General features: G+C 53.9%; 2 protein-coding genes across 6 annotated transcripts; one reads left to right on the top strand and one right to left on the bottom strand.

Moving 5' to 3' along the window:
- Positions 1–250: 250 nt before the first annotated feature.
- LOC111140869 (glutathione peroxidase 3) lies at positions 251–8,399 on the top strand. 2 transcript variants are annotated; one of them, XM_022493103.1, is made up of 6 exons: positions 263–395; positions 2,737–2,763; positions 4,906–5,059; positions 6,232–6,349; positions 6,805–6,904; positions 7,326–8,399. In XM_022493103.1, the coding sequence occupies exons 1-6, from the start codon at positions 309–311 to the stop codon at positions 7,545–7,547; spliced, it is 708 nt and encodes a 235-aa protein (XP_022348811.1). In that variant the 5' UTR covers positions 263–308; the 3' UTR covers positions 7,548–8,399. The 2 variants fall into 2 exon arrangements, with proteins under 2 accessions (XP_022348810.1, XP_022348811.1); XM_022493102.1 differs by lacking the exon at positions 2,737–2,763 and having other exon boundaries at positions 251–395.
- Positions 8,400–8,906: 507 nt separating this feature from the next.
- On the bottom strand, positions 8,907–50,028 carry LOC111140865 (TNFAIP3 interacting protein 1). 4 transcript variants are annotated; one of them, XM_022493092.1, is made up of 18 exons: positions 49,880–50,028; positions 37,356–37,527; positions 36,050–36,184; positions 34,626–34,711; positions 33,195–33,278; positions 30,586–30,777; positions 26,944–27,038; positions 25,268–25,388; positions 21,175–21,264; positions 19,403–19,468; positions 19,112–19,243; positions 16,859–16,987; positions 14,847–14,978; positions 13,287–13,412; positions 12,762–12,827; positions 12,111–12,302; positions 11,176–11,266; positions 8,907–9,683 (listed from the first exon to the last, which is right to left on the bottom strand). In XM_022493092.1, exons 2-18 carry the CDS (start codon positions 37,489–37,491, stop codon positions 9,649–9,651), a joined length of 1,908 nt encoding a protein of 635 aa, XP_022348800.1. In that variant the 5' UTR covers positions 37,492–37,527; positions 49,880–50,028; the 3' UTR covers positions 8,907–9,648. The 4 variants fall into 4 exon arrangements, with proteins under 4 accessions (XP_022348800.1, XP_022348801.1, XP_022348803.1 ...); XM_022493093.1 differs by having other exon boundaries at positions 8,907–9,610; XM_022493095.1 differs by having other exon boundaries at positions 8,907–9,610; positions 11,176–11,262.
- Positions 50,029–60,948: the final 10,920 nt, after the last annotated feature.

The following is a 60,948-nucleotide window of genomic DNA, read 5'->3' as shown; positions in this document are numbered from 1 at the left end:
CTCCACCTGCACTTTAGTGCCTAAAGAAGAGGGGGCAGCCTCATAGGTCCACAAGGACCCGCTCCCATTTCTGCCCAGACTTGCTTATGTCACTGTCGCCCGGAGCCTAGGGGGGAGAAGGTGGGTAAACTGTGCCCGCCCCTGAAATGCCAGCCGCCCTGCGATTGGCTACAGGGACTCCGGGCCGGCCGCGGATTGGTCATTGCTGAGGGCTTGAAAGGTGGCTGAGGGCATCGGACCCCTCAGACGGCGGTGGCCCGGGATCAGACAGCGTCTCAGGCAAGCACCAGACGCGCCCCGTGCCTGCCATGGCCCGGCTGTTGCGGGCGTCCTGCCTTCTCTCCCTGCTCCTGGCTGGCTTCGTCCCGCCGAGCCGGGGGCAGGAGAAGTCGAAGGTGAGTGAGCCTTAGGGGTGGGGGCCCGGCGGGACGAACAGAGCCCCCAGGCGTCCGTCTGTCGGTGGCGAGGCACCCGTCTTCCCGGGCTCCCCTCCAGGAGGGGCAACATCTGGTGCGAGGACCTTAACCCCAGTTCCTCCCTCTCCGCCTCCGGGACCCCCGCCCGGCGCGCCCCTATCTTTGCAGTTTTATCTATGGGAGATCTGAGTGCCCTGGGTGGGCAGAATGAATAGGGAGGAGAGTCACCCTCGCCGAGTTGACCCCGTCTGCCCCACAGCTGCCTCAGTGTCGCCTTGTTACGGGCATGCCAAGCCGGTCCCCAGCTACTCCCCTCCAGGCGGGCCTGAAGTGGGCGGGGGCACAGAAAAAGGCCTAGAGACCGCATCTCTGCTGGCTGCGGAGGTTCCCAGGGGAGACTGACAGGCAAGGAGAAAGGGAAGGAGCTAGGTGGTCCCGGTCTTGGAGAATTACGGCGAGGGCTCTTCTAGCCCAAGCATTAACGCAGGTAGAAATGCCCGCTTGGATTCCAGGGCGTTGGTAGAAGAGGCAGACATCCGTGACCGAAAGCACTCTGGATTGGCAGTGCACAGTCCCCAGGACACTGGCTAGACCCTCAATCCTTTCTGGGCCTCAGGCTGTTCATCTGTGGGGGGCTGGGGTGGGGGCGGGGCGGGGTGGGGAGGGGAGGGGAGGGAAGTGAAGGTGGGGGGCACAAGGAAGCTGATGGTTTCCCGGGGAATGCTTGGGGAAGCTGCAAAATCCACCTGCTGCTCTGTGAAGGTGTGTTCTGGGGCAGCTTCTCCACCTGCCACCCACTGTCCATAGCAGCCCGAGCAGATCTGGTAGCTGGAGAAAGTTGGGGACTGCCAGCTCACAGGAGAGGCAGGGTTCTCCTGAGCCTCTGTCTATCCCCAGCAGAGTGTGTGACCCTTAGTTAGAGTGGGGATGCTGAAGCCAGGAGTGGGGTGACCCAGCCTGCTCATGTCCTAGGATAGTACATGCCAGAATGGGCCCAGTAGACCTCTCTTCTTCCTCAGGATGGGAGGCAGAAGCCTTTGGGTATAGACCCAAAGAGAGAGATTTTGTCTCCACTCTCCCAACACACATAACACACAGAGAGAGACACACACACACACACACACACACACACACACACACATACACACGCACATATACACACCCTACGTGCTTGTATAAGCTCAAGAGAAGCTTTGAGCTTCTGTCTTTCTAAAATCTTCTAGGGACCCCTGGGTGGCTCAGTTGGTTAAAATCTTCTGGGTCTTTAAGATCTTAGGAGTCCATAATCCTATTTCCAAAGTTCTATCCAATATCCAATTAGCCCATTCCAAGCACAGGATTCCTTCTGTATGTGTCTGTCCCCCCATCCTGTCCTGTCCTCCGCTAAATTCTATTCAGTCTGTTTCTCTTTGGGGTAATCTCTTTGGAGTAGATGGTTATAAAGGCATTTCTATGCCTCCTCCTTTGTATCCAGCCCTGTTCATTATCCTCAACTCAAAAGACATTTTCCAGGTTAGGGATGGGACTGAATGTCAAGATTGTGGTGTGGGGTAGAGCTGGGGGTGGGCAGGCCAGCAGCATGGAGTCAGCCCTTTACTCTCAATCTGGGGAAAGCCAGAGAAGATTGGGCTCTCACTCGAGAAGGCTGGAGGTAAGAAGGTGGATCCCATGAATAACTCATCATAGCTCTGTGTTATTTGCAGAACTCTGGGGAAGGAATAGGTGGATTCAAAGAGAACAGGATGGCTATGTCTAGAAAAGTCTTAGGGTGAGGTATGATCCTATCAGAGGCAGCCTATTAGGACTTGCTGACTAACGACAGTCTGGGCATTTCCATCTCTCCTCCCAGGGCCTTAGAGTTGAGATGTCCTAGCTCCGGATTCTAAGACTCAACCACCTACCTTACCTCCAACTCCAGGGCCAAGGGATAGGATGGTGGGGCACGTGAGGAATGGGATGGGCAGTAAGTGACCTTCTCGGAGGGATGTCTGCCTCCTCCCAGTTCAAAGGGAGGAGCTGGATAATGAAGGAAATCCTCCTTTCCTTGCTGTGTCCCATCTCCAGTCCAGCTTTAAGCTACCCAGGCTCCCTGTCCTTGCTGTGCAGAAGGACTCTGCAGAAGCTGGAGAGGGTAATGACCGCTGACGTGCGCGAGAGCCTAGTAACCGCTGGTTTCTAGGTGACTCAACCAGTCAGAGAGAATCATGGAACCATAGGCTGACAGAGATGAAGAGCCCTTAAGACAACACTGACTCTGAGCCTATCTGACAGGCGAGCCGCCAGAGCCCCGCAGAAAGGAAAGGAGGGGTCACGGTCAGAGTCACCACGGATGGTGTCTGAACCCACAGCCCTGGGCTCAGTGGCCCGGGCAGACAGCTTGGAGTCTCTGTCCTCATCGCTTCTCCCCAGAGACACCTTGCAGCAGCCTCCTCTTTCCTCTGTCTGGAGATCCTCAAAGCCCTCTTCACAATAACGGAGGACCCTCAGGGCCTTTCCCCTAGCTGCCGGCAGAATAATCACTATCTCCTGATATGGGGATTTCTCTCCTTGAGGCTTTCAAGACTGTTCTGATCTGCGCAGAAATTCCCACAGCTGTTTGGGGACAGGTGGCGTTATCCTTGCCTGTCAGCCACCTGAGGCTCCCAGAGTGAAAGTGACTCACACCCCCAGGGCCACAGAGCCAGCGAAGACTAAAAAGCCTAGCCTAGTGAGAGGAGAGTCCCCTCACCCCACCCCCATCCTGAAACTGTGCTCAGAGGCAGATTGTCCTGTTTACAAGCTTCTGTTATTTGGACAACCTGTTGAAGGCTTTTGTTCTCGTCAATTCCCAGAATTTGCCTTTGGATCAGGGTGGAGGGGAAGAGCTGGAGGGGCAAGTGGGGAGTCTTTGCCTTCTGGCTGCTAGACCTCCTCGGCCAGCTGGGCCGGATGTGCTGTGCCCTGGTTGTTTGTGTTCAGCGGTGGAACTGACCCAGCTGGGGCCAGGGAGACAGGGGCTAGAGGAATGTGGAGCTTAGGTTTCGGACCTGCACCCGCCGGAAGTCACGGGGCATTGGCTGCCAATCTCATGGAAAACGGAATTGGCACTGAAGCCGAGAAGAGAGCTTGCAGCTCTCTGGGAATGGCTTGCAGGAGGGAGGCCTGTCTCACCTGGCTCAGCAGGCCTGAGACATTTTCTAGGCTGTGATGAGTTTTCTACACCCTCCTGGGGCCACACCCTGCCAACCAGATGAGTCCCTTCACCTGGCTGGGCCCAGATGCCTCACCTCAACAGCAAGCCTTCCAAGACCGATGGGGAGGAGAGGGTTTGGATTTGCTTCTCTGACTTCTACCACCCATCTCTCCTTATCTATAATGCTAGTTCATACTTCATTTGTTTATTGTCTGGGTACCTGTCTCCTCCCCCATCATGGCCAGAGATGACCCAATATAATGCTGGCCAACACTTTCCTTTCCCCTCATGACCAGCACTGCTGCTGATTGTGTGACTGACGCCAAGACACCCTTTCAAGAGTAGACCCAGGTTTTCGTCGCCTGTGCCAGAGCTGGGGTAGGTGGAGAGTGGCGTCCAGGCAATGCCCTGCTGGTTGGCACTGGTCCCACTCCTCCCCCTGCCCACTGCTGGTGATGCTGGCAAGCCATCATGGTTGAGCACGGCTGATCCAGTTCAAGGTTCTCATCTTATAAAAGAGGAAACTGAGGCCCAGAGAAGAGAAAGGGCTAGCCCCAGATCACACAGGGAGTTAGTGGCAGAGCTGGACATGGAATCCGCATCCCCACCTGAGTCCATTGTCCACTACTTGTTCTAGAAGGTCACTTGTTCGGGGAGGCAGGGTCGCAGCAGCTGGGCACAGAGGAAGGCATACCGGTCATCCCAGCTACAGGCTTACAGGGAACATCTCCCATGGGTGAGGCCCTGTTGGTTTCCCCTTGCCGGCACATGGAATCCTCCAGGCAGGCCTCTCCCCTTCCTGGCTCCTCCTACTTCCTTATATTGTAGCAACAGCCTTAGTTTTCCAGTCCTCCAGTCCTCCATATCTGAATCACCCCTCTGCACACAGGCACTTCCTCCTTTCTGTTCACTTCGTCCTTGGCAATGCTATCAGCCGGCCCACACTGTCCCCTGCCTGGCTGTCTGCAGCGGCAGCCCCAGGAACCTCCAGGAGCAACCCGGAGTAAGGCAACCTCCTGCCTCAGCACGGTCTCTCTCCGGGCCTGGCCAGTGTTTAGGCATTGGGCACAAGAGGCGACAGAATGGCCATGGAAGTAGGACAGCAGGGTTCCACACACCCAGCTGCTGATTAAGTGCTTTCATAAGCATTCCCTTGCCCGAGGAAGTAGACCTTGGTTCTGGTCCAGTTCTAGTTCTTAGCTTGGTCTTGGGTAAGTCACTCTCCCTGTTGGTATCTTTCATGATCTTGAAAACGGAGATGCCCGGGTTCCCTTCCAGCCCTAACCACTCCCCGGCACTGGTCTTCCTCTGTTCCAGACGGACTGCCATGCTGATGTGAGCGGCACCATCTATGAGTACGGAGCCCTCACCATCGACGGACAGGAGTACATCCCCTTCAAGCAGTACGCTGGCAAATACATCCTCTTTGTCAACGTGGCCAGCTACTGAGGCTTGACGGGCCAGTACGTTGGTAAGAGCCCACCCCTGCCCCCTGCTGTGGGGCTGTTTCTGCCAGTTAGGCCCGTTCTAATCACAGGAGTTTTTTCGGTCCAAGTGGGAAGGGGTGACCAAGATCACAAGATTCCAAGTCCTGTATCCCAACTCTACTGTCTTCCATATTTCAGTGAAGATGATTATATAAGCCTGAGGTCTGACTGCCTTAAGACATGTTCTAGAAGATTCCCAGTAACCCTTCATCTCTGGGGACCCCAACTGCCCCAAAAGCGGAGGGATGGAGGACATTAGGTCTGTGCCTGGGATGTTCTTCCAGGGGAGTAAGAAATGGTAGCTTTATCCTGGTGAGAATTTCCCATCTGCTCTCAGCTCCATCGGCCCTAGTGCTTCTCTTGGCTCCTACCCAGAAACTGGGAGTTAGATTGAGGCCCTGAGGACATGTGTCAGTGGCAATCCCAGGTGTTTGCCCCAGGTTTTGTGATCCTGGTAACCTCACTCCCCTCTGCTTAGCCAGGGCAGAGGAAAACAGCCTGAGGGAACAGGCCGACCAGAGGCATCTGACCCCACCCACAGGAAACTGCCATGGGGCTGAGCACAGTCCGCTGGCAGCTTTTCGGGGGAAGCAAGGGCGACCTGACCCTGCATGTCTGCCTGGCCATCTCAGACAAATTCCCAGAAGCAGAGTGACAGTGGGTTGGATGGCTCAGTGGGCTCTTGTCTAGAATCCTTCTTTCTAGACTTTGGAATAGAGCAGAGTCTGTTTGTGCGAGACATGGGCTGGGTGCTGGCACTGAGGGAACTGGGAAGCTGGGCCAGGGCCTCCATTTGATTCCCAAACTGCCAGGAAGTCTTCTGCCTTCTGCCCAGGGATGTATGGCTCTTGCTCCAAGGGACTCGATCCTGAGAGTCCTGGAGGAGCCATTAGCCTACAGGCCCAGTGGCAGTGAGCAGCTGACTGGTTTCTGGTTTGAGAAAGCGTATTGCTTTCTCTCCAGACCTCCAATGCAACCATACTGGAGTCAGGAGAATGGGGCTTGTAGCCCAGCATTGTCACGCTTGCTGAGTAATCTTCCCCCGTCAGGCCTCGGTGATTTCAGCTCACAGTGGGTGAGCAGGTGGAGGGGTGCAGACAAGACAGGGGTCATTGATAGTCTCCCTTCATCTCTGTTCTCTTTCACCCTGGCACAGAACTGAATGCACTACAGGAAGAGCTTGAACCATTTGGTCTAGTCATTCTGGGCTTCCCCTGCAACCAATTTGGAAAACAGGAGCCGGGAGAGAACTCGGAAATCTTACCGAGCCTCAAGTGAGTGTTTGCTTGCTTGGTGTCCTGAGAAAGCACAGTCCCCTGTGCCCCAGCCGAGGTGCCAGGGATCTCTAGCATTGGCCCCTGCTCATGATGGGTACTTAGCCACCAAGAACCATGCTCCCCTTCCAGGAACCCCGTTCGCTGGCATGAACGGAAGAGAGGTTGGAGACAGGGATGACTGCCTGCGTGTTCATGATGGGATGGTGGTGGGGCCGGGGGGTGTGGTGGGGAGAGTGTAGGCAGGGGACAGGGTTACTGAGAAGGTACCAAACCGGAAAAAGAAGCTTGCACACCCACACTATGCCTGTGCCCGTTCAATTTTCATCAACTCCCACTGCCTGGTGTGGGAAAAGTTCCAGATTCCCAACACCCCCTCCCTGCTCAATCCCTTCTAGTCATTTCTGAGCCCTAGGCCCATCTCTTTGGGACCCACATAAGAACATTCCTCGTAGGCATGTCCGACCAGGTGGGGGCTTTGTCCCCAATTTCCAACTCTTTGAGAAAGGGGATGTGAACGGGGAGAAAGAGCAGAAGTTCTACACGTTCCTGAAGGTGAGTGCGTGGCCATAACTGCGGGAGTCGCTGACCTGGCTCTGGACAGAGCTACAGCCACTCCCAGCTCCCGCCCTTGGGGAGACACAGCCCATGCCACCCTCCCCCACCTCTGGGCCACTGGGGGGGATTTCCTGGCATCTCTCATTCTAACCATCAAGCTTGGCAGACCCTACGATCGCAACAGCCCATTGTATAGATAAGGCCCAAGCAGGGCCCCAGAAGGGACAAGCTGCTAGAGTCCTACAGTCCGCTAGAGCCAAAGTTGGTCCTGGGATTCCATTTTCAACTCCGAAACTGGTGCTCTTCGCTCAGTGCCAGGCTTCTCCTACCTTCCCCTCTAACCCCTCGCAGAAGGCCTGGAGAGGGAGGGTTGGAAGGGCCCCAAGCAGGGTTGACACTCTTCTCATTCCCGCTGCAGAACTCCTGCCCTCCCACCTCAGAGCTCCTGGGCTCACCTGGCCGCCTCTTCTGGGAACCCATGAAGGTCCACGACATCCGCTGGAACTTTGAGAAGTTCCTGGTGGGGCCAGATGGCATACCCATCATGCGCTGGTACCACCGGACCACGGTGAGCACTGTCAAGATGGACATCCTGGCCTACATGAGGCGGCAGGCAGCTCTGGCGGTCCAGGGGAAGTAAATCAGGCCTGCCCCACCCCCTGTTCACCGTGCGGGGGCTGGGGAGGGACTCCGTTCAGGAAGGAATCCATTTCTCTAACTACGCCACACTCCCACCATAGACCCCTCACTATTACACAAGGCCCCAACCTGACCCAAACACATGCAAACAGTTGTGTCTGTACTGCTGTGCACGTGGGCATCTGCACACGTGCCTACAGGTGTGTGTGATGGTGTGTGTGCAGGAGGGAACACCACCTGTGTCTACCTGCGTGAATACGGGGAACGTGTACCATATGTGTACGCACAGCTCTGTGCTACGGAGAGTGCGGGAGAACACCTCCCCTTTCTCTCCTGTTCTGTTCGGGGGAGAACCATTCACTTTCAGCTGAACCCACGTTAAAACCAGCTCAAGCTCCAACTGTTCTGACCTAGACCTCAACTTGGGGGCCGGCATCTCCCTTCGCCTCCAGATATCACCACCACTTAAGTGCCCGGAAGTTTCTGGGCCTACCACACTGCCCAATCTCCCTCTTCTCCACCATGCAGCCTCTTCTCCTTCCTGAAGGGCCCTCTCGAGTCCCCTACCCTCCACCCCGACCGTAGTGCTCCCCTAGAGCAGCCAAGGCAGACGTTGAGAGCCAGGGCCACGTCCCCGTGTCAGGAATGGCATCTCCATGAAGGAGGGGCCCGAAGCCCTCATGGGCGGACCTCCCCTGAGCCTGTCTGAAGGGCCGGCCCTTAGTGCATTCAGGCTGAGGCCCCTGGGCAGGGATGCCACCCCTGCTTTTCTGGAGGACGTGCCCTTTCCCCTCACCCTGGTCCCTGGCATTAGACTCTTCCCTGTTTGCCCAGTAAAGGCCTTTCTGCAACAGCTGAGCCTACTGTGGTGCTTCCTCCTTGGGGCTGTCCTCACGGGGCTGGGTAGGGAGGGAGTTGGAGGGAGGAGAAAGGAAATGGAGGGAATGCTTTGGGCCCCTGCTGTTTGGTTTCTACCTAGACCCACTGTGCTTCTCTAACTTGGCATTTGGAGTTTACAAAAGCAGTTCCCATCCACACTCATTCCCTCCCGCAATTCTCCAGGAAGCTGGGGCTGAGACGAGGTAGTTCATGTCATGGGTGAGGAAACAGCCTCACAGAAGGGCCGGCCTTGCCCACTGCCTCCCAACATGTGAGGTCGCCTGACTCTCAGCCCAGACTTCTTCCATTGCCCCTGGGTGCCCCGCCCTCGGAGGGGCTCGGAATAGAGCCTAGGGGAAGTCTGCCAAGAGCCCTGGTGATAGTCTCAGACTAGGGGCGAATGGCGCACAGAAAGCAGGACTCTCATCGACTGCGGAGGGAACACTAGCCAGGCCATAAAAGAACACAAATCACAGAATACTGATCTTCAACTTGGATTTATGTCCAAGATTCGTGCAAACAGCTGGCCAGGGACAGCCAGCCACCTTGATCTGGGCCTCTGGCGCCCCAAGCCTTCCATGTGGGGCCGAGGGTCTGCCAGCCTCACGGTGGGCCCCTCGGCATGGGTGGCTGGCGTGGCCTTCATCCCAGGCTGCCACGGCGCTGGCAAGGCTACTGTGGGTGGAAGTGGAGGGCCCTGCGACAGAACACTTGTCTTCTGCTTCTGGGAGCAAACCCGTTCTTCTCGCAGCTCCTCGCGGGGGAAGGCTTGGGCATGGGGCAGGTCCTGCTACTACAGGGCTTGAAGCAAAAATTCAACACATATGTGAATTGAACATGTTCCACAGAGGGGCTGGGACCACTTCCGGGGAAGTTTTGAAAGGGAAGGGTCTCAGCTGTACCCCACTCTTGAGACTGAAGTCCCCCAGTGATTCCACAGAGCATGGCAGGTCAAAGTCGGGTGAGGCCTCTCTCCACTTGGTCCATGCTAGGCGGTGAGTTTCTCCTCATGGCTCCAAAGGATGGGCCAAATGGAAGCCTTCCGTGTGGAGGCTCTCCAGTCTGGAAACAGCTTAGGCTGGTCCGGGGCACAACCCAGGAGCCCCTCGGCCTCCCATCCAGCGAAGGCTCTGGCCACACAGGGAACACGGCCTCCAGTTTTTCAGCATCTGAGATCAGGTGACCCTGCAAGACGGGGTGGAGCCAAGTGACAGAATCTGGTCTCACTGAGGCCCCTCACGGTCATTTTTCGTAGACTCTAAATCAAGAAAAATATTGAGGACTTTAGAAACGATGGGGTACAGCAGGTTTCAAAGGCCTATGGGAACCAGCAAGTAACAGTGGAAATCCCAGAGATGAGGGCTTCCGAGCGTCAGGTCCTGGGCTAGGACGTTAGGTGTCGTTCAGGCCTTCCCTAGTCCTATGAAGCTGGCAGATTATTTTTCCTTTATGGAGGAGGGAATAAGGGCACAGAGAGATTTTTAAGTATTTGCCCAAAGTTCCAGATCTACCAGTGTTCGAGCTTAGCCCATTTGGCTCCAGATCCCAGAGTGGGAGCATATCTGGGGGAGGAGAGAGCCCTGCCCACTAGCCCCTTCTCCCCGCAGCATCCCAGGGGCTCCACACAACCTTCAGGGCTGTCAGGAACCAGGAGAAAACGGCCGACCAGCCCAATGCCTCCTGCCAACCACCAGCTCCTCCAAACCACACTGGCTCCCATCATCCCGCAGTGTCTGCTCGCACACCTTCCGTGAGGGGCCCTTGACCTCCCGGCAGAGCTGGCTCTAGCTCGGCAAAGCCACAACCCGCAGGAAACACCTCTTTGTGCTGAGAAGGACTCAGCTCCTCGCCCCCCACCCCCACTCCCAAGGCAAGGCAGTGCCCTCTGCCCTGCAGAGCCCCGCAGGAAGCAAAGGCAGTCACCGGGGCCCTGGAGTCCCCCTGTGACTAGCAAACCGACCTCCGGTCCCCAGCTGTTGCTGGCCGGCACTATGACCAGAGAGAGCTTTTCAAAATGCAGATCTGATCTGTCATGCCACTCTGCTTTAAACATTTCCGAGGATGGCCCATCATCTTTGGGATAAAGCCCCCGCCATGGTCTGCAGGTCCCCGTGGAGCCTGGACTCGCCTACCTCCCTGCTCTTGCCTCGCCCGGCTCTCCTTCCCCACCTCGTCCTCGGCTTCTCCAGTCTTCTCTGGCCTTCTCTCAACCCTCCAGCTGGCTTTCCTTCTTCCCTCCCTCCCACCAGGGCCTTTGTACGTGTCATTTCTCTGCAAGGACATCTTCTACTGTCCCTCAGGCACTGAGGGTCTCGACTCCAACATCGCTGCCCCCAGCCCAGGTCAGGCTCCTCTGCTATCTGCTCTCCTTCCTTCAGGGCACCTAAGTGCACACAAATGCCTGTCTGTGTGACTTCTGTGTGCGCCTTTTACTCATTTCTTCCTCCCGCACGAGGCAGTAAGCTCCTGGAGGGCAGGAACCATTGACTGCTTCTACCCACATGGCTTCCCCAGCACCCAGCAGAGCGCATGCCATTCAGACACCACGCGCTCGGAAGAAGGAATGAATGACTTTAACCCCCTCGCTCCGCGGTCACCTCCCCATCCTCTCCACCCTGTTTTGGAACTTGAGGCCTCTCCTGCATCAAGAGCAGAAGGTAGTGACCTCATCCCCAGACTGGGGCGTTCCTGGCAGGTAAGAAGTTATCCCCCGCAGGGGAAGGAGAGACCCGGGACAAGGCCACTCTCACCTGGCTCCACAGGCCTGGCTGGGGGTGGGTCCATCACTTGGGAGCTCTGGTTGCGCATCCCGCCACAGGGCGGCCGCCAGGTGTATTCTGGCTGCAACAGAAGTGGGGCTTAGTAGCCGATCACCACCCTCAAAAATCCCAGGAGCAGCTACCACTCCAGCAGAGCACTCAATACACGCTAATCCAGCACACCTGAATCCTTACAACTCAGGCTGCCATCCCCATTTTACAGGTAAAGAAACTGAGGCTCAGAGGGGTTAAGAAACTCGATGAAGGACATCTAGCCAAGAAGGTGGCCAAGCTTCGGTTCTAGGTCTCTACAACCCCCAAGCCAATCTCTTAAGCCCCGCCTCTGCTCCAGTGTAGACTGCCAAGAAGATGTGTGTAAGGACGGGGCAGAGCAGGAGACACTGGACGAGAGGGCCAGGAAGGAGGCACTGCCATTGTCCAGGTGGGAGCGGGGATGCCGAACCAGGACCGTGGCAGAAGGATGGAGAGGGTAGGACAGGTGGCAGCAGCTCTTTGGAGAAAGAATGAAAAGCAAAATAAAAGGAAAGAAAGAAGGGAGTGGAGGGGAGTGGAAGGGAAACTGGAAAGGGGAAAAGAGAAGGAAAGCAAAGGAGAAACTGCATAGTTGAGGGCCTGGTACCTGGTTACAAGTGCAGGTTCCACGAATAAGGCAAACCCAAACTCTGAGCCCCCGGCCTGCTTCCTGCCCTCCCTCTGAGCCTTTCCTGTTCTACACAGGAGACCCTGAGTAGCTTTGGGCTGGAGTCCTGCCTGGCTCTGGACTTCTGCCTGCACACCACAGTGCTGTTCAGCCAAGGGCTAAGAATGCAGTCTCAGATCCCCTCCCTTGACCTTGCCCTCTGCAAAGTGCACGGGTGGGCCTCTCGTGTTGTCCTGGAGTGAAGGGAGGGGGGACACAGACTCACCAGGTGGAAGAGGCGCGAGTTTGGGAGTGGGGGTGGGTGCTCCATGGCCATGGGGGGCGGGGGGTAGCGAATCTGGGACCAGTCCTCATAGCCATGGTGTGGCACCATGGCTGGCATGGGTGCGTAGGCGTAGGGGTAGGCCCCACACAGGTGCTCTGGGTGGGGCTCCATGTGGTAGTGCTCCGCCGAGGCCTGCAAGAAATGTTGATGTCTGGCTGTAGCCTGTGACAGGCCATCCCCAGTAATGCCCATCTCGCTGCCCTTTCTCTACTTGGTATCTTAGTTCTCTGAAAGCTGGTACAGGGACACAGGTGGCTGGGTACTGGGACACAGGTGGCTTGTACCGGGACACTGGTAGCTGGAACAGGGGCACAGGTGGCTGGTACAGGGACACAGGTGGCTGGGTACAAGGGCACGGGTGGCTGGGTACCGGGACACAGGAGGCTGGTACAGGGGCACAAAATATCCACCAATGAAGCTAATGTGTTCTGAGCGCCTACTCTGTGCCAAGTATTGTTCGAAGTGCTTGCCCTGCACTACCTCATTAATTAGTTGGGACACCTGAGAAGATACTGCCTCCCCCCTCAGACTATAGCTCCCTGAATAAGGTACGATAAGGTAAGTGCTGCTTCCTCCCTCAAACCTCCTCACCTTTGCTTTCCTCTTCTGCTGTTTGAGGGCTTCTTTTGTCTTCTCCTCATCTTTGAATGCTTTTAGCTGAGAGGAGAAGGGAGGGAGAGAAGACTGTTGGCCCAGGTGCTTCCTGGCCAGGCCTGCACTCAGGCCATAAGCAGCCCTGCGGGCTGATGGGCTTCGGCAGGGGGCCAGCACTCCTGGCGGCCCTCGTGGCCCAGCCCCGGGGAAGGAAAGCCCCCATGGAGCAGAGTACAGCTCCGGTTGGTGGCTGCAGGGGAGGCCTGCTCACTGTGCATGGTCTGAACAGAGGTCAGGAGGGTTCACACAAGCCTCCTATTGCCCTAGGTCCCTATTAACATCCTCCAGTTCACTTCTGAGAGAGAGTGGGGAACTTTAACCATGGAGGCGGGACTTGCAGAGGTAGGCAGAGCTGGAAGGGCCACGTGCATCCTGACCTCCAGTCTCACTAGGGCCCCGCCAAGCCGCACCCCCACCTCGTGAGGGCAGCCGGGTGCCCCTTCCCTGGTCAGCTGCTCTCACCTGGGCATTGGACAGGGTGACCTGTGCCTGTAGTCTCTCCACCTGCTTCTTCAGCTCTTCCTTCTCCTCATTCATGCGTTCTCGATCGCTGCGCTCCCTCTGGAAGTCCTCCTCAAAGATCTTCACCTGGAGGGGAACGGAGGGGAGGGAAAAGGAGGGTGAGGGAGGAGGGGCTCAGACTGCTCTGGCCTCCTGCTGCTGTCACCCCATCTTCACAGCCATTGTGAGGACTCTGGCTCCCACCTGCAAACAGAAAAGTTTCTGGTTCCCTCTATTTCATAATCTGGGCTTCAACATAGGGCTTTATTTAAACAAGGTATCCGTGGCTTAAAAAAAGGGGGGTCACAAGCCCCCCCATCAGTCCCATCCCTTCATCTGCTAAGGCCTCCATGAGAGGTGAGGCCACGGGCGTGGGGGCAAGACCGGGGGTCATCTCCTAGCTCCCAGGGGACCTACAGAACTGTCCCAAGGCTTCATGGGTGCCTCATGGGCTCCCTGAGCCCACACTTTCACCTCCCACGGAGGCCAGTGAGACGCTGGCCAGGTTAGACGTGGTTTAGGGGGCTCCAAAGCAGAGCATCAAATAGAAACACACGGGACAGCCCTAGCCTTGCCAATTTCCTTTCAGTCCTCAGGTGCCCCTCAAGGAGCAAGTCTCCATTTATGCTAGCATGTCTTTAGTATCTTTCCAGTACTTAGGAATTTCCCTTCCCTTCCCTCAAAGAGGACTCAAGTTCAGAGTCTTCATCAGGCAAGCGTATCCAGTTAGAGTTTAATAACACTGTTTTTTGGGGTGCCTGGGTGGCTCAGTGGGTTAAGTCTCTGCCTTCAGCTCAGGTCATGGTCTCAGGGTCCTGGGACAGAGCCCCGCATAGGGCTCTCTGCTCAGCAGAGAGCCTGCTTCCCCTTCTCTGTCTGCCTCTCTGCCTACTTGTGACGTCTCTCTGTCAAATAAATAAAATCTTTAAAAAACTCTTTTTCTTTTACTGTATTTCTTGCTTAGCAAGAAATAAAGTGTTTTTCATTTATAGCAGTGATATAAAGTCCCTTTTTAAATACATTCATTGAAAGCGATGTATTTTAAATTTGTTACTTTTTAAAAGATTTTTATTTATTTATTTGACAGAAACAGAGAGAGAGAGCATGCAGATGCACAAGCAGGGGAAAGGCAGAGGGAGAGGGAGAAGCAGACACCCCGCTGAGCAGAGAGCCTGATGTGGGGCTCGATCCCAGGACCCTGGGATCATGATCTGAGCTGAAGGCAGATGCTTAACTGAGCCACCCAGGCGCCCCTAAAATTTATTTTTAAAATATTAAGTAAATAATAGCACAGCCGAGGTACAGAGACAGTTAACTCAAAAAGGTGGCAGAGGAATGACTTAGTTAGGGACACAGTGCTGGAAAGGATAAACCTATAACCAGACAGGGGTCCTGGCCAGCAGCCAGAATGTGGACTACTAATTAGAGCTTCTACGGGATTCCAAGCCCATTGCGGGTCCTCAGGAATGCTCCAGCTCCGGACTCAGCACCTCCTACCTGACCTCCTCTTCTTGGACTCACCTGCTGTTTCAGCAATTCGTTCTGTGTGACCAGCTCCTGTCTCCGTAGGAGGCCGCCAGCTCCTTCTGGGCCCCCAAATGCTGCTGGTGGAGAGGAAGGGGAGGCCTGGATGCTCAGCGCTTCCTCCAGGGCCTGGGATTGGGAAGAAAGGAGACAGGCCCATCAGCAGAAGCCCTGGAAGTCTGGCCCCATTGGAGAGGTCACCTCCAGGGACCTTCCTGACATGAGTGACAATAATAACTGCCACCACCAGTACTATCTACTAAGGGCTACCCTATTTATTTACATGACACACATCACTTCATTGGATCCTCTCCACAGTCCTACGAAGAAAAGACTATGACCATCACCCCCATTTGACAGATGTGAAAACTGAGGTTCAGAAAACCATGATGTGTCCAAAGTTACACAGCTTAGAAGCAGGCTAAGTGGGGGGTCCTCACACAGAAGGGAGAATGTCCCCTTCCCTGAGCAGGGGCAGCTCACTTCCCAGCACCCAGACCTAGAGAGAATATTAAGCCCTTCGGGAAAGGTTCCATGTCCTCAACTTGCCTTGCCCTCAGATTCTTCAGCTTTCCAAACCCGTGGCTCCCAAGCTGAGCTCTCTGTCCCCAGCTCTTCTGTAGTTAGATTACACTAGAATTTAATTTTGACTTATTTAATATTTTGTCTTTCTAAGCCTGAAAATGGGCTGAAACATCACCAAATAACATTCCGAAAACAAAAAAGCACCCTTCTTCCACCACGCTCACAAAATCCTTTCCTTTTACGGAAGCAGTGTGCTCAGAGCTTCTTGAAAGATCTCTGTTAATGGGGTTCCCCTTCAGCGCAGTTAGTGTGTTACTTGAGGACTCTGGAACTCCGCTCAGGACCTGCCATGCTCATTGCCACATGGACTAGCCCCCAGCGCGGCAGGGCTTCTGCTCGCCATGCGTCAGCAGGTCCCACAGTGCCTCCATAGGCAGCAGGGGAGATGAAGAAAACCTCCCCCGGTGTGGACTTGGGCCCTGCTTAGTCTCCTTGACTCTCCCAGAAACCCATGGCAAGTGCTGAGCTGAGAGTGAGCCCCAGCCGCTGCAAGGGCAAGTTATGGAGCCACTCTATCCTCCTGTTCCGTCTGCCCATTTTTCAGATGAGAAGACTGAGGTCCAGGCACAGGGAGAGACTTGCCGGAGGTCACAAGCAAAGCAGGTCACTTGCCTTGCATCGGTCACCCACACGTGTCTGTCTCCCACTACGCCAGGGAAACCCAGAGGGCAGTGACCCAGCCTGAGCGACCTCTAGGGTCCAGCACCATGAACAATACCACATTCTGAGGCCCCCAGCTTGGGACAGGTCATTCTCTTCCCTGAGAACAGGTCCCACGGTTCCCCACACTTGGCAAAATCAATGCTTATCAAATCCCAAAACCAAACAGAAAGGGCTCCCCTAGCAGGGTTGGGGCCCAGTAAATATGCCAAACTCAGGCCAGACCCTGCTGTGGACAAGGTCAGGAGGCAGGGGGGAAGGCAGACAGACAAGAAAGGAGGCAAAGATGAACCACAGACAACTCCAGGCTTTCGGAGAACGTTTCCTTTCAAAGCTTCCTCCTTCAGCTTGCTCCTTTAACCCCCGTGCTGGAAGGTGGGCAGGGCTGGAAGGTGTCCATCCAGGGTTCAGATGGCAAAACAGAGGCTTGGGAGAGTCTGTAGTGGCTAAGCTGGGACTAAAACCAGCCCCAGAGCCAGCCTCACCCCCTACCCACTTGCCCAGGCTCAAAGCAGCGGGCCTTAGCTTTCAAATCCAGCCTCCACCCAGATGCCTCGTCTCCCTGGGTCCTGATTCTCAAGGCAGGAACCCTGGGGCCTCTGCTCACCCCTCCCTTCAGCACGCGTTTCCAGAGTATGGGCTTGATGCCAGGCACTGTGCTGAGTGCTGGGGGCACAGAGGCCAGTGAACAGGGGCACCTCCCCCTGCTGGAGGGGAAGACGGAGCAAGCAAACAGGCCACCAAAGGAGATACACGGCGCCCACCTTGTTGAGCCTCTGGATCTCCTTTTCCTGGTATTCCCGCTGCCGCGTGAGTGGGCTCAGCTGATCCTGCAGGTGCTTCACCTTCTGGCGCAGCTCTTTGGCCTCTGCTGTCAGCTGCTCCTTGTCGGTCTGCGGGGAACACAGGGCTGATCAGCAGGTGCCCCTCCGGGAGGCCTGAACTCCTTGCCCCACCTGCCCCCCACCTGGGTCAGCCAGGCCTCCTCTCTGCCTCTCCCTCAGCAGTCCCCAGTGCTTTCGTGAAGACACCATGCAGGGCATCAAAGCCCTAACGCCTGAACATCCTGTCCTCAAGGAAAAGGCAGCACAGTTCAAGGCAGCTCTTGCCAATGAGCTGAGACCTTGGCCACTGTCACAGTACTCTCTGGTCTATGCTCCCCTATCTGCCACCGGTTGGGGGCTCTTCACACGAGCCATGGATGGGTGTCAGGAGGTCTGTGAGCCCCAAAATGGGATGCAAAATTTTGCCTGTGTAATTTTCTAGGGAGAAGAGCCATAGTTTCTTCCAGATTCACACTGACGCCTTCTGTGATGCACAGAAATGATAAAACCACTGAGACTATCTAAAGGATCTCTTAGCTCTTACAGTCTCTAAGCCTAGGAGAGAAGACAGAGAAATAAATGCAGCATAAAAGGTAGAGTGTTCCTCCACAGAGAAACAAACTACTGTGAGGTGAAAAGAAAGGGCACCACTGCTGAGAAGAAACCAGGGAGGGCTTCCAGGTGGAAGCCCCACTCCCACACCCACTATGGGACAGGCAGGACTACTTCACTGCAGAAGGCCACAACTGGATTGGCCTTTGAGGAGCATCAAGTCCTAATCCTTTGATGTGATGGGAAATGACTGTCCAGAGAGGGGAGGTGACTTACCTAAGGCCACACAGTGAGCTGGGGCTAGAAGCCAGGTCTCCTAATTCTGGTTGGTGCTCCCTCTCCCCTTGCAAGTCAAAGGAAGTGTTTCAAATAAGGGAGGTCAGCCAGAGATCAGGGAGGGAAGCCTTGGGCAGAACTTGTGGGAGGGGTCTGGACTCCCACTGAGAGTCTCCAGTATTAGCATGGCCTCTTGTCACCATGTGTCCTTAACACAGGGCTAACAGGGAGGACTGTCCCATCCCATGGACTTGTCTCACCCACTGATGTAAGCTAGGGGAAGGGGCCGAAGAGCCAGGGGTCTGGTAGACAGTCACAGATGTGACTGCCCTTGGGGAATAGACAGACAGTGTCCTCCCTAACACACACATTCAAGGCAAGGGGTGGTCACTGAGGCAGGCCAAACCCTCAGATAAAGCCCCTGGGGTCACACGTTGAAAGAGGGAACTGTGAAATGCAATCCGTGTTGAAAATGGCCATTTTCAAGCTAGGTAAAAGCAGCCTGTGCCCAGTTCCCATGAAGGGAAAGACACAACGACTTAAATACAATCTTCCAAGAATCTGGGGCTCCCAGTGGTCTTTCCTCTTTAAGCTGTCCCAGGGTCCTGGAAAGCCTTGGCTGTTATCAGTCACACACTGATGGCTCAGACACAATTTCTTCAGAGGACCTGCTCCTGGCCCCGCTCAGACCAGACCTGGCTCCCCTTTATGCCCTCCCCTCACTCCCTGGAACGTCTCCTGTGATACTTGAACACACTTGTTCCTATTTGCTTCTGTAATGACTTGTTTCCCGTTTCTTCCCCACCCGCTGATCTGTTCCCCGCTGAGTCTCGGTGCCCAGCACGGCGCCAAGTGCACGCTCTGCTGAACAGCGGCTAGACAGTGAAGAAAGGGAGCTCTGTCTGATATTTTAGGGCCCCCCTCCCACCTCACTCCAAACAGCCGTTACTACTCTAAACACTCAGCTGCCGCCCACTCCCAGCAAGCACCCGAGCAGCCTGCATGTGTCTCTTTTATACTCTGTGCTTCGCTGTATGGTTCCCCAGTCTGTAACATCTTAATTAAACAAATCATTTAATTAAACAAAAATCTCTCCTGCATGCAAACATGAAAATAGGGGAAGCAATAGCTATTCCAATCTTCTCAATTTTCAGATGGGAAACTGAGGTACAGGGAAAGAAAGTGCTTTTGCCTGTGGCCACACAGCCCTTAGCGCTAGAGCCAGAGCTGGGACCCCCAGGCCTCCCGACTCTGGCCATGCCCCCCCACCCCCCCCCCGTCTGTTTATTATACTGAGCTCTCAGCTACTGAGGTGGGGGAGAGAGATCTCACAAGCTGAACCTGCAGGGCCAGCAGTCAACTTGCCTCCTCCATTTCGATCTTAGACTTGGCCAGGAGCAGCTTTCGGTCAAAGTCACGCTGCTTCTGTTCTCGCTCAGCCTCCAGGTCAGTCACCTGCTTCTGGAGGTCCGCCAGCTTCTGGCGCAGCTCAGTGATCTAGGTTCAAAGGCAGAGACGGGGAGTGCGTGAGGGAAGGGGTGAACCTGCAAGGTTCAAGGCTCCTGAGAAGTAAGCAGAGGGTGGAGACCGGGGAGGTCCCGAGAGCACAGCCAGGCACCTGGGGCTCAGCTGTGAGTCCCCATCACCCCACACTACCTTCTGCTCGTACTGCTGCTTCATAGACCGGAAATGCTGGTCCCACTGCTTGTTCACTTCGAGCAGCTATGGGGAGAGACTGGAGTTAGCAGGAGACAGGCAGTGAAGGCACAAAGAGGGACAACTCCACACGGACTGGCTGTCACAGTGCGTGCAGTGTGTGTGGGAGAACGGTGGTCACAGATGCTCTGCCTTGAACCCTCCCCTTCTTGAAGACTCCACATTCCCCAAGGAGGAACCTTTATCAAGTGCTATATTTTATCTTCACCAGGGAAGTAAGACTAACACCAAAGGAGCAGTAAAATTATGTAATTCTGGAATAAACTTTATGTAATTTACATAAATTTATGTAATTTATGTAAAATTATGTAATTTTGGAGTATGGTTACACAACACACATGCAACCTGGGGTTGCGTATGAAAGCTTCCCATTTTTGTTTTCCTTAAGTCATTGCTGGTGTCTGAAAAGGAAACCTGAAGGAGCCCTCACACCAGTGACCTAAGTACCCAGTACCAGGCTGGCCGTCTCAGCAACGTCTGCATGACGGCAAAATCTAGAGGACTACTGACGCGTAGGACGTGGGTTAAGAAAATTATACTAGAAACCGAAAATGAGAAGCTGTGCAGTTAGTAAGAAAATCAGGCCCCTAATACACTGGTACATTTCTAGGACAACCCGAATTATTTGCCCTCCGTGACACACCACTTCCTCAGGGAAGAAAAACAATCCTACACCGTTAAATACATAAAACAATAGGAAAAGCTATCCCCATTTCAGACACATTAACATACGATGAAGAGTATTCAAAAGTGAAGAAATATAGTATATGTCTGATACATAAACAGTGACCCTCAAGGATATATTTGATTTTGGAGGAGAAAAGAAAAACCTATAACCTGCAATCATGCAGTATTGAAGGATATAATTTTTTCTGCTTATTTTAAAAAAACAGATTATGCATTAGTTACGTACATAATAAAACTCGGGACTGTTGCCAACTTGTGGGCATCTCTAGGTGGAGAGATTCTCAATATTTCTCTAATGAGCATTATATTACTTTTGTCATCAGAACGAAGACCTTACAGCAAAACCAAAAGAAAACTAAAACTGATACACAGGTAAGCAGAAGACTGATGGAAGCCTGACCTGCGCCAGGGCTGGAGGTCCAGGGAGGGCAGCAAGGCCCAGGAATCCAGAGGAAAAGCTGAGCTGTGGGGGTGGGGGGTGAACGGCGAAGCCTACAGACAGGACTGGGCTTCCGCCTCCAGTCTGGAAACACTGGCCTGGGGTGGGAGATGGTGGGGGTACATGGGCATAGCCTCAATTCTAGAAACTTCCAGCTGGTGAGAAGCAGTGCTGTGAGAAGGCATCCGATCCTCCTCTTCTGTGACAGTCCCTCCCTGACCCAGCAGCGTGGTGACAAAGGAGCTCCGGGCTCCCCGCCCCTGATGCTGCTACCCGCCTACCTTCCACCATCCAGGGTGTGCCAGAGGAGCCTTCCTGAACTATCCCCCTGCCAACAATTTTAGGCCAGGCCCCAAATGCCACGTCTTCTGAGCGACCCTTGTAGGCAGGGGAACTGATTAAGAAACAAGAGCCCAGAATGAGGTGGCAGGTCTCTCTCCCATGGACAGATGGTTCTGTGGTCACCATGGTGACCACCATGGTGACCTAGGAGGAGACAGGGGGTCAGGGAGGGCCTTTGTCCTGCCAGGCCCAGGAGGGAAGGAGGGTCTTCCCTGAATTCCACCCCTCCACCCCCGCCACCTACCTCAGTGCGCTGTTGCTCCAACATCTTTACCTTCTTCTCAGCTGTACCCAAGGCCCCCACCTCTGGGCTCTTCCCTGCTGCTGCACAAGCCTGGAGAGAACCACAGAAGGACCCTCAGCAAAGCCTCAAAGAACAAGGCTCCTGAGGGCCTTTACCCAGGGATCCAGGCCTCACTCTCCCACTTCTCTAATCTGCCCACCAGCCAGGACACCACTCTACATCCCAGCCATGACTAAACCTACTCTGGAAAGTCTATCCAGATCGTTATTCCTCCTCCCCTGCCCACCTGCCCTCCTGCTCTCTGCTCCCCTTCCCATGGCCACTTCTTCCCCTGCTCAGACTCTACAAGGCACTGCCACCATCCCCCACCCAACATCAACCAAAAATCCTTCACTAGAAGGTAAGAGTTATGGCTTTTTAAAAAAATAATTTATAAAATGTTTATTTTATAAATTTTTAGAAAATTTATAATTAAATAAATAATTAAATAAATCTGTTTAGAAAGATATGGCATAAAGATGTGTATGTGTGATGAGTACATGTACATATGCTTCCTAGCTCTGTCCTTTGAGAGAGCCTAACCCAGTGACACTCCAGGAGCAGTGAGCACATCCGTGCCCAGATCTTTGTTTCTAAATGCTATTCTCTCTTTTTTTTTTTTTTTTTAAGATTTTATTTATTTACTTGACAGAGAGAGAGATCACAAGGAGGCAGAGAGGCAGGCAGAGAGAGAGGAGGAAGCAGGCTCCCCGCTGAGCAGAGAGCCCGATGCGGGGCTCGATCCCAGGACCCTGGGACCATAACCTGAGCCGAAGGCAGAGGCTTTAACCCACTGAGCCACGCAGGCGCCCCCTAAATGCTATTCTCCAACAAAAAGAGGCAGGGCTCCTCAGAGAAGGATTGTTGATTCCAGGGGCAGGTAAAACAGAAGCAGAGTTGGGAACAACTTGTGCCAGGAAGTAAGAAAGCGCTGGGGCACCTGAGTGGCTCTGTCAGTTAGACGTCTGACGCTTGGCTTAAGCTCAGGTCATGATCTTGGGGTCGTGAGATCAAGCTTCACGCCAGGCTCTGCACTGGGTATGAAGCTTGTTGAGGTTCTCTCCCTCTGCCCCTTCCCCCACATCTCTAAAATAAACTAATCTTTAAAAGAAAAAGTAAGAAAGTGCTCAATAATAATATGAAGAAGCAAGGCATGTCTCATGGGCACAGGAGACAACTTGAAGAGCTTCCTCTGGCCTAAGCTAGAACAATTTGAACAAAAATATAGATCATGGTCGTAGTAGATGATGACCCAAAGAATAAAATAAATATCCTTGAGTCCATAACTGGTAGAAAAGACTAGCTGAATAAATAAGTAAGTGGGGGAGAAGGGCTAGCTCTCCCTTACAGAAGAATTCCAATTACTAAACAGAAAAGGAGTGAGGGAAATTCAAAATCTACTACGGTCATGATCTCTGCAGGTAAGATCCATCATGGATACTAAAATAAGAAGTGTAAGGAGAAACAGGACATTTGCGCAGACTTAAAGTTTCTCCTCAGAACTAAGTATTTATTAACCACAAGGGGAAAATTGGTTCCTTTATTACAGAGAAACTGACACATACCTCCTTAGCCAGCAATCAGTGTGGACGGTGATAAGACAGTGACGTCATGTACCCTTGCCGGGATGCACCAGAAGTGCATGGCGTCACTCCTACTGTGCTCCCATCCAAGTTCAAGGGCACACCCTTCATCTGATCATGAGGGAACACCAGTTAGACCCACACTGAAGGACACGCTACAAAATCACCAGCCGGTAGAACTCCCAAGCATCAAGCTCGTGAAAGAGAAGACGCGGCTGGGACAGGTCACAGACTGGAACAATCTAAGGGAATGTGGGGTCCCGGACTGGTGATGCCCGGACAGAAAGTGCTGGAGGAGGATGCAGTGAGAAACCAGCGAAATCTGAACAAAGTCTATAGTTTTAGTTAATAGTGGTTTATTTTCTAGTTTCGGTCATTGAACTGCAGTTATGTAACTTGTCAAGGGGGTTCGGGAAGTCTCTGGACTACTTTTGCAACTCTTCTGTAAATCTAAAGTTATCTCAAAATAAAGTTTGAAAAAATTTTTTTGGACTAGGAGACATTGAGGTGAAAGAGCAGAATCAGCTTAGGAGGCTGGCGGTGGAGTGCTGGCTCTCCACCGAGGAGACCAAACAAGGTGGGCTCCGAAGGCCCCAACCTCTGATATCCTGTGGGCTTGTCAGCATTTGTCCTGGGGTCACTGCCCACATTCTCTCTATCCCCTGGCCCCCCAACTCCCTGCATTTCCCCCAGGGCTTGGGTGGGAATGGGCAGGCCTGGGCCATGAGGGCAGCATTCGTGAGGCTCCAATGCCCCCTGTAGGCTGAGGCCTGTCAGCACACCACAGAACGAGCTAGGAAGAGTGGGCTGCGGGAGCCCTCCAGAGACCCTGGCCTTTAAGGAAGGCAAGACATGGGCCTGCCCCTAGAAGCCTGCTGCCTCCTTACAGGGCAAGGAGGAAGAGAGGATGGGGACTCCCGGGGGTACACCCTTAACCTCCACGAAGAAGAGAAGGGTCAGCCTGCCTGGCTGCCGGCACCAAAGCTGCCATGAGAAGCAATAGCTAAGGTCACAGGTTACCATATGCTCCTGGCGCTAAACCTAATTCACAGGTATCACGCCACTGAATCCTCCCACCATCCTCTGAGGCCAGTGTTATCGCTTCCATTTTACAAAAGAAGAAGCTGGAGCCACACAGCTGGTTTGTGTAACTCATCCAAGGTGGCTGTGCTGGCAAGAGGTGAGTGAGCACTCAAGCCACATGGGGCTCCGGCGGCCACTGCTCTAACACACGCCCCCCCATGGGACCTTCCTCCCCAGCAGGATGCTAAGAGCTGGACCTCCAGGGAGTCGAGCGACATGAGTTGACACCGAAGGGCTGGGGAAAGTGAAGAGGACTGCCCACAGAATCCCACACCATCGTGGCTCGGGGCGGGGGGGCTCCATGGGTCACTTCCACAAAAGGACAGCCCAGGAGGGCTCTGCCCTGAGGGGTGAATGGAGGAGGGGAGGGGCGTCATGGGCTGGAGTTTGCCATTTATCAGCGTGCGTCTCTGCTGCTCCGCTGGTCAGCCTGCTAGCAGGTGATGCAGGGAGCTTGGTGACAGGAAGTCATGTGACCTTTCCACACCTCCTGCCAAGGCTGTCATGGAGTCATCATCCCCGCCCTGCCTAGCATACGTGTGGAGTGGAGATCCAAATAGGATGACAGATTTGAGTTCCACATTGCCACATAGTAACAAGGTATTAAGTTATTAAGATAATTACTGCTATTACATAGGTGTGGGGTTTGTTAAAGATGTTGAGTCCTGTTGTGCAGCCATTAAGCCCCATTAAAAGGGGAAAACATGTCAGGAAAAAGCTGAGACTCAGCTCTGTGGGAAGGGGAAAAGACACAGAGCAGGCAAGGGAGGAGAGCCAGCTTCTGCCTGGGAACTGGATGTGAGCCACAGCTGGGAGCGGCCATGGGAGGGGGGGGCCAGGCCATGGCAACATCAGCTAACCCCCACTTCTCTCCAGGTCAGAGGACGTCCCAGGACGCAATCCCAGGAGCTCACCTGGGTCCCCTGAGGAGCTTTCTCAACCCAACACCCCATTCTGCCAGGAATATCTGAGACGTTAAACTGACTTTTGAGACCCACCCATCAGAGACCTTCACAAATGGGACCACGTTTAGGGAATGTGCCCAGACTGAGCGAAGGACTCGACACCACTCTCCGTAAGCAGTGGCTGAAGGAAGTGGAGCTACTTGGCCTGGAGAGGAGATGGCCTGTGGGGGCCACCGAGCCAGAGTCACGGCCAGCAGCCCGAGTGTATATGCCAGGGGATGGGATGCTGAATGAGGGCTGAGGAGTGGAAGCTCCAGAAGTACGGACTGTCAAGCTGAGCTGAGGAGATGCCATCTAACAAGAACCTCGACCCAGGGACGCTGGCTGCAGCAGGAGGTGGGGAGCTCACCACCACGGGAGGTGGCCGCGGAGGCCAGGCCCTGACGATGGAGGATGCTGTGGAAGGAGTTTCTGGGCACATACCTGCTGGTGTCCGGCCACCCCCTTCTTGCCTACGCCTTCTGTCTTTGGTGAGCCTGGCTGCCCACAGGCGTCCTCTTTGCCGCAGCTCATCAACAACTTCTTGAGCTCCAGGTTTTCTTCCCTGGGTCAGAGGCAAACACAGAGGTCATGTTGCTGGCCCTGTGTTAAGGAGGCCAGGGTTCTCGGACCTACTACTCTTCCGAAGAGTAGCTGAGTCCTGGAGGAGAAGGTGGGACTCCAAACCAAAGAAGGAATCCCTAGGCCCCTTTGCTGGCAATCTGGGCTTCTCTGGAAGTCTCTGGTCATCAGCAGCAGGGTTTCCCAATGGTCGGGGCTCTGCACACATGACATCTCCAGGATGTCACTCAAAACCTTCATTAAACAACTCTGATCACACTCTAGGGAGCAAGTTACACTCTTTCCAGTCAGCTTCAAACCTCCTGTGTAGAGCAGGGAACATTCTCAGCTGAGGCCAACAGGTCTGAAGCTCTCCTCCAGGACGTGCTGTTCTGCCTTATTCGCAGGAAAGGGCAGGCTTCAGGCTCAGAGCCTCCCGAGGGCCATGGCACTTTGCCAGAACTTAGTAACACCCTTCCATGGTTGCTGTATTTCTTGTTGGGCTTGTCTTCTATTCATAGGGAATGCATTTTTCTATTAACTCCGAGTTTTATTTATTCTGTTAATGGCAAGTTTTTTTAATCATAATTTTCAGGAAAAACATGATTCAAATCAAAGCCAATTCTTAAATCGAGAAGGTAGGTGACATAGAACATAATAGAAAGTGTTGACGTGGGTTCAGGTATGACTAAAATTGGGAAAATATTTACGTTGTATTTGCCAGCTAAGCTTCCATGTAATAAGAGAAAAACAGAGAAGCAAAGTGGCTTTCCACAGGTCACACAGCAGGGACCTGCACTCTTGCTTTCTAGCCCTGAGTCTTTCCTCCACCTGGGGTCTCGGATCCATGGATGGAGTCATTATGGCTCTAAAACCTCCCAAGTGTTCGGCCAGGGACTCACTCAAAATGGCACAGGGACTCAGTAGTTACCTGTTGCACTCCCTGGGCCCCAGTCTCCCCTCTGCACAATGCGGGGTCTGACCTGTGTAATCTCGAAGGGCCCTTCAAACTCTGACAAGAGCACTGTTTCTCAAGTGTTATCCCGGGTCTACCCACATTGTAATCCCAGAGGCCCTTGGGAAAATGCCTAGGCCTGCCTCACATCCACTGCATCAGGAGCTCAGCTGAGGAGGGAGGACTGGGAGTGGGAACTCTCCCAGACCCGCAGTGACTCTGAGGCACAATGGAGAGCCAGGAGGCAAGTGAGGGACCCCTGACGGTAGGCAGGAAAACGGCAGGACATGATGGTGACCAGCAGAGGGCAGCAAAGTCCTGAGCCCTCTCCCAGCTGTCCCAACAGCAGGCCGGCTGCTGTTAACAGGCCAAGGGGGCAAGTTCCTAAGGAAGGAGCCTAATTTGTGCAGACCTTCTTCTGAAGCTCTCAAGGCCCTTGAGAACAGTATTAAAAGGGCCAGAGAGGGCACCCAGGGAGAAGGACCAGGAGACCCGACATCAAAAGCCTCAGAGCCCTCAGCCCACAGCCCAGAAAAATCAATGCCAGGCACTACCCTCTCCTCCTGCCCGTCTGACTCCTCGCTCCTGAGGAGCCAGGACTTACCGCAGCCTCTCAGCAGCCTGATCCCGCTGTTCCAGGCCCTTGTCCAGCTTGGCCTTCAGGGCCTCGTTCTCCTTCCGAAGCTGCTCACACAGGGTCTGCAAGGCAGAGAGGTAGACGGGGGGCAAGGTGAGGGCAGGGGTACCTCCCAAGTGCAGGCTGACAATGGAGGCCAGGGGAGGGCCACAGCCACACCAGGTCCCAACACATGATCCCCTTTGCGTGGCCTCAGCAAGCCCCTCTCAGGATGGCTGGGAATCCAGGCGCTAGGCCCATACTGGCTCCTCTACGCATCCTCTCCCTCAGGAGCCAGCCATAAGCATGCATGACCAAGAATCAGCCACAGGCCCTTCAGGTCTTGCTAGGCAGAGAGCTCCATCCCTCCTCCTCTTCTACTGCTGTTCCCACAGCACAGAATACTCTTCCTCACCAGCCCTCCCCCAGCTGACTTTTACTCCTGCTTCAGCTCTTAGCCTAAACGTCCCTTTGTCAGAGAAGTCCTCCCTGACTCTCACACCTTGGGGGAGTGAGGTCACTGCCTTTATCCTTGCTCACAAGCCCTGCTGTCCCCCTGCTTAGGACCTGTGACAAGGACAGCCGAAGAGCCACAGTCTGTGAGCACCCACGGGCCCGGGAGCCCCTCCCCACTCTCCCGTCTGCTGTCAAATCCCCAGCCCAGCTAGGGTCCTAGCGCAGCCAGCACTCAACTCTGCTGAGGGAATGCCCGACCACATGACTGAGCAGCCTGTGAAGGAACAAACAAGTGAGGAGCGATGTCCCAGGAGGCTCATGAGCTAGTCAACCCGGGGAAGGTCAGAAGCTTCTGGTGTGGTCAGATGGCGAAAGAGGGCATTTGCTCAAGACCTCAGCAAGGTCTCAGGTGCCGCTCGGGCTTGCTTCACTTCAGAGACACAGCTCCCTCCTCTCCACACGGGACAACAGTTCCTCCTCTGCCTGCTTTACAAACAAGACCCTTTATTGTCTTGTTTGTAGCCAGTCCCCCAACCTATCTGTGGACTCCTGCTGGGAGGCGGGGGATGGGGCATGGAAGATGGGAGGGACAGACCTGGAGGGCGGGACGTGCGTGATGCGCATGTCCGTAGAGAGGTGCTCACTCTTTAGACACATACTTAGTGAGCACCTAGTACGCATCATGTCCATGGCCGGGTGCTCTTCCACTCACTGCCTTGTGGGAGCCGCACGGCTTCCCCAAAGCTGCTGAACTCCTCTCCGTTTTAAAAGCCCAGCCGGTGCAGGTGAAGTGATTTGCATGAGGTTGCACAGCTGCTAAGAATCACCACTGGGATTCCACTCCATGTGACCGATGGAAACTGGGGTGTCCCCCCACCCCCTGCCCCCTGCACAGAGAGGGGAGGGAAGGCCTGTAGCTGGGCCAGCGCACAGCTGGTGGTGATCACAGGCTACCACCTGCTCCCTTCCGTTTCCAAGTCCCGGGCTCTCTGCCATCACCTGCCTACTCCTGGCCCATGAAAGTGAGCAGCAGCAACGTGTGTTCGCTGCTGGGCTGGCCCAGGCATAATCCTCTGGTCTCTCTCCCTGGTGGCTGGGGCTGCCTCACAGCCCAAAGGGCCCGCGATGCCAGGGTGTCTGTTGGCCTGGGCCTCTCAGTAACTGAGGAGCGGAAACAAGCCGCTGCCCCACAGGATCCGTGGGAAACCTGTACGGTAACCAGGGAGACTTCAGAGTTGTCTGTTTCTACAGCAAAACCTAGCCCTTTCTGACTAACACAGGGGAGACCCAGGAAGGCTGCGTGGAAGAGACAGCCTGGAAACAGAGGCTGGCAGGACACAAGGGATCTGAGGCCGAGAGGGCGGAAGACTACCCTGCCCGGTTCCAGTGCCTAGCAGAAGCCTTGCACTATACCTGCCTTTGACAGTGTTTGTAGAGTGAACCAAGAAACAAATCAATGAATAAATGAGGAAAAACCGGATTAATGTGCCTCCACCCACAGGCTAGGCAAATGCCCAGGATGCCATGGCCCTGGGCGGGAACAGAGTATCCTGCTTCTGGTCATGAAGGGAAGGCCGGGACGAGGACTCCTGTGCTGTCTACCTGCCAGTCCAGAGGGCTGCTTCCTCCGAGTCTTTGGGCAAATGCCTTGGGCACAGAACAGCCAACGGAGGATGTCACCAAGGTCATCACCTTCCATCGAAGGGGCCAAAAGAGCAGACCTGTGAGGTCATTTGATCACTAACTCACTCAGTCAAAAACGTGCATGAAACACCTGCTGTGTGCTGGCCCCTAGGACACAGCAGTGACCGTGCCAGGTAAGGAGCTGCCCTGCCGCAGGAGGCTTATAGTCCAGCACAGCAGGGAGTGCAAGGCAACAAAATCAAACACAAAGTGGATAAGCCACCGAATAAGATAAAATTAGTACCAGCTATGACCAAGAACCAAGAAGGCAACACACAAGAGCTCGATACATAAAAAAGGAGGTTGGCAGGACCCTCTCTTATGAGGCCTGGTATCGATTCCCATTTCAAAGCCAAAACGTCAGCACTCGGGATCTCACTGCACACAGCGCACCACGTTCACCTCCTCGGAGCTCGACCTGGACACTGCTAAGCCTCTGTGATGGCGAAAGACCTCACCCTCAGCCTGGCCACCGCCCCCCCCACCGCCGAGACCCTCACGGTGTGCTCCGGTCACTCCCCTCAACACACGCCTCCCTCGTGGGGGGATGGGAGTCCTGCGTTCTCCCTGGGGTCCTCTGCCTCTCACCTCTGTCCTCACTCCTGTCTCCAGCCTGGACGCCACCCCTGCTCTTGTCAGCCCAGCCCTTCCCAAGGTCACACAGAGCAGACTCCCCCTTCCCCCGCCCACAACAACTGGAGCGTCTTGAATGTCTGTTGACATCGAGACCACAGATGAGTGACTGAACAGTGACTGGCATGAAGGCAGGAAGGAGGCCTCTTAGTGCCTCAGTTTCGCCATCTGGGAATCCTTCTCTGCCCCAGGCCCTTGAGGCTAAGATCCCCAGCCTGGTACGGAAGACCGAACCCCACAAAACGCTAACAGTGACCACATGCTGCATCTGAGGCTGCCCTGGGTGCTCCATCGGGACAGCAATCCCATGAGGGAGGCATTCCTGACTCCGTGTTATGGAGAGGGACAGTGCAGGACAGAGAGGGTAAGTGACCTGGCTATCCTCATACAGCCGAACAAACCAAAAAGTCCCTACTGGAAGCAAGGACCATTCTACTCCAAGGCCCGGCCCGGCCCAGGAGGGAACCTGACATCACGGCTACGGCGCGGGGAGGGTTGGGAGGCGGGAAGGGTGCTTCGGGCATGGGATTCAGAGCATGGACTGCAGGCCGAATCCCAACTCTTCCACCACTGGAGGCGGGGCTGCCACCAAGCGCCCAGGCCCACTCCCAGGTGGCACCCCGACTGTGACATTTGCATTGCCCACACGTTTTCCAATTTCCTGCCTCTTCCTCCGGCCTTCCCACAACTTCCTGACCTTGCTCGCCACCCTGAATAGTAAGCCCAGGGTCAGCCCCCAACATCACCCTCGGAGGGGCCCCTGGGACCTCTGGCTCCCCAGGAAGAGCAGGGTTGGGGGGTGGAGAGGGAGCACACCTGCCATCCCTGCCCCTCCCCACGCACCGTAGTCGGCCTCACCTGCAGGATGGAGGTGCGTTGCTCATTCTTGTGCACCTTGGAGGCCAGCCGGTTGAACTCGAGGGCCATGCGGCCCAGGTGCGTGAAGAGCTGGCTGTGGTCCGGCTCCTCAGCACACACGCTCAGTGTGCTCTCCAGGCGCTGCAAATGCAGCATCAGGTTGCTGTCCTCGTGGGGCAGGGGACCCAACACCTGGTGGGGGGGGGCACATGGACCACTCATCACCAGCCATTCTCCCTCAGCTTCCCCTGCCCCATGCCTCATGACTCAGTTTCCCCCTGAGCCCCACAAACCCCAGGGAAATTCTCTAGTTACAGGGGTTCCCTGTCTGGGGCTGACTCACGAGGCAGGACTTGGGACTCCCAGGCTATAGGCTGGCTCACCAGCACTGGGTCCACCTTCCTCCCACACTCTGGGCCTCACTGGGTGCCTGCAGGTAAACCACTCGTCCACCAGGCCTCCGAGTGCTCTAATAAATGGACACACACTCCTCCCTTCCCTTCTGCCTCACAGGGTTCTCAGGAGGATGAACGAGATGTGAAAGCTGCAAGCCCAGGAGAGGGGTGTCCCTTTATAAACAGCACTGCTTCTTTGGTTCAGGGATTCTCGACTAGGGAGCCATGCAGAAACCTACACTACTTTTGTGTCTATAGGTGTATCCCTTCTGGGGAATGGTCCAAGCACTCATCCATTCCTCAGAGAGCCCAAGAGTCAAAACAGGTCAAGAACCACTCCTCTAGAAGGTTCAAATAGCCCCAATCTAGTAGTGCATGTAAGAAATGAAGCAAACTGTGGGTCTAATCTCAGTAATCAGTCTCTCTCTCTCTCTCTTTAGGCATTCTTGAGAAGTTCTTCTTGGTATCCCCTGTCTAGAACATTCTTACCAGGCAATGGTACTTAGTTATGCCAACACCAAGCCCAAGGATCCTCACTGGCCCCTTAGAGCTCACTGCGTCGAGCCCGGCTCCCTGCTGGGTATCTGATTCCCCACCATCCCCTGCCTGGACCTCCACACACCAGGCCCCATGCCTCCTCGGTCTTCACTTCCACAGTGCCCCCTCTGCCCATCCTTCCCAGCCAGGCCCACACTTCAGCTCCTCCAGCAGCCTCCCCTAAACACTTATGGAAGTCACAGACGTCAGCGCCATGGGGAGCCTCAGGGCTCAGGCTGAGAACCCACAGTACGGGCAGAAGGAACTTGCCCGAAGTCGCCCAGTGACTCAGTGGCAGAGCCAGGACTGGAACATCAGCTTTTGACTCTTGATCTGGCACATGCCATCCTGAGCTCCCTTGTCTCTGCAGTCGGCTGCCTGGAGGTGCCCCACGGCCACTGCACGGCGTTCGGTGAATGCCTCCGCGATATTGTTAGCACCTTACCCACCCAGGAGCTGAGGCTGCTGCTTCCGCTGGGCGATCAATCTCCCACTGCCTCTTCCCACAGAGGACTGGAGGTGCTGACTGCTGCTCTATTTATGGCTCGTGGACTGCTTCATCTGCATGATCTCTCCCACCAGCCTGCAAGCTCCCGGGGAGCAGGGAGGCTACCTTGCCTTTACTTGGTGCAGATGAGGCACATGGTGGGGCAGCACGATGCAACTACTGGGCCAAGGTCATAGAGTGACATACTCTCTGAGCAGGGGCAGGGCGGGGGTGGGGCGGGTGCTATCTTTCCTCCTCAGCCAGCATCTCAGAGTCTCCAGGCATCAGAACCTTTCTGATGCTCAGACCTGCCCGATACGGTGAGGAGCCACTTGTCACTGAGGGCGTGCCAGTGTAAGCCAGATGACCACTTGACGGGGACCCTGCAATGTGGGGGGACTGACAGACACAACACACCACCAGTGAATCAAGGAGCAACACCTGTCCCTTAGTCCTCAGTGGGAGGAGGAAATAGGAACCATGGGGAAGAGTCACGCCACTTCCTGCCTTATAATCAGCACCGAAAAAAATCTCAAAGTGGACACAGAGGCAGAAGGAGGAGAGGACGGGACTTTTAAAACTTATGAAGAATGTTCTAGACCTTCTGCAATGGTTCTCCACTAAGTCTGCCATTTTAAGAGAGAGCAGAGGGGGACAGACTTGGCGTAAAGGCAGCAAGCAGGGTGAGGTATGGAAAGAGGGTGCTGGGAGACACCCCCAGAGCTGGAGGAGTGTGTGTGTGTGTGAGTGAGTGTGTGCGCGTGTGTGTGCATAAACGCCCTAAGGGGACCCGGGAGGAGCAGTGAGCCTGCACAAGAGGGTAAATCACCTGCCTTGAGCTGTTCAGGGCTTCTCTGGCCCTTTCTCCTCCACCCAGGCTAGGAGCCCACAGGCCCAGGAGCTGACTCACAGTATGCGGAGGTGCCCAGCACAAGGCCAAGACCAGCGGGGCTGGCAGCGTGCCCAGGCTTTCTCAATGGTCGGGTGCCTGTGCGGCCCCAGTTGGGGAAGTCATCGGCCAGGAATTTGCATATGTGAGCGAGAAGCGCCCCCTGCCCCAGCCCCTTGTATGTCCCCAAGTGACTCCAGAGTGCCCCAGGGATGTGAGAGATCCTGTGCCTCTCTGCCAGCGCCAGGTGACTGAAACAGAGAGGAGACGTGGGATGAGCCAAGACCCGCCATCCACTCACCTTTGTGTTTCTGGTGTGGCCGCCGCTTGCCGGGGGAGAAGTCTGGTCGTCGGCGGGAACCACTTCAAATTCGGAGGAGGTGCCCTGCACAGAAAGGGAGTTGCGGACTGCCTGAGAAAACACCACCTCGCCCCTCTGGGGCCTCGTGACAGAGCAGGAGGTCGTCAGGGCAGCCCCTACGCGCACAGGCTGCGCCCACAGGGCAATTCCACATGGCTTCCTGTGAGCCCCCACAGCAGGATTCCCAGCAGGTCTGCCCGCACCCCACTGTGGGATGTGAGATCACTTTCCCCTCCACAGCCAGTTTCCTCATCTGTAAAACGGGGATGTGGGGCTAGTGACCTTGAACTGCTAACTAGCTCCTTAGGCCTTGCATGTTTAGAATGTTTGCAAATTCCAGTGTTTCTCAAAGCAACCTACAGAGAGATCAGAGGGTCCTATCCCCTTTGGACAGATGAGGAAACTGAGAGCACGTCGTTAGTTCACGCAAAGGCGGGCAGCACAGATCGCGGTTAGCAGGGCCCATACCAGGGCAGTCCCAGGCTGGCCTTGCTAACCCCGTCCCAGAAACCTCAGAGGTGTGGACCAGTCTGCAATAAGGCTCAAGCATACGTCAACAAATCTGGAGAGCCTTTCAGGAGTCACCCAACTGCAGGGTGGGTGGCCAAGGACTTTCAGACGATCATACCTCTCAGCCATACCACACAGGATGCATGGTTGTGTAACCAACAGACAGGCCAACGGTTCCCCTCAACCAGGAACTGGCTCTGGGACTGCAGTTGAATCTGGTCTCCAAGGCCTATTCCAGCCCTTCCCTCATCCCAGGAACGGGCAGACAGGCAGAAGGGTCTCTGCACTCAGCTTCGGCTGAGCCTCCCCGCCACCAAGAACCCAGCTCGGGATCTTGGCCCCACCCTGCTAAGCATCCCTTTCACCTCCACTTCCCCAGTGTTCTGCACGACCTTACAGCAAAATGTTCTTCCCTGTCTGGACCTCATCTGTAGGATGAAGACCCTACACCATATGACCACTATGGCCCCTTCCAGTCATAAGATACCAAGAAGAACTTCTCAAGGCATATCTGGAGAAAGTACTGTCTGAGCCCCCCTGGAGAAGAAGAGTTCCAGGTGACATCTATCTAGTCTCCCAGCACTGTGTACAGTCCACACACACTCAGTATTATGCAACTCAGTAGATGGGAGGAATGCCCTGTGCATTCCGGGGTCTTCCTGGTTAAGTGTTAATTATGACCTTCATTTGAAAACAGGGAAAGTGAGGCCCCAAGGAGACAGAGATCAACTTGCCCAGTATCACCTAGCAAGTCAAAACCCAAGCGTTTTGACTTCAACCTTCCCTCTCCAAATTCCTGTATCTACCATGGGGCCCTTGAAGTCCAGGCAACTTTCAGCCATGGTTCCAAATGTAACTTACACTGGATGGAGGTTTTTGGACTGGCTCGGGTTTGTCACTGGGGTGTGCAGGGTCAGCGGGCGGTGCTGGGCCACCTGCATCCTTTCCTGGAGAATTGAGAACACATGGATAAGCAGAAGGGAAAGGGGGAAAGCCCATGTCCTGCGCCCTCGAGGACAGCCCGGGCCAGAAGCGTTCTCAGCGTTCCCTACAAGAGTCTGGGAAAATGGGAGGTGGTCCCACTGGGGGCAGGTAGCCTAGGAAAATGACTGGAATAATGGGGACAGAACCTGGGTGGAGAGACATCTCCGCACTTGCTGGGAAAAATCCCTAGGTGGCCTCTGCTCCTCACTACCCCGGACATGCCTCCCTGATGACAAGGGGGACTCTGCATGAGTAACCAGGTATTTTTATATTTATCATCTCAGCCAATACTCAGGACAGCTCTGTATCTCCACTTTCAAGTAATGAAACGGGAAGCCAGGAAAGGTCACCAACCGGCCCACAGTCACATGGCCAGCAATGGCAAAACCAGGACTCAGACTCAGCTCTCCCTGACCTCCTGGAGCTGCTGGAGGGTGGCTGCATGTCCCCTCAGGGGCTGGGACTCCGAATTCACTGCTGAGCAGACCAGCGGAGGCTGGAAGCTCCCGCTGACTACAGTGCAGTGGACTCTGGGATCATCACTTTCTTCACTAGTCCACTTAGCGAGGGTAACCCCCAGCCACCGGAAGGCCGGCACACGGGCCTGGGCCAAGACCAGAGGCAGGCTGCAGCAGAAGGCACCTGAGCCTCACATGAGGGGACCTTTGCTTTCCTGGTCCCTGACCTTGCCCTATACTCGGAGACACGCCAAGGAAAGTGTGGTGACCCCACTCAGGACTGCAAGCCGTCCCCCTAGTCAGTGTTTCCCTTTAATAGGTGTGCAGGTACCTGACACCTGAAATACACTGCATCAGGCTAACAGGAAATCCAGATTCCTCCACAGGCCTCAGCCTCCCCCATGGTAAAATGGAACAAGTTGGGCCAGCCCAGAGAGCTTTCGACCCATGTGCCAACTCTGAGTGGCTCGAAGTGGCTGTCTGGAACTCGATGCCTGGCACACAGTAGCTGCTCATTAAAGATGTGCAGAACAAATACGCTGCCAGAGACCCTGAGGCCACATCCTGGGTGCAGGGGACTGTGACCCATCACTAAGGTGTGCCAGGGCCCCTGGAGTGCTGAGTCCCCAGCCACTTTTGGACAGAATGATTTTGCGGTCCCTTCCATGCCTGACCTTCTGAAGGATACTGGAGACAAAACACAATGACGAGGAGGGTCTGTGGCCTCAGGACCAGTGGAGGCGATGTGGGTTTCTGAATGATTTCTGAATGAATGAGACCACTCCTCAGATCTAGAGTTAGGAGTCTGGGGAAAGGCAGTGGCCCACCGGGCCCCCCTCATACTTGTGAGCTCAGCCAGGTGGTCATAGGAGGCCAGCGAGGGAGACGGCGTTGGGAGCAGCTCGCTGTCCTTGACCAGCTCCTCTGCCTTCTGCCGCAGTCTGGATGCTTCCATCTGGGACTCTTCCAAAAGCTCCCCTGGGGAGATGATGGGGAGCAAAGGAGTTACTCAGATCAGTGTACCGTTCTCCCGGCCCCACACCCCAAGCCTGCTTCTGTGTAGCTTCTGATGCTGTGGGCCCTGGGCTGTGCCCCAACCATCGCCCTGTGGGCTGAGTGCGACACACATCATTCCAGCCCCCAAGCAGAGATGGGTAGGGAAAGAAGGGGCCTGGCAATCAGGGGAAATGGAGTAGAGGGGAACCGAAAACAAACTCCTGGCCTCCAGGCACTGTCTTGCTAACCCATTCCTGCCATACCTGGCGAGGGACTCTACAGAAAGCCAGGGGCTTTCTGAGAGCAGCCATCATGGCCCCTGGGGCCTACCCACAGCCTACACCTGCCAGTCAGGGGCTGCCTGAAGGGAGGAGACCTTTGGTAATACCACCACCCCTCTGGGCCTCAGTTTTCTTTCTACAAGTGGAAAATGGGGAACTCTACTCCCCCTTGCCTAATCTGCCATTCCAAGCAGAGATCTGCCAAGCAAGGAGTAAGCAGTTGGAAAACTGGGGACCTATGCTCACCCCTCAAGGCCTACGGCCAGAAAAGGTGGCAGCAAAGCAAAGGAAGAGTTTCAGGGGTACGGAGAGCAAAGAGACTCCTCTGGACAGGGCATCAGTGAATCCTTCACATGGAGGAAGAGATGGCATCTGGACTGGTTCAGTCATAGGGACATAAGTAGACTTGCTCCAGGCAAAGGGGACAGCTTGAGCAAAAGCCAGGAAAAAAGAAACCAAGGGACCTATCCCTGCTTTGCCTCAAGCCGAGCTCAGCTCCCTGCTCCAACACTTGGGGACTGTGCCCTTGTTGGCCTGGTGAGGCCAGCTCTCCCATTTCTGGTGCTTCCAAGAAGATGAGGCCATTCTGTTTCCATGTGCACAAACTGGACCTTCCAGCTCCTCCCCCCTTCCCCACCCCACCCCTCCTTCTAGGTCACTGGGGTGTCCTGAGTCCAGCCCCCACGGCACTGCGGAATTGGGGCCAGGGAACCAGGGCCGGGGACACTGCCAACATGCTACAGGAGTGCGCAAAGACAGAGCTGTGAGACGGGAGCCAGTGCTGGGCCCGGAGAGGCAGAGGGACGCTCAGGTGAGGCACAGGCCAGCAGGCACGGCAGGCTTGCAGGGGGCGGCAGCAGGCTCTGTTTTACCTAACATCTTTATCCCTTGCATTTTTTCCTTCAGGCGGGAATTCTCCTCCACTAGGCGCTCAAAAGTTGCGGAAGCCTCTCCCAGAGGCAGGCCGCCCCCGGGGTCGTAGATCCGGTATGGTCCTCTCCCTTCCATGAGGGTGGCTCAAGCCCTGCCGTGGCGCCCACGGGGCTGTAAGGACAACACAGCATGTGAGGGGGCTGGCCAGGCCATTGACGCACCCTAGTCCGTCAGCGCCCCCGCAAGGTGGTCCCCATCACTCCGGAGAGAGTACAGCGCTCGAGGCTGGCCTGGCCACAGGACACCAGAACAGCAGAGTCACCCGCTTTGAGCCAGACACCGTGTCTCTATGAAAAGACAACCCCAGAGCGCCACCTGTTTCTTCAAGTGGCCTCACTGCCCTGCTGGTTCATTCGGAACAGCAACCCACCCGAGGTGCCAGTGGGGGCTACAAGAAAGAGCAATGAACTTGGGAGTCAAACCACCTAGTTCCTGTCCTGTTGGTGGGGTCCAGAAGGAGGGGGACCCTACGGCCCCAGCACCCAGCTCTGTAGAGCTATGAATTGAGTGCCCAGTGAACATTCAGTGAATGAATCAACAACCTCGCCATTGGCTCACTGCACGATGGCGGGCAGTCCCTTCCCCACTCTGAGGGGAAATGAAAGTCTTACACTAAATCAGTGATCTTTAGACGAAGACGCCCGGGGCCCTAAGGGATGAGCAAGTCAATCCAATCCCAGGTTTCATTTATAGGTACGTCCTCTTCTCTAAGAGAAAGAAGAAGAAGAAAAAACCCTGACTAATATTTAATATACTAACTGACACGGTCACCCTCATCCTTCAGTCCCGTATCGCGTACGGTCTGTCCCTTACAGTTCTAATGAACAGACGAATTTTCCATCCAACTGCTATCTACTCATGCCAGCCGGGGTTTTGCATCAGTGTGTTCAGTTTCATCTGCTTTATTTCATTTGACACCGCCGTGGGAAGTGGTCTCAGAATCCCAGTTCTGTAACTTAGTAGAGAAAGGCCCTCCTTCCATTCATTCCTTTATGTATTATCTACTCTGTGGTAGGTACCAGGCTGGGTGCTGGGAAAGGACCAGCTAATAAGACAGACAAAATGCCCTCCTGGAGCTCTCATTCTAGTGGCCAAGACAGACCGATGATAGAAAGGGAGATAAACACGGTATTGGAGGTGATTAAAACATCTATGAACAAAAGTCAAGCAGGGAAGTATGAGGCGGGGACTTAAATTTTAGGTGGAGCTGTCAGGAAAGGCCTCACAGAGAAGGAGGCATTTTAGCCAAGACCCAAAGGGGTTAAGGGAACTAGCTATCTGGGGGAAGAATATTCTAGGCAGAGAAAAGAGTTAAGTGCAAAGGCCCTGAGGCTGAAAAACCGATCTGGCTTCCAGCCCTGCAAAGAGCTAGCCAACAGGAAAGAGCTCCAAAGGGCTTCACTGGGGCCCTCAGAAGGACTTGGGGCCCTAAAACCTCCCTTCCAAGGTCACCACCCCCAGAGCAAAAACTGCTTCAGTCAGGAATCCGCAAGGCCCTTGGAGCACCCACACAGGGCTCGCTGAAAGAAAAGAGGGAACAAGGACTAATAATGACAGCCCTAAGATACGGGCTACTTTAGCCTCGTTATGTGAGGGAGGCTCCATGAGGCGAAGTAACGCAGCCAGGATCCAGTTCTGCCTCAGCAAGTGAGTTAAATTAACGCCCTGCTCCACGGGCTCCACATCCCCAACAAGACTCAGGCCCAAGGGACGGACAGCGAGTTCCAGCCTGGGGAACTCAGGGAATGACACCTGCCCAGCCATCAGGTACCCTCTGGGCTGTTTCCCCTACCTCATGCAGAAGAAATAATAAAGATTTTGCCCCAAGGGTCCGTATTACCATGGAATGACATGGGCCAGAAAGAAAAACAGCGTTCTGGTGAGTGGGACCCCTTCCTGAAAGACTGAGAAGCAGAAGATGAAGACACACTTCGAGAGGCAACCCACGCCCGGCTGGGCCCCACAGAAGCAAAGGACAGCTGCCCACACAGCCAACACAAAAGTCATCGCTTAGTTTAGGGGGGACCTGTTTTCGACTTGAAAAGGTCAAAGTTACAGAGCAGAGCAGTAAAGTAGCCAAGTGTTCACTGAGGTACGAGACGGTGCGGATAAAGCACTTAGCACCATGACTGGCACATCACAAGCTGCTCAAGATGCTGGCAGACATGGGGGGCGGGGAGTCCTTCCTCTGTGCTCCCCACTCCTCAGGGGCCTCTCCAGTGACACACTCATGGCCCAGGATGCAGGGTACAGGGCTGGTGTGAGCAGCTGTGCGCCCGACGGAGAAGGTCCTGGAGGGGGAGCGCGAATGCTCACCTGTTACCAGCACAGGTCTAGAGCCTGGACGGTGAGCCATGACCGAGAACAGAATGGAGTTTCCAAGTGGGGAGACAGAGGGCTAGAGGAGGCGTGGAGGCTCTTCTGGGTCCTGCTCTCCCCTCTGCACTCACCCTGAACAGAACTCACAGCTGATGTCATGATGTGGGCATGTTCTCTACTCCACTCCAGCCCAGCTGACCAGGGGCTCCCAGAGAGCAGGGGCAAGCCCACCCTGTTTGCCAGGGTTTCTTCAAAGTGGTCCAGAACAGACCTTCAGTAAGCCTCTAGTCAGAGACACTGAAGGTCCAAAGGGGCCTGGGACCTGCCTCTATGCCGAGAGGCCGTGTGAAAGCGTTCTCAGAGCACGACTATGACCCACCAACCAGCAGGACTCTGGACACTTCTGGAACCAGGCCGAGCACCACCATGCTCCCTCAGAGATGCCCAGACACGTGGCCAAGTGACAGAGCAGGGTGTGGGGCACAGGAATTGAAACCCTATCTCCACGTCCTCCACACTGTGTGATGCTCAGGTTCTCCCTCAGCATTGGGGAGCTGACATGGAAGGGGGTTCAGGGAAGCCAAGTGGGGAGCAAGCAGGGCTACCCCCCCACGCCCCCGCCAATTGTGGCCTTGCAGGCAGAGCTCGGGGGCAGGGCACGAGAACAGGCTGGCAGGCGGTAGGCCAACAGAACCCACACAAAGCAGCCCTATGTGAGAAAACCCTCTGGAGCTCAGGGGAGCCACCCAGGGGAGGGCCTGGACTTCTGGAGGGAAGAAACACAAAAAGAGAAATGGGGAATTTCCATGTCCTGCTGACCTCATGCCCAGATGGTCAGCGGCAGTTCCAGGATGACTGCCGGGCAGACAGGAACTCTCCTCCTGTCAGTGTTGTTTCTAGAACGTTTCCTGAAAAGGGGAATCATTCCCAGGATGACAGAACTGGAAGGGAATCTCCAAGGGCAACAGGATGATCCTTTAGCAGGCATCCAGAGGCCTTCTGAGGGAGGGGCTGCTCCACTCTCCTGCCTCCTTGGTGGACGGCTGGTTTCCGCTTGCCACAGACGGCAGAATGTGTGTGGAGGCGGCAAGAGGTGCAGATCCGAGGCCTCGCGCAAGGCAGTACCGTAGGTCAGTGCCCAGGCATCCTGGGCTTCAGCTCATCTGACTCTCTCCCTCATGATGTGAGGGCAACAAGTCGGGGCCCAGACACGAAGACCAAGGTCACCCGACATGTCAGGACAGAGCTGGGACCAGAGGGTCCTTGCTCTCTCTCTAGTCTGCCCACTGCCCTCGGCCTGTGTTTCAGCTCCTGAACTGCAGAGCTTTGGCCCATGAGAGACTGTCTTATGATTATACATGTGCTGGTGCCAGCTGGGGGGGGGAGGGGGGGCAGGGGCAGGGCGCTCCCAGGCCCTCCAAAAGTGATGAGTCTGCATAGCCTGTAACATCTGCGAAACGCCTCTTATTTTCCCAGGCTTTGTTTTCCCCTCTGATTGTCCTAACAGTCTGGGAAGAAGGCAGGATGTCTGTTTGACAGATGAGGAAACTGAGGCCCACTTGGGAACGTGAATAAGCTCAGACTAAAAGCACCGGGCACGGACACCAGGTGGCTCAGTGGGTTAAAGCCACTGGGCACCGGCTGCATACTGGAGGAAATGAAGTTCCCCTTGTCCCCAAAGGAAAAGTCCAAGCAAATTTCTGGTACCGGAAGCTAGGAGGTCCCAGAAGGTCTCCCAGGCCACCTCCTGAGGCAGAGGCAGGGGCTGCCTGGGATGCCTGAGGGAGGGGCTCAGAGAGGGCTGAAGGGAAGCGATCTCTAGGAAAGGAGGCTCCAGACAGTAAGTCCAAAGGTGCTCGCATCTACTCTACTGCCTTTCACGGCCACGGGCAAGCCTGTGCACTCTCTGCATGTCGGTTCCCTCGTGTGCAAAGGGAGGAGCCTGGACTAGAGAGAAAGCAGGGGATGGTGTCGAGCTGGCCTAAGGATCCACGCAGACCCAAGCCTCAGGAGGCAGCAGCAAGGCAAGGAAAGAGAGGCGATCCGACATACTCAGGATGGCACAGCCATGGAGTCAGGAAGAAAGAGTCTCGACACGACGTGGGGTGTAGGGTGAAGGAGGGCACGCAGCACAACACTGAAAGGGGCTCTGCGGGCCAGGCACACGCCCCTGAGCAGGAGCCCCGCTCCTGGGCTGCCTGCCCCTGGGGGCCTCATCGGTGTCTGCTGCTCCCTCATCCCAGCCCCATCTGCCCCGTCCACCCCTGGAGACTGCGTGCCTTTTCTGAGCCTCGGCTGCCTCTGTGGCAAAACAAGGAAAGTGAGAGATTGTCAGACTGATGAAATTAAATGCAACGATATGTGTACGGTGGGAAGGGAGTTCTCACTTTCTACTTCTTACTTCCTGATTACTTGATTTACTCAACAAGAAACACGTTCACTTTATAGTAATAAAATTTCCAAAGTAATAATGATGTGTGTATAGCACCTAGTTAAATGTCTGGCACGCAGTGGGCTCTCAGTAAAAGGTTGGGGCAGCCCCATAACTCTGCCCCAACGATTTAGGGCCGAGTCTCCCCCACTCCCATCTACTCCCCTTTTTAATAGAGTTTTTAGGTTCCTCTGCCGGCTCAGTAAGCTAGGTTGTGACACCCACTGAATTTCTGGTAACTCCGAAAGACTGTTAAGTAGGGATGCCGGTCCAACCACAGCCAATGAAGATGTGGCTCCCAAAAGCCAATGGACTGAGAAAACACATTCACAAAAGACTGGGAAGCATCTGAGGTTCCTCTTCCTCAATGGGAGGTGGGACTCTCCTGCAACACGCCCCAGGGATGACAGGAAGGCATGAAAGCACCTTGCAAACTAAAGCAAAAATCTCTCCGTATTCGTACCTCATGATGACCTCCCGTCGTCCCCCAACCTCCCATTTCACTGTCAGGGGAACTATGAACCCAGGGCCACCCATCAGGGTACCCATCCTGGCTCCTCGCCATGAGCCAAGGACTTACTCGGTCTTTGCAACAATTCAGTAATAAAGAGGCTGCAGGCATAGCATGTAATACAGGGAACTGGGCCCAGAAGCTGTGGGATCAAGTCAAGGTCCTCCAGAGTGAACATCGGCCCCTCACTGGGCCTCGGTTTCCCAAAAGAAGGGGTTTGTATTTGCAACGCTAGCAATAACATAACACAAGGGATCCACTAGGCAATGTGTAAGGCCCCTTCTGGTTCTGACATTCTGGAACTTGCAATTTATTATCACCCCCTCCTACAACCGTCTGACCTGGAGAAGGCTGCTCTCCTCAGCTCCAATCCCTCCTAACGCCCACGTGCATTTCCCTGAACCAAGAGTCCTCCTTCAAGCGCTCTCCGGGTGCCTTTCCCTCCACCAAGGGCAGTCAGAAACCTGCAGATGATGTCTACAGCCCTTGGCGGGGTCCTCCCTCTACCCTAGCAGGCACCCCAGCTTCAGCCCAGCTTGAGGACTGTGTCCCCGCATCTCCTCTGTGTCCTCCCTTTCTCCCCTCCCCTGCCCAGGGAGCCCCACTGACCCCACCCAGCCTCCAACACCCAGGCTCCATAGCACAGCCTGGGGATGAGGGGCTGGACTAGAGCCGAGAGCTGGCCGGAGCCACTGAAAAAGAAGGACAAGGAGGCTCTGCTGAGGGCTGGGAGAGAGCCTGCAGTTAGGTCCGCTGCAGATCGGGTGCTGGGCTGCCGCTTGAGGCTCACGACCTTGTGTTCTTCTCATGGCATAGAGAGAAAACTTACCACTGTTTTCCAGCAAGGAAATCCCTCTCAGCTAGATAGTAGTATCTCTAGCTTTCAGATAAGGAAGCAGACTCAGAGAGGTGAAGTCACTTGACTAAGAACACACAGCTGGTGAGCGGCAGAACAAATAATTCGGGCGCTACGTGTTCAGGCTCCAGCACTGATACCCTCTCCGCTGGCCTGCACAGCCTAAGAGACAAGGGGCTGAAGCTCAGTGGGAGGAAACCAGTCCTGCGTCTGGCTGGAACAGACTCCCAAGTTCCCAGCCCCTGCCTCTACGTACCTCTAATTTTGTATACAGTCAGGTCCCAGTCTGCCCCCTGATCCCTGCAGTCACTGGGCCTTAGAATCTCAGGCTGCAAGGAAGCTCTGGGGAAACGCAGTCCTGTACTTATCCAGTCCCCAGGGGAGCCAAAGGACTCTAGAGGACCATCTTTAGTGACCCCACTTCCTCCCTAAGGATCCTCCCCTGGGTAGCCAACACTGGCTGTAGTTAGGTTACTCCCAGTTCTCCTCCCACCAGTCCTTACACGCTGCCCTCTGGGGTTCTAGAACCAGGAACACCAAATTCCTCTTCTCCAGTCCAGCCCTGAAGACTGCAGCATTCTCTTGAAGCTAATTGGACCCTGTTTCCTGTGCTGTTCCTTGAGGGACTGGCCTGAAGACCCTTCCCTATCCATTCCCCTCAACCCTCTCCCCCTAGCCTATCTGTAGCAAGTCTTGAAACTGGACACAACACCCCAGGTGTGGTTTACCTGAACAAACAGAGGAACTTTCACCTCCACCTTTTTAGGTATTATGTATCTATTGATGCAGCCTTGGGCCACCTGCAGCAAAGAATGTCCTTTCTCAATGATATCAATACCTGCTTGCATGCCTGATTAGCTGAGAACAAAGTGCTCTTACAGAAATGTATGCCTTGAGGTTTAGTTATCTATAGGGCCAGAAGTTACTGCCTGAACCAGTAATCCTCTATCTAAGAATCTAGAAATCTCTGCTTCACTGCCCACAGGGGCTGAACATAGAGGTGCATTGTCACCTGCTTTGTAACAGCAAAAATGTCCTACATATCCACCAGGTTTAATGAACCACGGTGCATTCAACCATTGGAATACTATGCAGCCATCAAAAGAATGGGGCACACTGCTATGCAAGGACATAAAAAGATGTCCATAAAACATCATTAAGAATAAAAAGCAAGCAAAGTATAATAGAATACTTTTTTAAAGTTCATTTAATTTTTTTTTAGTACTTATGACCTGGAGACTAAGAGTCGTATGCTCTTCCAACTGAGCCAGCTAGGCACCCCAAGATACTATTTTTTTAACATACAACTACATACGTGTCTATATGTATATGTGTACATCTATATGTATATGCACATATTTGTATATAAAATCTTAAATGTGCATAGGAAAAGGTTTGGAAAGATACATACCAAACTGCTACTGGTAGACAGCTCTAGAAAGTGAGCTAGGATAGGGACTGGAAACCACAGAAACGTTTATTTTACCTACAAAATTTAAACTCTTTACAAGGGAAATCTACACCTGTTCTACTGAAAGAAATTCATTCTGGCTGGGTGTCCGGGGTGTACCCGTTAGCCTCTATGTCTGAAAGATTCCTTCGTATTTTTGAAGAGTTAGTGTTGCTATCCTTCGACCCCTGTTCTTCCCAGGGGCTGGGGCACGGGAGGGGAGAGCCCTTGCCGAGGCAGAAGTGGGGACATGGAGGGACCGGGGTTCCTCAGACCACTGATGAAGCTGGCCACAACAAAGGCCCAGGACGATGGCCTGCCAGACAGTGGAAAACGGAGCAAGCACTCTCCAGTGTGGGTGGAGACCAAACCCCAGGCCCCTGACTCATGGGACACCCCCCACACCCACCCTAAAAATACCAGCTCCGGCCTCTGAGTATGACTCCTTGGTGACACAACTCCCACCGCGCCCCCGCCCTCCCCCCACACATACATCTGCAGGGCCACCCGGTTTGTCCACCCTGTAGGTGTTCAAGGGCACGGGGAACAGCTTCAGGGGGAGGTCCCGGGGAGAGAAGAGCTCAGCTGCTCCTTGGGCCAGTCATCTGTTCCTTTTGGAAGAGTGACTGTCCTCGGCCAGTCATGGGGGAAAAACATCAAAAACTTCCTGCAACTAATAGGCCATGGTGACCGCCAAGGTCAGCCTCTGGAGGTTGGGGAGCTCTGCTCCATAGAGCAAAGGCAGGAGCTTCCCCCTGCTTCCCTGTGCCTCCTTTTTGGCAACTCTCCAGAGGGCCTTGGACACCCTCCCTTCAAAGAGGGGCAGCGAAAAGAGAAGTGGGCACTGTGGGCAGGCAGGGGTGCAGTAGCAAGAAGTGGGGAGGAAGGACGGGCACAGAGAGGCCTGGCCCCGCGGGAAGAGCTCAGGAATGGATGGATCCAGAGCACTGGGCCAGAGTTTTTAGAGCTGAAAGAACATTTTAAGACAGCGGCCAGCGCAATCCCTTCATGCTGCACTGGGCACACCGAAGCCAGAGAAGGAAAAAGACCTGCCCAAGGCAGCAGAGGATGGCAGTGACACAGAGGGGAGGCAAACCTAGGCCTCCGGGGGCCAGCGAGGCACTCTCTTACTGCCTGGCACCACGCCCTTCCTCCCTTCAAGTGGTCAGGTGGGCAAGGAGGGAAATGGGAGGTGAGATAGGACGAAGTTGCACCCAGGGCGCCCCAGCTGTGACACGGGAAGAGGCTACCTACAAGGTACGGCACCCCCCGACTCTGGGGGCGGGAGTCAAGCCAAGACTAGATGACCACCGGCTGGGGTGCTAGAGGCTTTCTGAGGGAACTTGGGCCAGAGGTCCTCTGCACCCCAGGGATAGAAAGGTATCAGACCCTGGGTGGCTCAGATGGTTAGGCAACTGCCTTTAGCTCAGGTCATGATCCCAGGGTCCTGGGATCGAGTCCTGCAACAGGCTCCCTGCTCAGTGGGGAATCTGCTTCCTCCTCTGACTTTACCCTGGCTTGTGCCCTCTCGCTCACTCTCTTTCTTTCAAATAAATAAATAAAATCTTAAAAAAGACAGACAGACATCGGGCCCAGAGCAAAGGATGACCCATCCAGAGAAGACATAGCATGGTCCACAGGTGGCAGAGGGGTTAAAAGCGAGTTATAACAAACCATGAAAAATCGGACCATCCCCACCATCTCCTACTGAAATGCCATCAGCAGGCTCACGATTATCGTCACTCACAAGATCAGCAGCCAGCACCGAGTGACTGCTTAGCATACACCAGCCTTGTGCGGTCTGTCCCCTTAATTTGCAGCACCGGAGAAGCCAGCCCTGACTTCAGGGGACCTTACAAGAAGGGAGCAGGGGCCACACCCACATAGGTGTGCCAAACTCTCCGCCAGAGACAAAGTAAGTCACACCTGTGGCAGCAGCATGGCCACTGACCACGGGATCAGCCCCTCTTGGGGGGACACCGCCTCATATGTGTTGAGCAAGCCACACAGGTGCTGCACAGGCACACTTAGCGTTTGCCAACCAACCGCTCTAATCACTTCCTGATGCTGCCCACAGGGAGAAACCACAACTTCTCTGCCTGGTAGTCAAGACCTTAGGGTTTTTCCTGGTCCAGCTGGCCAGCTCCCCCAACCCAGCAGAGCCTTACCCCAAATCTTCTACCCAGTTTACTAAGTTCCAGAAGGTGCTCAGGCCCCACTCTGCACTCATCATCTTTCTAGAGCCTGGCCTTGAAGCTGCCTGCCCGGAGAGGTACCCACCCCGCACCCCAATGACCGAACTGCCCTGCGCTCCAATGAGACTTCTGCCAGGCACTTGCTGGTGTGCAATGTCTTCCAGATCACACTCAGAGCACATCTCTCCCCATTCCGCTACAAGTGCCTGGAGGGCCAGGCTCATTTCTTATGCACCTGAGCCACCATGCTCCTCAGCAAACACTGGGCACGAGGCTGGTCAGGAAAAATTGGTTGACTGTAAGAAAGAAAGAAAAATGTCCCCTTGGGGAGCATGTTCTGGTTCTCATCCTGACGCTGCCACTACCTTTCTGGGATAAGTGCCTTCCCCATCTCCGGGCCTCAGTTCCCTCATCTGTGAAATGCACCATTATTCTAGTTTCTTCTATTCTACTCGTCCACTGAGCGAATGCAGCAGAGCCTTACCCCCCAACACTCTGATCCAGGATCAGGGACTGGTCCCTGCTCTCACCCTTCTGCTCCAGGAAACAGAGAAAGGCAACAAACAAGGAAACACTAAACATTATTACATTCTAGACACTAAGTTCCATATATATACTTTCTCATTCGCAAATAAGATTATTGCAGAGTATGATGAGCGTACAAAAACACAATAGTAATATGACAGAAAGTGAAAAAAAGGGGGCCACTTTGCATAGAAAGGTCAGGGAAGGCCCCTCTAAGAAGGTGACATTTGAGCTGAGACTTGACAGATAAGAACCAGCCATGTGAAGAAATGGGGAAAGGTGTTCCGGCAGAAGGAACAGCACACACAAAGCCCTCAAGTCAAGAACAAGCTTGGCACGTTAGAGGGGAAAAAAAGCAGGCTGCGGTGGCTAAACTACAGGGGAAGCGGCAGCAGTACCTGGGGTACTCAGAGTGACAGACAGACAGACGACCTCCTACAATGGTGAGGTGCTCAAACCAGGGCGGCCTGAGCCACCCCAGGACACAGGCAGCATTAGGGGTAAGAGTGTGAGTCAGACCCCATGGCTTCCTGGGGCCCCCCCAGGTCTGGTGTGGGCATAGAGGCAGGTAGCGCCCCTCAGCATGAGAGCCTCACCATAGCCCCAGGACACCCATGGGTGGGGGAAAACAGGATCACAGAAGTATGTAGAATACAAGACACTCAACTGCAGCTCCCAGGGGGTCATGATCAAGTGGTTCCATGAAAGGCCAGTTCCTGATGACACTATTTTCCCAGGACACAGAGAAGACAGCAACCTTGGTCAGTGGAAAGGGAACAGGGCGATACTATGCAAGGCTTACTGGTCTTGGCCAAATCTTAACCTTTGTGGGCCTCAATTTCCTCATTTGAAAATTGAGGCTACTATTAGTGACTATCTCCCAAGGTTGTTGAAAAGATTAAATGAGATACTGAATATAAAGCAGTGTGCCTGGCAGAGATTAAGTGTTCATAAATGTACACTGTTATCATTACTGCCCTTGATTTTTCAGTGCCTCAGTTCTGTCTGCTATAAGGATATTAATATAACATCACAAGATTCCTAAGCCTTTGTACTAATAAATATTCCAGCCTCCTACATGCTCAAGAATAAAGAAAAAAAAACTGAGAATCATCCTCTCTGACCTCTCATCCGATGATGAATTCCCCTCTACCATAACCTGGAAAATACGTGCTGATTAAATTCTATTTTCATGATACTGTGAAATAAAAATGATGCATTAGGAATCCACAGATTTTTCTGTACTGTCATTCTGCAAGGGGGTGGGGATGGATGTTGCCTATTCTGCATCATCCACAAACCACCCTCAACCAAAACACAATGTCTCACCCTGTGGCACAAAATTCACGCCCACCTCCATACATACAATTAATGAATGTACAATGTAATCACTTCCGTATTGCACCATCTCTCTCTCTCTCTCTCTCTCTCTCTCTCACACACACACACACAAATGTTCTACAGTGGAAAACTCACCCATTCGTAAAAACACACCGAAAATCACTCCCAGAGACTCACTACAGCTCTCCTGCACTACACATGCACACAAATGTGCCTCCAACAGTGTGCAAAGTATGTTCAAAACAAACTGGACAGCTGAACTCTGGAGCCAAAGGCCAAGGTTCGAATCCTGCCTTTGCAACTCCCTAGCTGTGTGAACCCAATCTACAGGTGCCCCGGTTTCCTAAATTGTAAAATGGGGGTGATAATAATAATATTCATTTTAAAGAAAGATGCGACAATTACAAGTTTAATACACCAAAAGGGTTTGTATGAGCACTTGGAAAGCGCCCAATAAATTATTTTCTTTTGCATTACATGTGCACACTGCTTCCAGGCCGGTCCCGCACATTCTACACCGACCCGCGCCAGCTCACTCCCCCCACCCGGCTGGTCCGCACGCCTTGCACACTCCCCCTGCACGCCGTTCCCAGACGCGCTCGCCCACACAGTGCGCAAGCGCGCCCACCGCCCTCGGCGAGGGGCAGGGATTCGCCGCGGCCCGACCCTCGCCGTCCCCGGGACCTCAGGTGCCTGGGCCCAGGAGCCGAGGAGCCTAGGTCACCGGGCCGGGCCCGACCAACCCTTTCCTCTGCGCCCGGTCACTGCCGAGGCTGTGAACACCCGGGTCGCGGGCTCCCTTCCGCCCCATTCCCGCTCCACACGGCCGGCTTACCTGAGGTTGGGGGCCCTGGGACACACCGCCCTTCCCTCTGCGTCCAGCCCCGGATCCAGGGACGGGTTATCGGCCGCGGCCACGGTCCGGCCCTCCGGCACTCCGCGGGTTCCCGGGCCGGGTAGGGGGACCGCGCCGCGGACGAGGAAGTGTTGGGGGCAGGGCCGCCCTACCCCTGGGAAAGTCCCGGGCGACTGACAGGCCGCTCGCCCAATCGCGCTGCGCCCTCGGGGCGGGCCCGCGGCCGCGGGGGCGGGACGGAGCGAGATAAACAGCAGCCGCCCGGGGAGGTCCGGGGCCGGGAGCAGCTGAGCTGTAGCTTTTACCCCCTCCCGTGGGCCAGCCCTTCGGGCGGTGACCTCCGGGGCTTGGGCAGCCCCCCGTGTCACTCCCCGCGCCGGAAGCCCCGGAGCCCGGGCTGAGGCCGGAATCTCAGAGCGGAGACGAACCGCAGAGACCACCCCTTCCCTTCCGTGATGCCAGGGGCTCGAGGACCACAGTGGGGAAGGAACTTGCCGAGAGGCACGTAAGCATCTGGAGCTGGGCCAGGGCTAGAGCTCGAGGCCGCAGAATGGGGTCCAGGGCGCTCCTGAACGACTTCGCGGAACTCCCAGAAATTCAAGCTGAAAGGACCCCCTAAATAACTTTTATTTTATTTATTTATTTTTTTGCATAAACTTACAGCCCCAGACATTGAAAGCATTTTGTATGCATTATTTCTTTCACCGAGCCACCCTAGTGAAATAGGTTTACCCCTTGTTTACTGTAAATAAATTAAAAAAACAGGCACTGAGAGGAGGTTGGTTGACAATAAGTGGCTGAACCAGCATTTAAACCCCAATGGGCAAATCCAGAGTCCTCCTCCCACCCTGCCTACGTATTTGTGGGTCAGATCATCCAAACAGCTGTGGGATTTCCCAGACCCTTAAGGAGCAGCTTGGTTAAATGGTGGGGACGCTGTCTTTGGTTTCTTTTTAAGCCCATCATTTTATTTAAGCGGGTTTTGATTTCAAAAAGTGGAAGGACCTAAACTGGGAATAAAGGACAGCTCTTTAAATGGGGGTAAATACAGCTTTATGAAAAACCTATTGCAAAAGACTCATTTCCCCAGAACTGATGAAAACTTAGTCATTGACAGGTCCTGGTCCTCAGAAAGGACTTGGCGAGCTATTTCGTACAGGTCCTCATTTTACAGAAGTGGAGATCTGTCAATCAACTGTGACTGTGAACACACACACACCCCTCTACCCAAGTAGGAACCTAATTGGAAGATTATCCTGTCAGGCCTTGTGACTTCATTTACTTCAAAGGTGTCTTCAAATTCTGGGATGCCTTTAGTTAACTTCAAAAGTGTTACCACATTCTCAAAACAATAGTAATTCTGGTTCATTTCTAAGTAGGAAAAGAAGTAGTCATAAACTCTGATTTTAAGGAGGGTGGGAAGAGCGGGATACAAAGGCCAAGCCAAGCACATTTGAGTGTCACCAACGGGAGGGGACGGAGGGATTAGAATCGAGCTGGTTCACCAGAGGCTCGTAGGCATCACCTCTACCCAGTAGGCTTTCCCCAAAGCAGGGTTTTCTTCCTGCTCTTTGTCTACAGTTCCCAATTTGCCGCCTCCTGTAATGCTGTCTTCCTAATCTCAACCCAACTCTTCTCATGAATGCTGAAATTTACTTTAAAAAAAATGAAGAGTTTCCACCTATTTGCATATTGCTTCCAGACTATTTCAGCTGTCTTTGTAAAATGTCTGACCTTCGAGATTTAGGCAAATAGCTTCATCCCTTAAATTGCCTGATGACAACTAGGAGGACTTGTTGGACAGTGCTCTGGTATGACAAAAAGGTCACGTGGTCTTTTCTTTTTTTTTGGACTGATTCCCTGTTTTGGTGTACTTTTTCCTAACACTTATAATGTGTGAGAAAATCCTCTTCAAAGTCGTGACCACACCCACCCCTTCCCACCTTTTTAAATCTTCCTCTGAATTCAGAACTTCCCACCATGTTAGAAGCCATGGAGACCATTGTTCGCAATCCCCTATTTGATAGATAGGTAAACTGAGTCCTCAGGATAATAAAGGACTTGTTCAGGGCTGCACCCATTGAATGATGCCACCACGGTGAGAAGCCAGGACCTTGGTTTCCAGTAATATGTGCTCTTTTCACTGCACCCTGTTATCTTTCCAGTGTCATGATTTTCCCTATAGAAACTCAACACTCATTAGGAACAAGGCTGGGTTCTATCTAACTCCTACTCGACCACTTGCTACCTGGGTGGTCTCCCTAAATGAAATGAAAAATGGGGGAAATTGCATCTTACCCCTCAGGGGATCATGGGGATAAATGAGTTAATGCAAGGAAAGCCCAAAGCTTGGCACACAGGAGGCATCTGAGAAATGGTAGTGGCGTATAGACACGGATTGCCAGCACTGGACAGAACTTCACTGTTAAACCCAGGAATGCACTCTCCCCAAGTTCCATGTCACCATCCACATCCTCTATGGTCTCTGAGACCCCTGGCAGGGTGGGAAATGGGCCCCCCGGCCTGGCACCCCCTGCCATCCCTAGATCCGGAAGGAGATGTCCAAGCCAAGAGCCGAGTGACTCAGGCAGCTGGAAACTTCTTGCTCTTCCAGAGTGATGACAAGCACCTGCATAGAGCCCCACCTGGGAGGAGAATCAAAGGCCTGTGTTTGGTTTGTTTTGGTTTTTGTTTTAAAGCATGCAGCTTCCCACCAGTCCTTCCCTCTCTACTACCTCCACTAAGGATGCTCCAAAGAAGAACCGAAGTCCACACTTGATAGAAATAAAAGACCTACCAAAAACCTCACCTGTCACCAACCGAGCTTTAAATCAAGTGCCTGAAAAGGAGTGTTTTTGCCATGCAAAAAGGTTGTTTTTCTCCATGTGGTGGCTCTGCTCTCTGACCTAACAGGATATCTCCCAAGCACCCTGAGGTCATTACCACTGTCATGCCCATTTCACAGATGAAACTGGGGCTTTGAGGTGTTAGATGACTCGCCCAAGGTCTTATACAGCAACAAGTCCTAAATTCTTTCTGTTCTTAAGCATTAGGCTATGGAGTCTTGCCAGCCAGTAAGAGCTCAAAATACCAGTCCTTATGGCTCGTTTAGGAAGGATTAGATCCGGGGCACCTGGGTGGCTCAGTGGGTTGAGCTGCTGCCTTCGGCTCGGGTCATGATCTCAGGATCCTGGGATCGAGTCCCGCGTCGGGCTCTCTGCTCAGTGGGGAGCCTGCTTCCCTCTCTCTCTCTGCCTGCCTCTGTGTACTGTGATCTCTCTCTGTCAAATAAATAAATAAAATCTTTAAAAAAAAAAAAAAGGAAGGATTAGATCCAACCTTTCTCTCACATGGATACAACCACTGAGGGCCATCTGTACACCCCACTGATGGGAAGAGGAGCTTCTAAAACCACCAAGCTCAGCCTTACTCTAGGAGGTGAATTTGTGAGTTAGGGTCTTGTCTGCAGGGGAATGAAACGCAAGATGAGCGGCTAACGAACTAGGAAAAGAGCAATCCCGGCTCTGGGTCCCTTCCTTCTATCCAGTCTCCTGGTCCCATAGCCTGAGGCAATCTGGGGAATATAAAACCCTTGGTGAATTCTAGGTGCTTTCTGGTATTGGGTGTGTGCACACGAGAGAGAGATTTTAGTGATAGTTAAATGAGAAATGCAAGTCAAGCACATGCTGTTGGCTGAAATTGTAGGTAACTATATTTTTTGGTAAGAAATAAGTAAGCAGAAGCAATGGTCCCGTTTCCCATCCTCAGCCTCAGAAGCATTTTAATTCTATCTACCTCCCAGATCACTGCATGAGGGATGGATGGGTGGCTCTAAGATTTCCATAACTTTTCATGTTCATTAGGCACCTTAAGGTGAATTAAACCATACCAAACTCACAATTTGCCCCTCCTCCAAGAGCATGTGGGTCATGCAAGGGTTAGGGTATGGGCTCTGGAGTCAGACAGATCTGGGTTTAGGTCACAGCCTTGCCCTTACACCTTGTGATCACTCTCTGCCGGTTTTCTCACAAAGAATGTGAAGGGCAGGGTCCAGTGCATAGGGTAGAGAAAGAATGAGGTGCCATAGGGCCTGGCATGAGTTAAAGGCAGCAAAGCCCAGGGCCCAGAGCTACGGAGGAGCTTGCCCACGACCTCACAAATTGTCCTCAGAAGCACCAGGCCTAGATGGCATTTCCCTGACTTTTTCTCCAGGGTCTTCCCTGTTTTCCTCCTTCTCCCTCCCAGCTGTTTCCGCTGCAACCCTGAGCCTGCCATTTGCACTAGGGTTTCTAGGACACCACTGCGGAGAGGAAAGAGCCAGTGACTCTGGGGGAAATTCCCGGCCTCAGAGCCCATGTGGCCAGACACCTCCCACAGTTCCCAGGAGCCCCAGGCTTCCCCTAGTCCACGTCCTCTCCCTCTGGCCTCCCTGTCTTCAGGTCAGGGTGTCAAGCCAGATCTGAGTTTGGATTCAAGCTTGCTCCTCGTGATCCTCCTGGGAGTGCAGAGAGGTCAGCCCAGCCCAGCCCCTGAGGGAGGCAGCCCCATGAGAACCAGACATTTCCTAATCCTGGGAAGCCCTAACAGGGCCCAGGAAGCAATCCTCCTACCACCTCACCCCATGTCCTTTCTCATACTCCTCCTTTCAGGGTCCCTCCCACTGCTCCCTCCGTTCTTCTCCAGCCCAGAAGCTGCTGTGACAATGACTTGGTCTCTATTCCTTGCCCCTCCTAGCCAGGGACTTCCCGGGGCTGGGCCTCCGACCGGCTCTGGAAAATCTGGACTGTTTGTGATTAAGGAGGAGGCCATATCACTACCGTCTGCCAGCTCTCACCCTCTCCCTGTGCCTCAGACCCTGTATGAAATGTTCAACCACAGCAGGGTCCAGCCAGCCCTAGGAGGGAAGCAGGTGGGCGAACCTTCTGGAGAGCCATTTGCTCCAGCACTGAGGAGGGTCCCAGCCCTCCATCGCGTTCCCAAGGGAGGCAGAGCTAGACTCCTACCCGGCCTCTTCCTACCTCACTATATAGACCACTGACATGGGCAACACACACACTCGCCCACCCTCAAAAACTCACATTCACCCAGAGACGCACACACGTTCATATAATGACCCAGACACTCCCAGACACACACGCAAACACTTAGACACGCTTGCGAACTTGCACTCACATGTATACCTCAACAGATCTGACACAGACGAAACTCACAAACAGAGATGCACATTCTCACACCAACACAAATCCACGTTCATACTTGTGACCCCAATCCCTTTCATCCAGGGAAGGATAAGACAAAAATAGACTCTGCTTTTTCCTTCCCTTGGGAAGAACTAGCAGTGGCTAGAAAGAAACACACAGGCTGAGGAGGGCAGGAAGAGGAAGTAAGAAATGGAGGGAGAGAAGCAAGAGGAGAATGAGACCAGGCAAGGAGGTAGAGAGGCCCAGAACCTAAGCCCTGGTAGGAAAAGAGGGAGCTGACCCAGGGGAGCAGCCGACCCCAGCTGGCAGGAAAGTAGGAGGCCAGGTGGCTCTTGGCAGAGCTGGGGGGTGGCCTGGTGGCCCTGACCCCTCACGCAGTGAGCTCTTAGCCATGTCCTGACCTGCCGCCCCAGGGCTCGGTCACTTACCTGGGGCAGGAGAAGACAACCGGGGGTGCAGCGGGGGCTGGCACCCTGTGAAGGCTCGTCAGCTCGCTGTGCTTCTGCAGGAAGGAGGGCTGGGCTGGGCTGACTTTTAGGCAGGAGGGGAATTCCCCGAGATGGAGGAGTCAGCCGCCAGGCAACCCCACAAGGCCCAGCTGAGGCCCCATCCTGCCCCCCCCCTGGCAGAGCACAGGGCCCTTCTTTGTCAGTTCCCCACCTGTCACTTCCCAGACTGGCTATCACTTGCCAAGCATTCTGGGGAGGGGAGGGCGTTCTGGGGAGGAGCTGGAAGCCTGAGGGTTCTGTGGCTGGACCAGGAACTGGCACAGGGGCAGCCTGGTCTGCCCACCCTACCCCAGCCCTTGACTTCTCCCTTTGCCTGAGGTGGGGGATTCCAACGCCCAGGACCCTCAGGAAAGGGCCAGATGCCCAGCCCACATCCTCCTCCCCCATTCCTGTTCCATCTGTTTCCATCTAGGGTCTGTGGACTCTCCACAGGGAAGGAAAAGCCCCCTGCTTCCCTACGTGCTGGCTTTAATTTCCAGGTCAAGTGGGGCCTTAGCAAGCTAAGCTCCTTAGCAAGGAGCCACCCAGCGCTACACTAACCAGCTGGTTCTGCTGCTCCTCACTTTCCCATCCAGACGGAGCCTTGGTGATCCCCGGCTGTAAAATGGGTATAATGAGTCCTTCTGGGCCTGGCTCTTGTGATGGGGTGATTAAAACAGAATGATTCTGAATGTTTGAGTGCTTTACAAACATAAGCTCTTAGTTCATTATCCACCGATAAGATGCTCGGGGAGGACATGGGTTGCCTGTGGATGAACTGGCCTTTCTTGATCATTTCAGGTTCTGGAACTTTGTTCTTAACGGCAACGTTACAGACTGCTGAGGATACAGGGATGGACAAGTCAGACCCACTTCCTGCCCTGTCCAGTATGGTAGCCATAAGCCACTCATGGCTATTTAATTATAAATTAGTTAAAATTAAATAAATTAATAACTCGGTTCCTTGGTACAGCTCGCCATATTTCAAATGCTCAGTAGCCACATGTGGCTGTCCGAGTAGGCTGCACATGTATAGAACATTTCCATCACTACTGAAAGTTCTATTAGATAGCATTGCTCTGGGCACTGTGGGCTAATAGGTAGTCATAATCAAGAATGGTAGAGCTGTGTTATGACAGGAGAAATACAGGGAGCTACAGGAGCGTGGACAGGGAGCATCTAGTTAGGATTTGGAGATCTGGGATGCCTTCCTGGAGGAAGTGACACATCAGCTAAGACCTGAAAGCAGCCAAGCAAGAGCACAAGGAACAGTGTTCTTAGCAAAAGGAATAGAATATGCAAAGAGAGAATACATTCAGGGAACTGAAAATTGTTCACTCGGAGTGGAACATGGAGTTTGAAGCAAGGGGGAAGTAAAGAGGTAGGTCTGGAGAAATAAGGAAGGCCAAGTCACAAGGGGCCACACTCAGCTTGAGCAGGGGGTTGGGAGGCGGAGGATAGGAGGTGAGAGATGGGGAGAGTGCACTGAATCCAATCCTCTCCTGCTTCTGTGTCCTCCAGATTGGGATTCCATGGGGAACGCTAGAGAGAGCTCCTGGCCCAACAGAGGAGGACGTGAAGGCCAGACAGGAGAAGTGACTTTCCTCGTGACTAAATGAAGGGACTTCCTGACTCCTAGTCCAGTGCTCTTTCCCACACTGCACTCAGTCCTTTGGTCACACTGGCCAATTTTTAAATGTTCAATACCCACATGGGGCAAATGCCTACCATACCATATGGTACAGGCATTTCCATCCACACAGAAAGTCCTACAGGACTAACAGCACCAATCCTTGAGCTAGATCAAATGCAAAGGATGATACACTTCCCTGCACATAGACCCTTTTCTCTGCAAGGAGTAAATTACACCGCATGCTGACAGCATCGCATGTTCCCCTCTCTGGCCTCTGCTACCTGCTTGCGGGTCCTTCCTCACCCACGTCCCCAGCTGGGCAGGAGCAGGCACTCAGAATGGTGGCAGGACTCAGCATCAGGGAGAGCGATCTTATCCCTGGCTCCCTCTGGGAAGTCTCCTGGTGGCCTGTGACCAGCCATCTGGGTCAGCCAGGACCTTCTATGAAATTGAGGAATGTCCCTTCCTTGAGGAAACTGGGTTTCAGATTCCTCATCAGTATAGTGTGTGATTCAGCCCTGATGCGCCTGGATTGCAGTGTTTCCTTTAAACCTGACATCTTTCCGCAGGTGTCGGTGATCATAGATCATCTGTGACTTCACAAAGCCTTGCTTGGACTGGTTCCTGCTCAGGGCATCTTAGATGATGGAAGGACCTTGAAGGGCTAGGGAGGCTCAAGGAGCTGGCCCCACATGAACCGGAATCTCCAGGCAGGAGCCCTTGGCTTGCAGATCCTGGGGGACGACTGGCTCTGGGCTCTCTGTGCTGGAGTGCTGAGCACAACTAGCTTCTCCCACCTTCTCTCACACCTCTTCTTCATCCAGCCATGGATTCTCTGAAATTGCCTTCCTTGCTCAGGCTGTGGGATGGATATCAAGGAGGAAGGGACCCTTGGACTGCGCATCAGAGGAGCCGAGCTTAAGTCTTGGCTCTGCTGTGTGGCCTGGGCAAGTCCCTTCGCCTCTCTGGTCCTCAGCTTCCCCTTCTGTAATGTGAAGGAATCAGACCGGATGATCACTAAGGGACCTTCCATTCTGATACCGTAAGGAAGTCTAGAAGTTCAGAAAAAGGAGAAATCAGGGCAGGCCAAGATGATCAGGAAATAATAACACTAATAGCTAATGTTTGAAAAAGATTGTATCTATTTATCTGAGAGAGAAAGAGAGAGAGAGGGAGAGCAGGGAGGAGGGGCAGAGGGAGAGGGAGAAGCAGACTCCCCACTGAGGAGGGAGCCAGTGCAGGACTGGATCCCAGGATCCTGGAATCATGACCTGAGCCGAAGGCAGACATTTAACCAATGGAACCACCCAAGCGCCCACTAATAGCTAATATTTAAGATTAATGTGTACTGGGGGTGCCTGGGTGGCTCAGTGGGTTAAAGCCTCTGCCTTCAGCTCAGGTCATGAACTCAGGGTCCTGGGATCGAGCCCCACGTCGGGCTCTCTGCTCAGCGGGGAGCCTGCTTCCTCCTCTCTCTCTGCCTGCCTATCTGCCTGCTTGTGATCTCTGTCTGTCCAATAAATAAATAAAATCTTAAAAAAAAAAAAAAGATTAACGTGTACTGGGCATGATACTCGTGGATTCCTCATCAGAACTCTAGGAGATTGGTACCCCTGCTTTGCAGATGACGTGGCTTAAGCCAACACCTAATGAGTAGCACAGGGGAATTCAAACTCAGGTCATGTCTACAGAGCTCACCTGGGGGAGACAAGATCCATGCCGGACCTCAGAAGATGGCTGAATTTGGATACACACAGGGAACCTCTCACTGGCCCACCCCTTCGATACCTAACTGCTCAGGCCCACCTCTCCTGCCCTGACAACTCTGGTCTCACTGACGTTTTGGGAACAGCACTGGGCCAGTCTCATCCTAGTGGATCAACATTTATTTAACAAATGAATGGACTTGACTCCGTGGGTCTCCTGATTGACCAAGTCTGCCGAATGCTTCCCAAGGATGGGAATTCCTCATGCCATGGGGACCTAGTCCAGGACTCTGGGCAGATTTCTGGATCCCATCAGAGACCTAAGAAATCATACTTTCTGGGGGTGAGGGCCTGAGAGGCAGCATTTTCAGTAAGCTCCTGCAGTTATCTTAGTACTTAGTAGTTTGAGAGGCCCAAGCTCCCTAACTGGGTCTTCCAGCTCCAAACTGAGCATCATCTGCTCCTATAAAGGCAGCCAAGAACTCAGTGTCATGGACTTGTGGGCAGTACCTAGCGTGCTAGTACTTCTCTGGGTCACCCACGCATCAAATCCATGACTTTTGCAAAAATGCTTTGGGTCTACCAGCTTCCACTATGGGCCAGTCCCACTGCTGTTACTAACTCTCTGTGTGATGTGAGCAGCCATTCCCTTCTCTGTCCCTCACCTTCCTCATCTGGGAAAGGGGGTCAATGCTCTTCAGCCATCTATAATCCTGGGAATACCTGTGTGCACAGAAGAAGTGCCCACTGAGGTCATTTCATTAGGAATATCATAGGTCAGGGGGTCATCCATTTGAGCGTCTGCCAGCATCATCTGATCCATGTGTCTGGGTTAGGCTGATCTCAGGTCAGTGGTTCTCAATCCTGACTGCGTGTTAGAATCACCAGAGGAGCTTTGTAAAAATACAGATGTGCAGGCCTCACCGCAGACTAATTATATCAGGATCTTGCGGGGGGGTGGGGGGGTTGTGGCCTGGGATTGGCATTGAAAGGCTCCCCCACGGGGTCCCTGGGTGGCTCAGTGGGTTGAAGCCTCTGCCTTTGGCTCGGGTCATGATCCCAGGGTCCTGGGATCGAGCCCCGCATCGGGCTCTCTGCTCAGCAGGAAGCCTGCTCCCTCCTCTCTCTCTCTCTGCCTGCCTCTCTGGCTACTTGTGATCTCTGTGAAGTAAATAAATAAAATCTTTTAAAAAAAAAGAAAGAAAGTCTCCCCCAGGTGATTCAAAGTTGGGACTCCTGCTCTCAAAGCTGCCTTTCAAATCTTTGGTTCTGATGCGGGTGGTCCTGGGACTTCACTGCTCCCCTTTTGGTTCCAGGAAAAGTGCCTTCTCAGTACCAGCGTCAGAGACCAAGAAGACAACAGGTCTTAGAATCTGGAGAGAAGAGAGCTTGAGTCCATGCACTGTGGGTCACTGGGGATTACACACAGTGGATATGAAAGGCAATATTCAACCTCAAACCAAGTCACTGCATGGAGAGGAGGTACGTGTCATTCTGGAGCATTTGAAAAAAATGGGATTCGGGAATGCATTTTGCAAAATTGTGCTTTCCAAGGAAAGGAAAGGAAATGGACTCAGGGCAGTATGTTGCAAGGTTCTTTTCAAAGGAAGAAGATCCAAGGACAAATGTTGCAAGACTGAGCTGCTAAAGGAAGTGGTTTTTTTAGCTCATTCGATCTGGAACAGAATTTAGAGATTATCTTGACCACTCCCTTGGCTGGACAGAAAGGGAAACTAAGGCCCGGGGAGGGGAAGGCAAGTGCCTAAGGTCAGGCAGGGAGTTGCGGACAGAGCTAGTATTACTAGTCTTCTCAACCACCTCCTGCCTGCTGTCTTTTTCTCTAGTCCTCTGGTGTCTGTCATTTCTGGCTTTGCTCCAGGCCCCCTGCCCACCCTCTATGCTCACATTCTTGGACAGCACCCCAGATCCCCAGATCACACGATGGACTAAATCTGTGAAGCTGGGTCTCCACCTGCCAGATAACAGGAGCCCAAACCAGCGGGAGGCCGAGGCAAGCTGG

The sequence above is a fragment of the Enhydra lutris genome, unplaced genomic scaffold (genome assembly GCF_002288905.1).
Source record: "Enhydra lutris kenyoni isolate GAN:26980312 unplaced genomic scaffold, ASM228890v2 scaffoldscaffold5, whole genome shotgun sequence".
In the NCBI taxonomy this organism is placed as follows: Eukaryota; Metazoa; Chordata; class Mammalia; order Carnivora; family Mustelidae; genus Enhydra; species Enhydra lutris.
This window is presented reverse-complemented; position numbering and strand designations above follow the sequence as displayed.

What these genes read in the sequence shown, in the direction of transcription:
- LOC111140865 (XM_022493092.1), bottom strand. Translation starts at nt 37,491, where the DNA reads ATGGAAGGGAGAGGACCATACCGGATCTACGACCCCGGGGGCGGCCTG. An exon ending in TCCAAAAACCTCCATCCAGT is followed by an intron (nt 33,279 to 34,625) that starts GTAAGTTACATT and finishes CTTTCTGTGCAG; the next exon opens with GGCACCTCCTCCGAATTTGA. An exon ending in ACGAATTGCTGAAACAGCAG is followed by an intron (nt 13,413 to 14,846) that starts GTGAGTCCAAGA and finishes GTTCCCCTCCAG; the next exon opens with GTGAAGATCTTTGAGGAGGA.